Source organism: Haematobia irritans, chromosome 3 (assembly GCF_050003625.1).
Source record: "Haematobia irritans isolate KBUSLIRL chromosome 3, ASM5000362v1, whole genome shotgun sequence".
NCBI lineage: Eukaryota > Metazoa > Arthropoda > Insecta > Diptera > Muscidae > Haematobia > Haematobia irritans.
The window spans coordinates 25,301,332-25,373,420 of record NC_134399.1 but is presented as its reverse complement, the minus strand read 5'-3'; positions in this window follow the sequence as shown (position 1 = coordinate 25,373,420).

Below are 72,089 nucleotides of genomic sequence, written 5' to 3'. Positions count from 1 at the left end.
GTGTTCACAGACAGACGGACGGACGGACGGACAGACGGACATGGTTATATCGACTCAGGGACCCACCCTGAGCATTATTGCCAAAGACACCATGTGTCCATCTCGTCTCCTTCTGGGTGTTACAAACATATGCACTAACTTATAATACCTTGTTCCACAGTGTGGCGCAGGGTATAAATATGGGAAACATTTAAATCTGAAGCAATTTTAAGGAAACTTCGCAAAAGTTTATTTATGATTTATCGCTCGATATATATGTATTATAAGTTTAGGAAAATTAGAGTCATTTTTACAACTTTTCGACTAAGCAGTGGCGATTTAACAAGGAAAATGTTGGTATTTTGACCATTTTTGTCGAAATCAGAAAAACATATATATGGGAGCTATATCTAAATCTGAACCGATTTATATAAAATTTGGCACACATGACTATATTACTAAACGTACTCCTAGTGCAAAATTTCAACCAAATTCGGCCAAAAATCTGGCTTCTGGGGCCATATAAGTCCATATCGGGCGAAAGATATATATGGGAGCTATATCTAAATCTGAACCGATTTCAATCAAATTTTGCACACTTGACTATACGACTAAGTGTTATGTTTGTACAAAATTTCAAGCAAATCGGTATAAAACTCTGGCTGCTGGGTCCATATTAGTCCATATCGGGCGAAAGATATATATGGGAGCTATATCTAAATCTGAACCGATTTATTCCAAAATCAATAGGGTGCTATTCTGAGCCAAATTAGGAACATGTGCCAAATTTGAAGACGATTGGACTTAAATTGCGACCTACACTTTGATCACAAAAATGTGTTCACAGACAGACGGACGGACGGACGGACAGACGGACATGGTTATATCAACTCAGGGACCCACCCTGAGCATTATTGCCAAAGACACCATGTGTCTATCTCGTCTCCTTCTGGGTGTTACAAACATATGCACTAACTTATAATACCCTGTTCCACAGTGTGGCGCAGGGTATAAATATGGGAAACGTTTAAATCTGAAGCAATTTTAAGGAAACTTCGAAAAAGTTTATTTATGATTTATCGCTCGATATATATGTATTAGAAGTTTAGGAAAATTAGAGTCATTTTTACAACTTTTCGACTAAGCAGTGGCGATTTAACAAGGAAAATGTTGGTATTTTGACCATTTTTGTCGAAATCAGAAAAACATATATATGGGAGCTATATCTAAATCTGAACCGATTTATATAAAATTTGGCACACATGACTATATTACTAAACGTACTCCTAGTGCAAAATTTCAACCAAATTCGGCCAAAAATCTGGCTTCTGGGGCAATATAAGTCCATATCGGGCGAAAGATATATATGGGAGCTATATCTAAATCTGAACCGATTTCAATCAAATTTTGCACACTTGACTATACGACTAAGTGTTATGTTTGTACAAAATTTCAAGCAAATCGGTATAAAACTCTGGCTGCTGGGTGCATATTAGTCCATATCGGGCGAAAGATATATATGGGAGCTATATCTAAATCTGAACCGATTTCTTCCAAAATCAATAGGGTTCTATTCTGAGCCAAATTAGGAACATGTGCCAAATTTGAAGACGATTGGACTTAAATTGCGACCTAGACTTTGATCACAAAAATGTGTTCACAGACAGACGGACGGACGGACGGACGGACAGACGGACATGGTTATATCAACTCAGGGACCCACCCTGAGCATTATTGCCAAAGACACCATGTGTCTATCTCGTCTCCTTCTGGGTGTTACAAACATATGCACTAACTTATAATACCCTGTTCCACAGTGTGGCGCAGGGTATAAATATGGGAAACGTTTAAATCTGAAGCAATTTTAAGGAAACTTCGAAAAAGTTTATTTATGATTTATCGCTCGATATATATGTATTAGAAGTTTAGGAAAATTAGAGTCATTTTTACAACTTTTCGACTAAGCAGTGGCGATTTTACAAGGAAAATGTTGGTATTTTGACCATTTTTGTCGAAATCAGAAAAACATATATATGGGAGCTATATCTAAATCTGAACCGATTTTGCTGATATTTTGCAAGTTTTTCGAGACTCATAAAATATTCGGATATACGGAATTTGATGAAGATCGGTTGATATACACGCCAATTATGACCAGATCGGTGAAAAATATATATGGCAGCTATATCTAAATCTGAACCGATTTTTTCCAAAATCAAAAGGGATAGTCTCTGAGCCGAAACAGGACCCTATACCAAATTTTAGGACAATCGGACTAAAACTGCGAGCTGTACTTTGCACACAAAAATACATCAACAGACAGACAGACAGACAGACAGACGGACATCGCTAAATCGACTCAGAATTTAATTCGAAGCCGATCCGTATACTAAAAGGTTGGTCTATGATTACTCCTTCTTGGCGTTACATACAAATGTACAAACTTATTATACCCTGTACCACAGTAGTGGTGAAGGGTATAAATATGGGAAACATTTAAATCTGAAGCAATTTTAAGGAAACTTTGCAAAAGTTTATTTATGATTAATCGCTCGATATATATGTATTAGAAGTTTAGGAAAATTCGAGTCATTTTACAACTTTTCGACTAAGCAGTGGCGATTTTACAAGGAAAATGTTGGTATTTTGACAATTTTTGTCGAAATCAGAAAAACATATATATGGGAGCTATATCTGAATCTGAACCGATTTCAACAAAATTTGGCACGCATAGCAACAATGCTAATTCTACTCTCTGTGCAAAATTTTAACTAAATCGGAGTTAAAAATTGGCCTCTGTGGTCATATGAGTGTAAATCGGGCGAAAGCTATATATGGGAGATATATCCAAATCTGAACCGATTTCAACCAAATTTGGCACGCATAGCAACAATGCTAATTCTACTCTCTGTGCAAAATTTCAACTAAATCGGAGTTAAAAATTTGCCTCTGTGGTCATATGAGTGTAAATCGGGCGAAAGCTATATATGGGAGATATATCCAAATCTGAACTGATTTTAACCAAATTTGGCACGCATAGTTACAATGCTAATTCTACTCCCTGTGCAAAATTTCAACTAAATCGGAGTTAAAAATTGGCCTCTGTGGGCAAATGAGTGTAAATCGGGCGAAGGCTATATATGGGAGCTATATCTAAATCTGAACCGATTTGGCTGATATTTTGCAAGTTTTTCGAGACCAATAAAATATTCGGATATACGGAATTTGAAGAAGATCGGTTGATATACACGCCAATTATGACCAGATCGGTGAAAAATATATATGGCAGCTATATCTAAATCTGAACCGATTTTTTCCAGAATCAATAGGGATCGTCTATGAGCCGAAACAGGACCCTATACCAAATTTTCGGACAATCGGACTAAAACTGCGAGCTGTACTTTGCACACAAAAATACATCAACAGACAGACAGACGGACAGACAGACAGACAGACGGACATCGCTAAATCGACTCAGAATTTAATTCTAAGCCGATCCGTATACTAAAAGGTTGGTCTATGATTACTCCTTCTTGGCGTTACATACAAATGCACAAACTTATTATACCCTGTACCACAGTAGTGGTGAAGGGTATAAAAACAAGTATATACCGCCGTAAGTTCGGCCAGGCCGAAGCTTATGTACCCTCCACCATGGATTGCGTAGAAACTTCTACTGAAGACTGTCATCCACAATTGAATTACTTGGGTTGCGGTAACACTTGCCGATGGCAAGTTATCTTAAAACTTCTTTCCATACGTGGTATATATTAAACTAAAAAACGCCGATTAAATACGTATATAATTAAGTTTGACAAAATTTTCTATAGAAATAAAATTTTGACAACATTTTCTATAGAAATAAAACTTTGACAAAAGTTTCAATAGAAATAAAATTTTGACAAAATAAAATTTTGAGAACATTTTCTATAGATGTAAAATTCGGACAAAATTTTCTATAGACATAAGATTTTAACAAAATTTTCTAAAGAAATAACATTTTGACAAAATTTTCTATAGAAATAAAATTTTGACAAATTTTTCAAAAGATTTCAAATTTTGACAACATTCTCTATAGAATTAAAATTTTGACAACATTATCTATAGAAATAAAATTTTGTCAAAATTTTCTATAGGAATACAATTTTGACAAAATTTTCTATAGGAATAAAATTTTGACAAAATTTTCTATAGAAATAGGTTAGGTTAGGTTAGGTAGCAGCCCGATGTATCAGGCTTACTTAGACTATTCAGTCCATAGTGATACCACATTGGTGAACTTCTCTCTTATCACTGAGTGCTGCCCGATTCCATCTTAAGCTCAATGACCCCCTTTTTATAGCCGAGTCCGAGAGAAGCTTTGAAACCCTCAGAAATGTCACCAGCATTACTGAGGTTGGATAATCCACCGCTGAAAAACTTTTTGTGTGTTCGGTCGAAGCAGGAATCGAACCCACGACCTTGTGTATGCAAGGCGGGTATGCTAACCATTGTACCACGGTGTCTCCCAAGAAATAAAATTTTGACAAAATCTCCTATAGAAATAAAATTTTGACAAATTTTCTATAGAACTAAAATTTTGCTAGATTATATTTGGCTCGAGTGGCAACCATGATTATGAACCGATATGGACCAATTTTTGTGTGATTGGGAATCGGCTATATATAACTAGAGCCACCGTGGTGCAATGGTTAGCATGCCCGCCTTGCATATACAAGGTCGTGGGTTCGATTCCTGCTTCGACCGAACACCAAAAAGTTTTTCGGCGGTGGATTATCCCACCTCAGTAATGCTGGTGACATTTCTGAGGGTTTCAAAGCTTCTCTAAGTGGTTTCACTGCAATGTGGAACGCCGTTCGGACTCGGCTATAAAAAGGAGGTCCCTTGTCATTGAGCTTAACATGGAATCGGGCAGCACTCAGTGATAAGAGAGAAGTTCACCAATGTGGCATCACAATGTACTGAATAGTCTAAGTGAGCCTGATACATCGGGCTGCCACCTAACCTAACCTAACTATAGACCGATATGGACCAATTTTGGCTTGGTTATTAACGGGCATATACTAACACGACGTTGCAAATTTAAACCGAATCGGATGAATTTTGCTCGTCCAAGAGTCTCCGGAGTTTAAATCTAGGAATCGGTTTATAAGGGGCTATATATAATTATGGACCGATTTTGACCAATTTTTGCATGATTATTAGAGACCATATACTAATACCATGTACCAAATTTCTGCCGGATCGGATGAAATTTGAATCTCTTTGAGGCTCCGTAAGCTAAATCTGGGGATCGGTTTTTATGGGGGCTATATATAATTATGGACCGATATGGTCCATACCTCCTGAGTCGATCTAACGCTAGGTGTCCGTCCGTCCGTTTACTAATTCAGTAGGTGTTGTTTAGGGTATGATATAACAGGATGGCTGATAAGTCCCTGGTCTTACAAAGAAAAACACATTTTTTTGTCAAAATTCGTTTTTATTATTCAAAATAGTTCCTTTCAAGAGGGATACAACGATTATAACGACCTTCCAATTTTTTGATACCATTTTGGTAGTACTCCTTCGGTTTTGCCTCAAAATAGGCCTCAGTTTCGGCGATCACCTCTTCATTGCAGCCAAATTTTTTCCCTGCGAGCATCCTTTTGAGGTCTGAGAACAAGAAAAAGTCGCTGGGGCCAGATCTGGAGAATACGGTGGGTGGGGAACCAATTCGAAGCCCAATTCATGAATTTTTTGCCATCGTTCTCTATGAGTTGTGGCACGGTGCGTTGTCTTGGTGGAACAACACTTTTTTATACCCACCACCATAGGATGGGGGGTATATTAACTTTGTCATTCCGTTTGTAACACATCGAAATATTGCTCTAAGACCCCATAAAGTATATATATTCTGGGTCGTGGTGAAATTCTGAGTCGATCTAAGCATGTCAGTCCGTCTGTCTGTTGAAATCACGCTAACTTCCGAACGAAACAAGCTATCGACTTGAACCTTGGCACAAGTACTTGTTATCGATGTAGGTCGAATGGTATTGAAAATGGGCCATATCGGTCCAGTTTTACGTATAGCCCCCATATAAAGGGACCCTCAGATTTGGCTTGTGGAGCCTCTAACAGAAACATATTTCATCCGATCCGGCTGAAATTTGGTACATGGTGTTAGTATATGATCTTTAACAACCGTGCCGGAATTGGTCTATATCGGTCCATAATTATATATAGCCCCCATATAAAACCTTCTCAAGATTTGACCTCCGGAGCCTCTTGGAGGAGCAAAATTCATCCGATCCGGTTCAAATTAGGAACGTGGTGTTAGTATATGGTCGCTAAGAACCATACCAAAATTGGTCCAATCACACAAAAATTGGTCCATATCGGTTCATAATCATGGTTGCCACTAGAGCCAAAAACAATCTACCAAAATTTTATTTCTATAGAAAATTTTGTCAAAATTTTATTTCTAGAGAAAATTTTGTTAAAATTTTATTCCGTTCATAATCATGGTTGCCACTCGAGCCAAAAATAATCTACCAAGTTTTTATTTCTATAGAAAATTTTGTCAAAAGTTCATTTCTATAGAAAATTGTGTTAAAATTTTATTTCTGTAGAAAATTTTGTCAAAATGTTATGTCTACTTTGTCAAACTGAATTATATACGTATTGGATCGATCTTTTTTGATTTAATATATACCACGTATGGACTTACATACAATTTAGAAGATGGTGTTAGGAGGTTTTAAGATACCTTGCCATCGGCAAGCGTTACCGCAACTTAAGTAATTCGATTGTGGATGACAGTCTTTCGTAGAAGTTTCTACGCAATCCATGGTGGTGGGTACATAAGATTCGGCCTGGCCGAACTTGCGGCCGTATATACTTGTTCTTCTTCATATGGCCGCGTTTTGCCGCGATTTCGACCTTCAAGCGCTCCAATAACACCATATAATAATCACTGTTGATGGTTTTTCCCTTCTCAAGATAATCGATAAAAATTATTCCATGCGCATCCCAAAAAACAGAGGCCATTACTTTGCCAGCGGACTTTTGAGTCTTTCCACGCTTCGGAGACGGTTCACCGGTCGCTGTCCACTCAACCGACTGTCGATTGGACTCAGGAGTGTAGTGATGGAGCCATGTTTCATCCATTGTCACATATCGACGGAAAAACTCGGGTGTATTATTTATTTATTTATTTACACGGCTAATAGCAGCCGGGACATTACAAAATATAATAATTCAATTAAATATAATTCTATATTACAATTGGCCAGAAGGGACCCCGTTGAGCCAGTAAGGGCTCCGCGGAACTCAACATATATCAACAAATGGATCAGAAGGGACTCCATATACTCCGTTGAGCCAAAAAGGCTTAAAGTTCCAGAAGTCAGAGTATGGGCGCATCGTGTGTTTTAGAAATGGGCCAGAAAGGACCCTCCGAGCCTTTAGGCCAGTAAGTGCCACCGTATTATAGGGACTCCCGCCGTTAGATGAATAAAGCAGGCTCCAATGTATACCTGAAAATTAGAAGGCGACAACCCTTGGTATTACGAGTTAACAGCTGCAAACACCGCTCAGAATCATCAACACGTTGTTGTTTTTGGTCAAATGTGCGGTCGCGCGGCACCCACTTTGCACAGAGCTTCCGCATATCCAAATATTGAATGATATGACCAACACGTTCCTTTGATATCTTTAAGGCCTCTGCTATCTCGATCAACTTCATTTTACGATCACTCAAAATCTTTTTGTGGATTTTTTTTGATGTTTTCGTCGTTAACCACCTCTTTCGGGCGTCCACTGCGTTCACCGTCCTCCGTGCTCATTTCACCACGCTTGAATTTTGCATACCAATCAATTATTGTTGATTTCTCTGGGGCAGAGTCCGGAAACTCATTATCAAGCCAAGTTTTTGCTTCCACCGTATTTTTTCCCTTCAGAAATTCCTTTTTTCCATTTTTTTTTTACAATAAGAAAAGTTGCTTCACAAAAGACGCTCTATCTCACAAACTAATTGACTTACAGACGTCAATTTTTGACACGAATCATTTGAAGGTTGGTACTATATAAAAATATTATGCATTTAAACTAGCAACGCCGTCTATGTGTCAGACCGGGGACTTATCAGCCAACCTGTTAGTGTGCCCCGCTCGACTTCTAACTTTACTTACTTGTTTTGAGTGTATCATTCATCCTATGATACTTCTATGTTAAATTTACAGCTTTAGATTCTCTTTTTCTACATTTTATGACACTAGAAATATATTTTCACTCGATATTATGAGCAGTAAGCTCCCATAAGAAGTCGATAATCCTACTCGTTGGCACGAGGGACTAGATTTCTGGATTTACTCAGAAGTTAACGAAGATTTGTGACACAAACAAAATAAGCACTTTTGTTAAACCCTATGATGGAGAGTTGCTAAACTGATACTAAAGACTTCTAGAAAATTTTCATCTATACATTTTTAAAGTAATTTATGTTTCTATTCAATCTTATTTCTTTTATTATTTACTCTATTCTGTTTGTTATATGAATATTGTGTTGATATACATTTTTTTAACTCAAGCCCTATAAATTTCCTTAGTCTTGTATGAAGTTTTTTTTTTTTTTTGCAATTCATCTTTCACCTGAGATTAAAAGGATTTTAGGCAAGTCCGTTTTGTATCATACATTTGGGGCTCTTTTCCAACATACATCCCTTTCACATCCTTTATAAAACTTAAACCCTTTGATGCTATCATATATGTATGTGTCTGTGTTTGCCTTTGCATGTGTAAGTGTCTGTTTTGGGTTTTTGTTTTTCACATTTTTCATGGTTGTAACCGTATCTTTGCCATATGATCATTTCAAGCTTAGAGATATTTTTTTAAAGGTCATTTATCTTCAATGGTTACCTAGAAAATTCGTTACTTTAGAAAGAGTGAAATGATATAAGTTTCAACCAAATGGGTTTGGTTGAAAAACTTCCAATTGTAATAGAAAAATAGATGCAGTATTTCTGAGTGATAAAATAAAAATCCTCCAACTAATCCTGATAAAGGATACTAAGAGCTGAAAAGACATGTTTTATTAATCTCTAATATTTCCGCTAGTAATATGATAGTTATAGATAGACTGATAAACATATGTTTTAAATCAATTATGACGACTTTATTCAGAGGTAGAGTTAGTACACCCCCCAAGATAAACACGTGTGTAAAGTAGAAAATCGGGCGGCGCTGACTATATCCTAGCCTAAACCACCCCCTACTGAATTTGTAAATATGTTATAAGCATGTGTGGGCTATCATTGAAATAGATTTGGTCAATAAACCGTATTTCCATATTTAAGAAAATTAAGGGGTACATGCTTATAGGAGCGTTATCTTATCTGAGTAATAAATGAGGGCATTATGGTCAAAAATAAGGTTATTAGGGGCAAATATTTGGAAATCGAGCGATACATATATGTGGGAGCTATATCTAAATCTGTAGCGATTTGGATGATATTTTGCTGGTTGTGTTGATACCAGGAATACACAGAAGAGGTGTAGGAATTATTGTTCAAAATCACATTGCAGCATGTGTGATTGGATCTTATCCAATGTCAGAAAGGTCTATGATGATAAAAATTTCAGCAAAGCCCCTGAATATAAACATCATACAAATACATGCTCCTTCATGTGATCGAAACAGCGACGAGGTTGAGCATTTCTACGAAGAAATATCCCAATTACTAAAAATGACGAAATCACATGAAATAACAATAATTCAAAGCGACTTCAATGCCAAAGTGGGCAATGACGAAGTAGATGGCGTAACAGGAAGATATGGACTCGGCGAAAGAAATGAAAGAGGAGACCGACTGATTCAATTCTGCCAAGAATTTAAAATGACCCTAACCAACACACTTTTCCAATTACATCCCAGACGACTCTACACATGGAGATCACCTCTAGACAACAGAAGGAATATCGTTCGTAATCAGATTGATTACATACTCATCAACAATAGATTTAAAAACTGTGTAACGAAATGCTCTACATACCCGGGAGCTGATGTACCATCCGACCACAATTTATTGATGCTCAATATGCAAATCAAAATAGCACGAATCCAGAAAGGAAATAAGAAATCTCACAGGATAAATACTGAGGCACTCAATAACCCATCAACCAGAAACGAGGTGAAGGAGCAAATCAACAACAAACTCGAATGCATCGATATAAATGATGTAGAGCATATATGGAGCAACGTTAAAGATACTATGGCTAATGTAACAAGAAGTTATCTTAGAAGTCATAATAGAAGAACTCAAGAAGAATGGATGACAGAAGAAATTATGGAGCTTCGTGCGGAACGAAGCAGGTATAAAAACGTTGACTTTGAACGTTACTGGGAAATAAACAAAGAAATACGCATAGCAATACGAGCTGCAAAAAATGATCTCCTCAATCAAAAATGCCGAGAAATTGAATATTTGCAGTCCATACACGATGACTCCAATTTACACAAAAAACTTAAAGAAGCTTCCAGAGTGTATAGAAGGATATCACCTGCAGTGCTTATAGATGAGAACAATCAACCGATTTTCGAAACATCACAAATAAAGAACCAATGGAAGAAATATATTGAAAAACTGTTTACCGATGAGCATCGCTCCAGATGTGAACACAATTGGAGTGCCAACATAACAGGAACCCCAATCACAAAATCTGAAGTGGAATACGCTATTAAAATACTAAAAGATAAGAAAGCAACCGGTCCTGACGAAATCCCTTCTGAAATTTTAAAACTCATAGATGGAAACAACATCTCACTCATTGTTCGACTGTTTAATTATATATACGATACAGGTCAATATCCCAACGAGTGGCTAAATTCAACCTTTATTGCAATACCAAAGAAATCTAATGCCAAAAAGTGCTGCGAATACAGGCTTATTAGCCTTATGTGTCACACTTTAAAAATATTTTTAAGAATATACTCCAAATGTGAAAGTGCTATGGGAGAATCCCAATTCGGCTTCAAGGAAGGTATGGGTACCAGAGAAGCTTTACTGCCAATCCAAGTGCTGGTACAAAAATTCAAAGATGTTCAGAAAGATGTGTATATAGGTTTTATAGATTGTGAAAAAGCATTCGATACAGTCCAGCATGATAAATTAATTGAAATATTGAAAAATATTGGAATAGATGAAAAAGAAATTCGATGCATCCAAAATCTATACTGGAACCAAACTGCAAGAATTCAAATAAATGGTGAACTGACAGAGGAAATTTCAATATCTAAAGGAGTCAGGCAAGGATGCATATTATCACCGCTCCTCTTTAATATTTACTCCTAGAAAATATTTCAGGAATCATTAGAGGGAGAAAGAATTGGTATAAAGGTGCAAGGCAAAATTATAAATAACATACGTTATGCAGATGATACCACAATCATTGCTAGCAGTATATCTGGTCTACAAAAACTTCTAGACAAACTCACACACACAAGTGAATCATATGGCCTCAAAATAAATATCAGAAAGACAAAATACATGGTTGTAAGTCGAAAACAGCGTATAAACGAAACAACACTGAAAACCAAAGGTGAAATGGTCGAACGGGTCAAAAACTTTAAATACCTTGGAGTTCTATTAAACGACCAATGGAACACAAGTAACGAAATTAAGCGCCGCGTGGAGATGGCCAGAGACGCATTTTGTAAATACAAAAAGACACTCACAAACCACGAACTAAATCTCGCAACGAAAATACGATTCGTCAAATGCTATATATGGTCTGTACTACTGTATTCAGTGGAGACCTGGACCATCAAAAGTGCTGACGAGAAAAAAATTGAGGCATTTGAAATGTGGATTTATCGACGAATCTTGAAGATACCCTATACTTCCCACACTACAAACCAGGAAGTTCTGAGACGAATGCATACCGACAGACAACTACTAAACACGGTCAAAAGAAGGAAAGTCGCATATTTGGGTCATCTAATGAGAAATGACAAATACAAATTTGTACAATCTATATTAAAAAGTAATATTGAAGGACGCCGAAGCAGAGGCAGAAGAGAAATGTACTGGCTTAAAAACATTCAAGATTGGACAGGATACAGGGATGAAACAAATACAATACATGCTGCTAAGAATCGAGAGCTGACACAATTACTATAAGAAAATGAGAATTGAAAAAAAAACACAATGTAACATTGTATGATCGCTTTACATCCGAATATCGGATATGCAAAATAAAGAAGAAGAAGTTGATACCAGGGCTGTGGAGTCGGAGTCTGAAGATTTTGCTGGAGTCGGAGTCGGAGCCGGAATCGTAGAAATTTTGCTCGACTCCGACTCTGACGAAAATTTGAAAAACCCTTCATATTTTTCTAACTAAAGAAATATTTCGACAAATTAGATTCCATTAGGGTTTTCAATCGAACAACGAAAAACGAAGTACTGGATTTCAGGCCATTCAAAGTGTATTTATACGGGTGAAATTTCACGGTGATGTAAAAATTAGGTTTGACTAGAATATGGGCTGAATTGGTCAATTGCATTGTCCATTTTTAACATATTAAAAGATCGATTTCTTACCCTACACTGCAAAAAAAGCATACTCGGTTCCAAAGATTTTGTCTTTACTTTAAAAAATTTGATATTGATTCCGAGCCAAAGAAGCGGAGAATACAAGTAAGGATACTTTTAAGACACAATTTTCTTTTAAATTTAGGTTTTGTGTACTTGCTTCTAGGAAGCAAATTTTAATTTTTCGCTTTCTCAGATTTTTTTCTTCATATGCTATAAAAGTCCTTTAAAAACGAGTTAAAGGCAACTTTATTTTCCAAATTAGGACTCGACTTCCAGTAGAAATTATGCTATGTTTGAAGTAAAAAACTTCTTTAAAATAAAGTTTTGAAAAACATGTCCTATATTTGAACGATTTTTTGCTTTGTAGTCAAGATGCAAAAAGACCAAAAATGTAAAGACAATTTCATTAAATTTAAAGAATTTTTCTGAATTATTAAAGTCAAGTTGACCTTAGCCTATAATTTTTTTCTTTCATGTTAAGATACCCATTTTTAAGTCAAATCACTTAATTATAAGGACAATACGACTTCGTTGAAAAGTTTATCGACTTTTGGACAAGGAAAATAATTTTATTTTAGAGAAATGCGTCTTCTATGCTAAGTAAAATTTGTATTCGTATTTTAAAGACATGAAATCTTTGACATCACGACAATATTTTTTTCAGTGTATATATACTCTTGATAAAGGTACAATTTTAAGGCAATATAACAGTAGATTCTAACGTTCTGAATTTTTGACAAGCATGTCGAGTTCGAAGATAGGTCATACCGGAAAATTTTGTGATATACGATTAGCAATATATTTAAAGTCAACTTAAGATTTTTTAAGAAAAATTTTCCCACTCTAAAATTTTCATAAGATTTATCAAAAATTTTGAATTTAGAATTATTTGAGATTCATAAATAAATGCGGATTTTTCCCGTCGGCCCAGATTTTGAGATAGCCCTATATAATTACTTGAGAAATATACACCCAATGTCTTTGGAAGCTGTAATTTTAAATTAAACCACTGCCGATCTTTTGGGAGAAATTTTATAAATCGATGTTTCACAATTTTATTTCTATAGAAACAATATTCGCAACTGTCCAGCTATTCCTGTCATATGTTGTATGGTAGTTGTTATTTAAAATTCCGCCCTTCCTAATTTTTGGCAATTTATGTTTTTTTTTTTTATATATCCGACACATTACATTTTTTATACCCTCCACCATAGGATGGGGGGTATATTAACCTTGTCATTTCGTTTGTAACACATCTAAATATTGCACTAAGACCCAATAAAGTATATATATTCTGGATCGTGGTGAAATTCTGAGTCGATCTGAGCATGTCCGTCCGTCCGTTGAAATCACGCTACCTTCCGAACCAAACAAGCTATCGACTTGAAACTTGGCACAAGTAGTTGTTATTGATGTAAGTCGAATGGTATTGCAAATGGGCCATATCTGTCCACTTTTACGTATAGCCCCCATATAAACGGACCCCCAAATTTGGCTTGCGAGGCCTCTAAGAGAAGCAAATTTCATCCGATCCGGCTGAAATTTGGTACACGGTGTTAGTATATGGTCTCTAACAACCATGCAGAAATTGGTCCATATCGGTCCATAATTACATATAGCCCCCATATAAACTGATCCCCCAATTTGGCTTGCGGAGCCTCTAGGAGAACCAAATTTCATCCGATCCGGCTGAAATTTGGTACATGGTGTTAGTATATGGTCTCTAGCAATCATGCAAAAATTGGCCCACATCGGTCCATAATTATATATAGCCCCATATAAACCGATCCCCCTATTTGGCTTGCGGATGCTCTAAGAGAAGCAAATTTCATCCGATCCGGCTGAAATTTGGTACATGGTGTTAGTATATGTTCTCTAATGACCACGCAAAAATTGGTCCACATCGGCCCATAATGATATATAGCCCCCATATAAACCGATCCCCAGATTTGACCTCCGGAGCCTCTTAGAGGAGCAAAAGTCATCCGATCCGATTGAAATTTGGTACGTGGTGTTAGTATATTGTCTCTAACAACCATGCAAGAATTGGTCCATATCGGTCCATAATTATATATAGCCCCCATATAAACAGATCCCTCGATTTGGCTTGCGAGGCTTCTAAGAGAAGCAAATTTCATCCGATCCGGCTGAAATTTGGTACATGGTGTTAGTAAATGGTCTCTAACAACCATGCAATAATTGGTCCACATCGGTCCGTAATTACATATAGCCCCCATATAAGCCGATCCCCAGATTTGACCTCCGGAGCCTCTTAGAGGAGCAAAATTCATCTGATTCGGTTGAAATTTGGTACGTGGTGTTAGTACATGGTCTCTAACAACCATGCAAGAATTGGAGGAGCAAAATTCATCCGATCCGGTTGAAATTTGGAGCATGGTGTTAGAATGTAGTCTCTAAGAAACACGCAAGAATTGGTCAATATCGGTCCATAATTATATATAGTCCCCATATAATTCAATCCCCAGATTTGATCTCCGGAGCCTCTTGGAGGAGCAAAATTCATCCGATCCGGTTGAAATTTGCAACGTGGTGTTAGTATAAGACCGCTAATAACCATGCCAAAATTGGTCCATATCGGTCTATAGTTATATATAGCCGATCCCCAATCACACAAAAATTGGTCCATATCGGTTCATAATCATGGTTGCCACTCGAACCAAAATAATCTACCAAAACTTTATTTTTATAGAAAACATTGTCAAAATGTTATTTCTATTGAAAATTTTGTCAAAATTGTATTTCTATAGAAAATTTTGTCAAAATTTTATTTCTATAGAAAATTTTGTCAAAATTTTATTTCTATAGAAAATTTTGTCAAAATTTTATTTCTATAGAAAATTTTGTCAAAATTTTATTTCTATAGAAAATTTTGTCAAAATTTTATTTCTATAGAAAATTTTGTCAAAATTTTATTTCTATAGAAAATTTTGTCAAAATTTTATTTCTATAGAAATTTTTTTCCAAATTTTATTTCTATAGAAAATGTTTTCCAAATTTTATTTCTATAGAAATTTTTTCCAAATTTTATTTCTATAGAAATTTTTTTCCAAATTTTACTTCTATAGAAAATGTTGTCAAAATTTTATTTTGTAAAAATTTTATTTCTATAGAAACTTTAAACTTAATTCTATACGTAGTTAATCTGCCTTTTTAGTTTAATATATACCACGTATGGACATTAGCGTAACTAAAAAATTTTCCTAAGGGGGGCTATAGCCCCCCTAGCTAAAAATTTATAGACTGAACTTATAGATTCAATTATTGTTTTATTTCATAAAAAAGAATACAAAAATAGACATCAAAATAATATATAATAAAGCAATTAAGAGTAGTTTCACACTTTTCCCAGCAAAAAAATTGTAATTCAATTGTGCATGAAAGTCTTTAGCGGAACTTTGTGCGGTTGTATATACTTGTTTAATTTTTATAAAAATGTAAAATCGTAAATAGGTTTTCAAATTCTGGGGGGGGCTAAATTTTTTCTGGGGGGCTAAGCCCCCTCCCCAGCGGCCTTCCTACGCTTATGCGTAGGATGACAGTCTTCAGTAGAAGTTTCTACGCAATCCATGGTGGAGGGTACATAAGCTTCGGCCTGGCCGAACTTACGGCCGTATATACTTGTTTAATTTGAAGTATCCGTTATTATTTGGATTTTTAAACTGGCATTTGTTTGTACGTGAGTATCTTCATTAATAAACCGCGAAAAGAGAATGAACATTTTATAAATGAGATCTGTATCCTAATTTTAATTTTATTGGTCTTAGATTTAAAGCCAGATAGGTCGCTAAAAAATTCTTTATTTTAAAGAAGCCGCATCTTTGGCTCGGAATCAATACCAAAATCCTTAAAGAAAGGTCAAAATCTTTGAATCCAAGTAAACTCTTTTTGAGTGTGAAGCGATTTGAATGATATTTTGCAGGTTTGGTTGATACCATAGAAGGTTATCCTGTGCTAAATATGATGGGTTAATAAATAAGGCTATAACTAATTCTGAACCAATTTCGATGATTTATTGCACATAGAGTAAGTACTATAGAAAATTAGAGTAAGTCAAGTTTGAGTAAGATCGGTCGATAAATAAGGGTTTTATGGCCAAAATGAAAAAATTGGCGATACATATATATGGAAGCTATATCTAAATCTGAACCGATGAATTTTTGCACACCTGAAAGGTGATGAGTTAGATTACATCGTGCCAAAGTCGACGCCGATCAGTTAACCCTTGTGCCAAAAAACCCCGTGTACTAAATTTCTTCAAAATCGGTTAATAAATGCGACCGGAATCTTGCGAATACTGAATACATGAACAGCATAGGGACACCAAGGGCTAGATTTACTCAGGAGGTGATTCTGAGTCAATCGGTATATATTTTATAGGGTCTATTGTGCCAATATTTCTGGTAGGCACATTTTTTGGCAAATCAATGTTATTATGCCCTGACCACTAGTGCACTGAAAAAACAGTGAACCCACCAGGAAGTAAAACATTTAGTTATTTTTAGAAATTTTTTAATACTTTTAGAAAATTTTAACTAAACATTATTACAAACGCCGACATCGCGCCGATATCACAAAAATAAGCAAATATTTTTCGACAAATTCAAGAAAATTTATTAGATATAATTAATTTTTTTTACTTGTTAAAGAAAATTTTGTAGTTTGTAAGAAAATCTTGGAGTTCAAAATTGCAAGAATGTCTTTAGTGACATACGAAGTTAATGATGGACACATTTGTAATAAAATTTACAAATGGAAAACGTTTACTAGTCTCTGGAGAACCACAAAGCAAATTAACAATCTAACATACATGAATCTACAGAACGGACTTCCATTTTTGCTTAGCTATCCCTTCATCTATTCACTCTCTTGGAATGACACACCTCATGCTTTCTAATTCTAACCTTTCATGCAAATGTCACTCACATATACTTTCCCTTTGCAAATGATAATTAAAGCTATCCCTGTGCATAGTTATTTTTGTAATTTTCCATTGTTTTCTATGGCTATAAATGGCCAACGCTAAAAGCTTTTCTATCTGGGAATATAACCAAGTTAATGTGCTTCCTTTGTTGCAATATTCACAGTAGTTCACTTCAAGCTATTTGCCAGTCTCTTTTTTCTGTTTTTGTTTTTGCCGGAAGCCGCAGATGAATGCATCCTTTGCAATTACGCACAAATAGCCAAAGTCCTGTAAGCTTATGAAAGCATTGTTGGGGTTTTGGGGGACTGGGAGGTATTGTTCTACGCTTCGCTAAAATACTTTTATGATAGTTTCATTTTGCAAAGGTCGTTTTCACTTATGCTTGTTGCTCCATAGATTGGGGAAATATGAAACAAAGCTAATTTGATTATTAGCTATGAACAAAACATTTCTCAGAAAATAAAATGTCAAATATGCGTTGAACTTTATCCTAGCCACAGCTCATATACATATATCTATTCGGGGTACATATTAAACAAACAAAAGGCCGACTAAATACGTACATAATTCAGTTTGACAAAATTTTCTATAGAAATAAAATTTTGACAACATTTTCTATAGAAATAAAATTTTGACTAAATTTTCTATAAAAATAAAATTTTTAACAAAATTTTCTATAGAACTAAATTTTGACAAAATTTTCTATAGAAATTAAATTTTGACAAAATTTTCTATAGAAATAAAATTTTGACAAAATTTTCTTTAGAAATAAAATGTTAACAAAATTTTCTAAAGTATTAAAATTTTGACGAAATTTTCTCTAGTAATAAAATTTTGACAACATTTTCTATAGATATAAAATGTTGACAAAACTTTATTAAATTTTGACAAAACGTTCTATAAAAATTAAATGTTGACAAAATTTTGTATAGAAATAAAATTTTGACAAAATTTTCGATAGAAATAAATTTTGACAAAATGTTCTATAGTAATAAAATTTTGACAAAATTTTCTATAGTAATAAAATTTTGACAAAACTTTATTAAATTTTGACAAAACGTTCTATAAAAATTAAATGTTGACAAAATTTTCTAGAGATATAAAATTTTGACAAAATTTTCTATAAAAATTAAATGTTGACAAAATTTTGTATAGAAATAAAATTTTGACAAAATTTTCTATAGAAATAAATTTTGACAAAATGTTCTATACTAATAAAATTTTGACAAAATTTTCTATAGTAATAAAATTTTGACAAAATTTTCTATAGATATAAAATGTTGACAAAACTTTATTAAATTTTGACAAAACGTTCTATAAAAATTAAATGTTGACAAAATTTTCTAGAGATATAAAATTTTGACAAAATTTCCTATAGAAATAAATTTTGACAAAATGTTCTATAGTAATAAAATTTTGACAAAATTTTCTATAGTAATAAAATTTTGACAAAATTTTCTATAGATATAAAATGTTGACAAAACTTTATTAAATTTTGACAAAACGTTCTATAAAAATTAAATGTTGACAAAATTTTCTAGAGATATAAAATTTTGACAAAATTTCCTATAGTAATAAAATTTTGAGAAACTTTTATATTGAAATAAAATTTTGGCAAAATTTTCTAAATAAATTAAATTTTGACAAAATTTTATATTGAAATAAAATGTTAGCAAAATTTTCTATAGAAATTAAATTTTGACAAAATTTTCTTTAGAAATAAAATTTTAACAAAATTTTCTAAAGTAATAAAATTTTGACAAAATTTTCTCTAGTAATAAAATTTTGACAAAATTTTCTATAGATATAAAATGTTGACAACATTTTCTATAGAAATTAAATTTTGACAAAATGTTCTATAGTAATAAAATTTTGACAAAATTTTCTATAGTAATAAAACTTTGACAAAATTTTCTATAGTAATAAAATTTTGACAAAATTTTCTATAGATATAAAATGTTGACAAAATTTTATTAAATTTTGACAAAATGTTCTAAGAAAAAAAATGTTGACAAAATTTTGTATAGAAATAAAATTTTCTATAAAAATAAAATGTTGACAAAATTTTGTATAGGAATAAGATTTTTGCAAAATTTTCTATGGTAATAAAATTTTGACAAATATTTCTATAGTAATACAATTTTGACAAAATTTTCTATAGAAATAAAATTTTGACAACATGTTCTATAGTATAAAATTTTGACAAAATTTTCTATGGAAATAAAACTTTTGACAAAATTTTCTATACTTATAAAATTTTGACAAAATTTTCTATAGAAATAAAATTTTGATAAAATTTTCTATAGAAATAAAATGTCTGGCAAAATTTTCTATAGAAATAAAATGTTTGGCAAAATTTTCTATAGAAATTAAATTTTGACAAAATTTTCTCTAGAAATAAAATTTTGACAAAATTTTCTATAGTAATAAAATTTTTATTGTTGTTTTTGATCTCATATTAAAGCCATGCATTGACTAAACTACAAGTGTAGCTTAACCAACAGAGGAAAAGTATGGTTGTCAAATTTATTTGGGCAAAGCCCTATAGACTGCAAGATGGTTGGATGTACAGCTGTTTCGGAATTACCACATTCCTCATCAGCATCCTCTACTTGCAGCAAAACTATCAACCAATTATCAGAATAAATTCGGGTAATTCACTCAACCCAAAGTGAAATACACTTGAACCTTATGACTAAATACAAATCGATGATTTGAGTTTGGTAAAGGAAAAACAAAAATTGACAAAATTTTCTATAGAAATAAAATTTTGACAAAATTTTTTATAGAAATAACATTTTGACAAAATTTTCTGTAGAAATATCACGTACCAAATTTCAACCAGATCGGATGAATTTTGCTTCTCCAAAAGGCACCGGAGGTCAAATCTGGGGATCGGTTTATATGGGAGCTATATATTATTATGGACTGATAGGAACCAATTCCTGCATGGTTGTTGGATACCCTATACTAACATCACGTACCAAATTTCAACCGAATGGGGATCAAATCTGGGGATCGGTTTATATGGGGCCTATATATAATTATAGACCGATATCGACCAATTTTTGCATGGGTGTTTGAGGCCATATATTAACATCACGTACCAAATTTCAACTGCATCAGATAAATTTTGGTCTTCCAACAGACTCCGAAGGTCAAATCTGGTGATCGGTTTATATGGAGGCGGTTTATGCATGGTTGTTAGAGACCATATACTAACACAATGTACTAAATTTCAGCCGGATCGGATGAGACCATATACGGTTGTTAGAGACCATATACTAACACCATGTACCAAATTTCAGCCGGATCGGATGAAACTTGCTTCTCTTAGAGGCTCTGCAAGCCAAATCGAGGGATCGGTTTATATGGGGGCTATATATAATTATGGACCGATGTGGACCAATTTTTGCATGGTTGTTAGAGACCATATACTAACACCATGTACCAAATTTCAGCCGGATCGGATGAAAATTGTTTCTCATAGAGGCTCTGTAAGCCAAATCGGGGGATCGGTTTATATGGGGGCTATATATAATTACGGACCGATGTGGACCAATTTTTGCATGGTTGTTAGAGACCATATACTTACACCATGTACCAAATTTCAGCCGGATCGGATGAAATTGGCTTCTCTTAGAGGCCTCGCAAGCCAAATTTGGGGGTCCGTTTATATGGGGGCTATACGTAAAAGTTTGCAATACCATGCGACCTACATCAATAACAACTACTTGTGCCGAGTTTCAAGTCGATAGCTTGTTTCGTTCGGAAGTTACCGTGATTTCAACAGACGGATGGACGGACGGACGGAAGGATATGCTCAGATCGACTCAGAATTTCACCACGACCCAGAATATATATACTTTATGGGGTCTTAGAGCAATATTTCGATGTGTTACAAACGGAATGACAAAGTTAATATACCCCCCATCCTATGGTGGAGGGTATAAAAATGTTGACAAAATTATCTATAGAAATAAAATTTTCTATAGATATTAAATTTTGACAAATTTTCTATATAAATAAAATGTTAACAAAATTGTCTATAGTACTAAAATTTAATCAAATTTTTTCATAGAAATAAAATTTTGGTAGATTATTTTTGGCTCGAGTGGCAACCATGATTATGAGCCGATATGGAACAAGTTTTGTATGATTGGGGATCGGCTATATATATTTTGGCATGGTTGTTAGAGACCATATAGTAACACCAAGTACCAAATTTCAACCTGATAGGGTGAATTTTGCTCCTCCAATATGCTCCGGAGGTCAAATCTGGGGATCGGTTTATATGGGAGCTATATAGAATTATGGTCCGATATGGACCAATTTTGGCATGATTATTAGAGACCATATACTAACACCACGTACCAAATTTCAACCGGGTCGGATGAAATATGCTTCTCTAAGAGGCTCCGCAAGCCAAATCTGGGGCTCGGTTTATATGGGGGCTACACGTAAAAGTGGTCCAATATGGCCTATTTTCAATACCATCCGACCTACATCATACCACAACTACATGTGCCAAATTTCAAGTCGATAACTTGTTGTAATAGTTGCCGATTGCAAATCCGGAACTCGTTTAAAATGGGGCTATATATAATTATGGACCGATATCGACCAATTTTTGCATGACTGTTGGAGGTTCTATGCCAACATCACGTAACAAATTTCAAACGAATTGGATGAAATTTTCTCTTTCAAGATGCTTCCAAAGTTAAATCTGGGGAGTCAGCTTATATGGGGGTTATATATAATTATGGATCGATATCAACCAACTTTTCCATGGTCATCATAGTATCACAAACCAAATTTCCACCACATCAGATGAATCTTACACATTTAGGAGTCTCAGGAGGAGGAATTGGAAACGGATGAAGAGGCTCGGTATGCAAGTCGCTCAGAAAATCGTATATGGGGATAGGCTTATATGAATGCAATATTGCATTATGGACTGATGTGCTTCAATGTTTGCATGCCTATCAAAAAGATCACTCCACTAAATTTCAACCGGATCTGATGAAATTGACACCTCCTGAAAGTTTCGGAAATTAAATTTGGGAATTGGTGTTTATGGGGGCCTATATTTAATTATCATTGGTGCCATATACCAAATTTCCACCGAATCGGATGAAATTTGCTGCCCCAAGAGGCTCCGCAAACCAATTCTGTGTATATATATAAAAGTGGTCCGATATGGCCTATTTGCAATAACATCTGATCTAGGTTAGGTTAGGTTATGGAGGATGACACGAATCTGAACTAGCGGATTTGTGTCCACTTGGACCATAGTTGGTCCATTGCGATTCCTCAAACTTCTTTCCATCTTCCTCCTCGTGTCCGTCTACTTCCGGCCGGAATGAGTCTTTTGTATGATAATGTATCCTTCGGACGCGCCTAGCTCCTCCACCCCGAAGCCTTGATGAAGACGAGAATATTTCTCAGGCTGCATTCTCGCAAATCGGTCATAGTCTGAAAGAAATAAGAGCCCAGTATCTTGTTTCTTCTGAAAGATAGTGCTGGACACTGGCACAGGAAGTGAAAAGAATCTTCCGTAGCCTCGGGGTCCAGACACCACCTACAAATATCATCATTCGCTAGACCTATCCTTACCATATGTTTTCCCAAGGTGTTGTGTCCCGTTATGATGCCTATCATAGACCTCACATCCTCTCTCTGCAATGACATCAAGACTTCAGTGTTCCTAATATTATTGTCGTTCCATATCAGTTTGGTTTGTTCACAGCCAATAGAAGAAGCCCATCGTCTCTTCCATAAATCTTCATATTTGCTATTGATCCTGTAAATAAACAAAACGTCCGAAATGACGTTTTCCGTACCACCTGCGCCTTCCTTAGCCAGTATATCTGCTTCTTCATTCCCAGCTATGCCATAATGTCCAGGTGCCCAGCACAGTGTTACATTATGCTGTTCAGTGAGAACCGTAAGCTCTCACCACCTTCGTCCTTATGTTCGTATTGCTCAGGACCTTTATAGCTGCCTGACTATCGATGAAAATGCTGATATCGCATCTAAATAACGGCCTCATCGATAGAAGTTCTGCAGCTTTTGCAATAGCAAATATCTCGGCCTGAAAAATGCTGCATTGTTCGTCCAACTTAAAGGACTCCTTAAGTTCCAACTCCTTGCAGTATATTCCGCTGCCTGCACCCTGGGCCATTTTTGAGCCGTCACTATAGATGTTGAGTTTCCCAAAGTGTATCCTATTTTCATCCCAGTCTTCTACGCTCAGGATAATTGATTCCAGGTCGCTCTCAAACATATGCCGTGAGGCCATATAGTCCGTTCTCATATGTCGTCCGGCATACACTATCAGTTCAGTGTGTCTGCAGCCCGTGCTCTCCGAAGAGTCCAGGCCCTTCAGTCTGATCAGTATAACCTCCGCGTTTCTCCTAATGTGCAGGTCCAGTGGACATATCCCCATCAATACCTACAGTGCGGCGGTGGCCGTTGTCCTCATCGCCCCCGTCATGTAGATAAGGGCCGTTCTATTTATCCTGCCCAATCTCAGTATATGATTGTGGTGGTTAGTGATGGGCCACCAGACATGACATCCATACACATCTACAGGCCTTACTACAGGTGTGTACAGCCAGTTGAAAAGGGACGGTTTCATTCCCCACCGCTCGCCAACAAGCTTCTGACACGCGTATAATGCCGCATAGGTCTTCTTCATACGATCCGCTACATTCTCGAGCCAATTTAGCTTCGAGTCCAGGACAATCCCCAGGTAACGTGCCGATTTCGAGAGTGTCAACCTCGTACCCTGAAATTCTGGATCTTTGTATCCATCCAGTCTTCTTTTCCTTGTAAAGAGCACCAAATCCGTTTTTCTTGGATTTACTCCTAATCCACCATCACTAGCCCATTCCGCTAGAGATTTCAGTGACTCGCTCATCACATCCGAGATCGTGTCCAAGAATTTGCCTGAAACCATTATGACAATGTCATCCGCGTACGCCACCACTTTTATGCCCCTATTACTCAGGGCACTAAGAATCTCTTCCACTATAATTAACCAGAGCACAGGTGATATCACTCCTCCCTGAGGAAGTCCTCTCGTCGTAGTCGCTTGTCGTTTGGAATCTGCCAATTCCGCATCGATGTTCCTATGGCGTAGCATTGCCTCAATCCAGTTCGTTACGATCGCACTCACACCATTCCTCTCCAGAGCAAGTACTACTTTTTCGATGTTTGTGTTATTGAAGGCACCTTCAATATCCAGAAAAGCCGCCAATGTGTATTCTCCGCACCCTATGGATTTCTAAATATAATGCACTACAGAATGTAGCGCAGATTCCACCGATTTACCCTTTAAATATGCATGTTGGCAGTTTGACAGCTTCTTATCCAATTTATTCCTTAGATGGTTATCCAAGACTCCCTCTAGAGTCTTCAATAAGAATGATGTCAGGCTGATAGGTCTGAAGTCCTTGGCTGTTCCGTGTACTATTCTGCCTGCTTTGGGAATAAAAATTACTTTAACCCTTCGCCAAGCCTTCGGTATATACCCATGCTCTAATGACGCCCTGAAAAGTCCCACATAAGTGTCCCCCACGATATCGAAAGACTCCTGCAGCATACACGGATATATTCGGTCCAGTCCCGGAGACTTATAAGGACCAAAACTATTTGTGCCCAATTGATCTACATCAATAATCTCTGATCTACATCAATAATAAGTACTTGTGCCAAATTTTGTCTATGGTTTGTTTCGTTTGGAAGTCATCGGACGGACATCGCTATAGCGACTGAGAATTTTACCATGACCCAGAATATATATACTTTATGGGGTCTGAGACCAATATTTCGTTGTGTTACAAACGGAATAATAAAGTTTTTGTACTCCCCATTCTACAGTGGGAGCCACCGTGGTGCAATGGTTAGCATGCCCGCCTTGCATACACAGGGTCGTGGGTTCAAACCCAGTTTCGACCAAACACCAAAAAGTTTTTCAGCGGTGGATATCCCACCTCAGTAATGCTGGTGACATTTCTGAGGGCTTCAAAGCTTCTCTAAGTGGTTTCACTGCAATGTGGAACGCCGTTCGGACTCGACTATAAAAAGGAGGTCCCTTGTCATTGAGCATAACATAGAATCGGGCAGCATTCAGTGATAAGAGAGAAGTTCACCACTGTGGTATCACAATGGACTGAATAGTCTAAGTGAGCCTGAAATATCGGGCTGCCACTATACCTAACCAAACCCAACCTACTGTGGAGGGTATAAAAAGATGGGATATATTCAAATACTAGCGTAACCCGGCCCGCTTCGCTGCGCCTTCCGATGTGTTTTTGTAGGAACATTTTGCATTAACTTAGTCAACCATATCCTTCGTGCTGAAAACAAATTCGAAACGATTTGAATTCTTTCAAACAAATCGGACTACTTGCTTTTTCGTTTATAGGTACAAATACAGCATATGTAAAACGGTTCGTCTTAAAAAATGTCGTGGAGAGGGTGTACCCTTTCCACAAAATTTTTTAAATAATGTTCTGTATTCAAGTAGTTGGACAATCTTCTATATTTCTTGTGAATTTTAAGTGTGGAAATGTATCCTTCTCCTCAACATATCTGAAAATTAAGCACTATATTATAATAACATAACATACAAAGAATTACTGTTTCCAATTCAATAAATCGGAAAAAGCAAAAGTAGTAAAAAATTTTACCACATTAACATTTCCTAAAATGTTGGAAAATGATGCACCCTCTACGTTGGCTGCCAATTTCATGTAAATTTAAGTTCTTTACTAAAAAGAAGTCTGGCAGAAGCTTGTTCAAAAATCATAAAATTATGTACCGAGTTCCCATTTACGGACAACCCTCTACTTTCAATTTAAGAAAAAAAACGACAAAAGGGAACCCTCTCCCCACCTTCGCTCCACTCCGACCTGATATCGGACTATGGCGTACCCCTATATTAATTTCACAACTACTCTATGGTCCCTATAAATTCTATCTAAGCAAATCGACAAAGTTTATTCAAATTTTCCCCTTCCCCAACCAGATATCGAAAAATCATATACTAATTTAAAAATCATGTATAAATTTAATTACCTCCTCCCACGTTCCCTGTAAATTTCAAGTAGATCGGAGATGTTTAAATTTTGCTCTATTGTTTTAAAGGGACGTCACTTTCCCCGATACAATATCGACAAACACCGTAGTGAATAGCACCCCTAACCTTCCCTGAAAATTCTTGAAACTTTCCTTCAAGTGTGGGGCAAGGAAGGTTGCCCCTTCGTTCATAACCTTCCCCCACCGCCTTTGTAAATTTCAGGAAAACTTAAGAATTTCACCCTCGACCAAATGACGAAAAGTGATGTAGCGTACCTTTTGTAAACGTCTCAGAAAATGTCAAGCAAATTATAAGCCTAAAGGGGCGGCCTCTCTTTCGTCCAAATATCACAAAATCAGGTATCAACTATTAATATCGTAACTTCTCCCCAGTCCTCTGTAAATTTCGATGAACTCGGTAAAGTTTAATTGTTTCTCTGCATGTACTTATGAGAAGCGGATGTCTCCCTATGCCCTTTTATTGTTATTAAAAAATCAGGAACCTTATATAAATTTCATAACCTCACCCATTTTTTCCGTAAAATTTCAGTCGGGGGAGTTTAGTTTTGTTTTCACTGTACTTAAAAAAAAAAGTCGGGCAAAGGGGTGGTCCCCCTCCCCGACCAAATATCGAAAAAAAAAAATGTAGCGGATTTTTGTCTAGATGGCAACATTCAATGAAAATTTCAAGCAAATCGCATAATTTTGTTCCAAGTTTCAAAAAGTAGGGCAAGGGGGAGGTCCCCTCCCCGTCCACATATGAAATCATCAGGTACCCCATATTAATTCCATAACCTCACCGCATGTTCTCTGTAAATCTCAAATAATTTAGAGAATTTTAGTTTTCTCACTGTACACTGAAAAAACAGTGAACCCACCAGGAAAGATAACTTTCGATTAATTTTAGAAAATTTGGAACTTTTTTAGAAAATTTTAACTAAACGGTATTACAATCGCTGGCATCACTCCGATATGGCAAAAATAAGTAAATATTTTTCGACAAATTCAAGAAAATTTATTAGACATAACTAAATTTTTTCAGTAGTTAAAGAAAATTTTGTAGTTTTAAGAGAAATCTTGGAGTTCAAAATTGCAAGAATGTCTTTAGTGACATACGAAGTTCATGATGTACACATTTTTGGTAAAATTTACAAATTTAAAGAAATAATGAACTATTTTGTAAGAAATACGAAATTAGGAAATCTTTATGCTTTATTTGTGTATAACTTTTCCCCGTTTTTTAGTTCATTTAACTAACATACGCAAAAAATTATTTGACTAAAATAAACTTTTTCCAAACATAATGATTCTATGAACTAATATAAAGTTAATATGGCTTTAGTGAAATAGAGAGTTCACTTTTTTTTGAGTGTACATTAAAAAAATGTCGAACAAAGGGGAGATCCCCCTCCGCCACCAAATATCGAAATATAAAGTAGCGGATCTTTATCTAGATGCCAACCCCAGCCTTCAATGAAAATTTCAAGCAAATCGGTCAACTTTGGTCCAATTTTCAAAAAGTCGGACAAAGGGGAGGTCCCCCTCCGCGACCAGTTGTCCAAAAATGAGGTACCCCTACGATCTCTGAAAGTTTCAAGTAAATCGGTTCAGCCGTTTCGGAGCCAACTCGGTACATACAAACAAACAAACATAGATTGAATTTTATATATATATTTAGATGACGTTATTTGTATGCAACTTCGCAAAAGTGCATTTATGATTTATTGGAGGACCTGTTTTTAGTAGTAAGAATTTTAGAAGAATGAACTAGATTTCGCCAATGTAGTGGCGAATTGGTTTTGGGGCAATATATAGAGAAATTGGGAAATGCTATTTTTCCAAATCGGTCTCTATCTAAATCTTCCTACACGCTCACAAAAAATCGCTTCTGTAACATATACTCCCAAACATATTTTGCTTCAAGCATATACATTTTTGGGTATTGCCCAAACATTTATATGTTTGATCTCTTCCAATATATAATATGTGTGAAAGCATATTAGTCTAAACAATATATGTTTGGGTAGTCTAAGTTCCAAACATTTTGTATTTTTGCATCCAAATTCAATAATGTTGTCTTCCAAAAAACAATATGTTATTATGTGAACATATAATATGTTTGGAAGCATTTTGCACCCAAAAATATTATATGCTTAAAAAAATTCTCCCAAACAATATTGTGCTCAAAATTTTATTTATTTATTTATATATTTACAATCATAATGAATTATGAAAATAAACAGGTAATATAGGTGCTGACAACATAGGTTTTCGACCTGAATGCTCAAAATTTTGTTTCTGCCTAATTGTATATTCCCTCACATCTTTCTCACTTCCACGAGATTTTTTAGTCCTTAGCACCTTTTTCTGTAATACAAACATTGTAGAAGAAATTATTCAATTGTATGATTTTTTTATTTTAATTTTACCTTTTGCCGGACGGGGATTCGAACAGCGGACCACACAGTTTGTAAGGATCAAAGAAGTAGCTGATCAATTGCCCAAGGGAAAATAAAATGTTAATTTTGTAATAACAAGCAACAACCACCAACTTAATTCAATATCGCTCCCTGTTAAATAGCGCTCCAAGCTACTAAACACATATATGTTTATAGGCTATTTCTAAATTAATATATGTTTGCATCCAAGCATATTATATTTACAAACATTTTATGTCCCAAACATAATATGTTCTAACATATTAACATATATGTCCCAAACATGTTATGCTAGTTTATGAACATTATATGCTTGCACTCAAAAATATTGTGTTTAAAAATTTGTGTTCCAAACATATAATGTTTATAGCCAAACATATGAAAAACAGTCTTTTTCATCCGTGTATGTACTTGAATATCAAATTTCGCAATCACCTACAAAAGTTTCAGAATTATTAAACGTTATTGGATGGAAATTCTCTATTAAACTAAAGCACTTTAGTTACCATTTCTACCGAAACTATAAATATTGCATTAGAATATTATATTCCTTAACAAAATGTAATTATGAAGATACAAAAACTATTATCTTCTTTATGAATAATATAAAATATTAATATATTCTTTTGTAGTTTGATGCGTGTTTGCTAACATTTAACTTTACTATGCTCTCTATGTTGCAATTTATCTGAAAGAACTTTTGAATTTTTTGATTAATTTTTTTATTGGCAACCGCTTCAGCAGCACGTCCTATTAAAACAATTTAATCCTGCTCAAAAATAGAACTTCATCTTTAAAGTTTATGAAACGAATTGAAACAGTGAAGACTTAAAGTTTCAACAAAGTTGCATACAAAAAGACTTTACATACTTAGGGTTTCAACAAATCGCCTTTGAAGCCATTGTGAATATTGCAAAGAAAGCAGAAATCCCACATTCGAAAGCTTTAAGTTCAATGTTGACTTACAGTCTTATGTGGTTGTGCTCATGTATTTTCTAGGAACAGCACAATTTCCAAGGGTAATACCACAATAAAGCCAGTGATGGTAGAGTGAAAAATTCATATGTAAAGATTAATGGGGAAGGATTTTTTTTCGAAAACGAAATTTTTTAATCATTTTAGGATGGGGGTATATTAACATTGTCATTCCGTTTGTAACACATCGAAATATTGCTCTAAAATCCCATAAAGTATATATATTCTGGGTCGTGGTGAAATTCTGAGTCGATCTGAGCATGTCCGTCCGTCCGTCTGTTGAAATCACGCTAACTTCCGAACGAAACAAGCTATCGACTTGAAACTTGGCACAAGGAGTTGTTTTTGATGTAGGTCGGATGGTATTGAAAATGGGCCATATCGGTCCACTTTTACGTATAGCCCCCATATAAACGGATCCCCAAATTTGGCTTGCGAGGCCTCTAAGAGAAGCAAATTTCATCCGATCCGGCTGAAATTTGGTACATGGTGTTCGTATATGGTCACTAACAACCGTGCAAAAATTGGTCCACATCGGTCCATAATTATATATAGCCCCCATATAAACCGATCCCCCGATTTGGCTTGCGAGGCCTCTAAGAGAAGCAAATTTCATCCGATCCGGCTGAAATTTGGTACATGGTGTTAGTATATGGTCACTAACAACCGTGCAAAAATTGGTCCACATCGGTCCATAATTATATATAGCCCCCATATAAACCGATCACCAGATTTGACCTCCGGAACCTGTTGGAAGACCAAAATTCATCTGATTCAGTTGAAATTTGGTACGTGGTGTTAATATATGGCCTCAAACTCCCATGCAAAAATTGGTCGAAATCGGTCCATAAATATATTTAGCCCCCATATAAACCGATCCCCAGATTTGACCTCCGGAGCCCCTTGGAAGAGCAAAATTCATCCGGTTGAAATTTGGTACGTGATGTTAGTATATGGTATCCAACAACCATGCATGAATTGGTTCATATCAGTCCATAATTATATATAGCACCCATATAAACCGATCCCCAGATTTGACCTCCGGTGCCTTTTGGAGAAACAAAATTCATCCGATCTGGTTGAAATTTTGTACGTGGTAGTAGTATATGATATTTAACAACCATGCCAAAAGTGGTCCATATCAGTCCATAATCATATATAGCCCCCATATAAACCGATCCCGAGATTTGGTTTTGGAGCCTCTTGGAGGAGCAAATTTCATCGGAGTCAGTTGAAATTTGGTGCATTGTGTTAGTATATGGCCGTTAACAACCATGCCTAACTAGGTCCATATCGGTCTATAGTTATATATAGCCCTCAGATATGGAGAAAAATTGGTCCATATCAAGTTCATAATTGTATATAGCCCACATATAAGCGACCCCCATATTTCAATTCTGGCTGCCTACGTACCGTGCAAAAGTCCATATCGATTCGTAATTATTTGTAGACTTACCTACACATACTTTTTTTGTCTAATGTATACCACGTATGGACTAACTCACAATTTAGAAAACGATTTTAAATACCACAACCCAAGAAATTCGATTGTGGATGGCAGTCTTTCGTAGAAGTTTCTACGCAATCCATGGTGGAGGGTACATAAGATTCGGCCTGGCCGAACTTACGGCCGTTTATACTTGTTTTTTTTTCGAAAATGATTTTTTTTAAAAATTTACCAAATTTAAGAATTATCATTTAGATTTTTTTAATCAAATTTTGGAGGTTGATGTGGGAAAAGGCTTTTCTTTCAAAGACATATTCTCAATGGTCTCAGAAAAAAGACATCGAAATTTGTATACCCTCCACCATAGGATGGGGGTATATTAACATTGTCATTCCGTTTGTAACACATCGAAATATTGCTCTAAGACCCCATAAAGTATATATTCTGGGTCGTGGCGAAATTCTGAGTCGATCTAAGCATGTCCGTCTGTTAAAATCACGCTAACTTCCGAACAAATCGGAAGGACTTAAATCGCGAGATGGGTCATATGGGGGCTATATTAAAATATGGACCGATGCTCACCGTTTTCGGCACATCTCTTTATGGTTAAATACTTCTAGATTTTAAAATTCAAGCAAATTGAGTAAAAACTACGATTTCTAGAATCCCAAACAATAAAATCATTTCTTGCACACCTATTTATAGTCCTAAAAAACCTCCAGACTTGCAATTTCAGGCAAATTGGACAACAACTACGATTTCTACAAGCCCAAAAAGTAAAATCGGGAGATCGGTCTATATGGGGGCTATACTACAACATTGACCTATACTAACCATTTTGGCACACCTCTTTATGGTCCTACAATACCTCTAGATTTCCAATTCCAGGAAAATTGGATAACAACTACGGTTTCTATAAGCCCAAGAACCCAAATCGAGGGATCGGTTTATATGGGAGCTATATCAAAACCTGGGCCGATATAGCCTATCTTCGAACTTGGCATGCGTGCAGACAAAAGACGATTCTGTGCCAAATTTCAGGACGATAACTCCTTTATTGAAGACTGTAGCGCGATTATAACAGACAGACAGATGGACAGACGGACATGCTTATATCGTTTTAGAATTTCTCCTTGATCAAGAATATATATACTTTATATAGTCGGATTTCGATATTTCGATGTGTTACAAACGGAATGACAAACTTATTATACCCCCATCTATGGTGGTGGGTATAAAAAGTTAAATCTTTAAAAGGGAATTGAAATTTGCAACAAAAACAAGTATATATAGCCTTAAGTTCGGCCAGGCCGAAACTTATGTACCCTCCACCATGGATTGCGTTGAAACTTCCTCTAAACACTGTCATCCACAATCGAATTACTTGAGTTGCGGTAGCGCTTGCCGATGGCAATGTATTTTAAAACCTCCTAAACTGTAAAAAAGTCCATACGTAGTATATATTAAACCAAAAACAAGTAAGGAAAGTCTAAAGTCGGGCGGGGCCGACTATATTATACCCTGCACCACTCTGTAGATCTAAATTTTCGATAAAATATCACATCCGTCAAATGTGTTGGGGGGCTATATATAAAGGTTTGTCCCAAATACATACATTTAAATATCACGCGATCTAGACAGAATTTGATACACTTCTAAAAAATCTATAGACTCAAAATTTAAGTCGGCTAATGCACTAGGGTGGAACACAATGTTAGTAAAAAAAATGGGAAACATTTAAATCTGAAGCAATTTTAAGGAAACTTCGCAAAAGTTTATTTATGATTTATCGCTCGGTATATATGCATTAGAAGTTTAGGAAAATTAGAGTCATTTTTACAACTTTTCGACTAAGCAGTGGCGATATTACAAGGAAAATGTTGATATTTTGACCATTTTTGTCGACATCAGAAAAACATATATATGGGAGATATATCTAAATCTGAACCGATCTCAACCAAATTTGGCACGCATAGCAACAATGCTAATTCTACTATCTGTGCAAAATTTCAACTAAATCGGAGTTAAAAATTGGCCTCTGTGGTCATATGAGTGGAAATAGGGCGAAAGCTATATATGGGAGATATATCTAAATCTGAACCGATCTCAACCAAATTTGGCACGCATAGCAACAATGCTAATTCTACTCCCTGTGCAAAATGTCAACTAAATCGGAGCAAAAAATTGGCCTCTGTGGTCATATGAGTGTAAATCGGCCGAAAGCTATATATTGGAGCTATATCTAAATCTGAACCGATCTCAACCAAATTTGGCACGCATAGCAACAATGCTAATTCTACTCCCTGTGCAAAATGTCAACTAAATCGGTGCAAAAAATTGGCCTCTGTGGTCATATGAGTGTAAATCGGCCGAAAGCTATATATTGGAGCTATATCTAAATATGAACCGATTTGGCTGATATTTTGCAAGTTTTTCGAGACTCATAAAATATTCGGATGTACGGAATTTGAGGAAGATCGGTTGATATACACGCCAATTATGACCAAATCGGTGAAAAATATATATGGCAGCTATATCTAAATCTGAACCGATTTTTTCCAAAATCAATAAGGATCGTCTTTGAGCCAAAACAGGACCCTATACCAAATTTTAGGACAATCGGACTAAAACTGCGAGCTGTACTTTGCACACAAAAATACATCAACAGACAGACAGACAGACAGACGGACATCGCTAAATCGACTCAGAATTTAATTCTAAGACGATCGGTATACTAAACGATGGGTCTCAGACTTTTCCTTCTTGGCGTTACATACAAATGCACAGACTTATTATACCCTGTACCACAGTAGTGGTGAAGGGTATAAAAAGACCGATTAAATACGTATATAATTCAGATTGACAAAATTTTCTATAGAAATAAAATTTTAACAAAATTTTCTATAGAAACAAAATTTTCACAAAATTTTCTATAGAATTAAAATTTTGACAAAATTTTCTATAGAAATATAGTTTTGACAAAATTTTCTATAGAAATGAAATTTTAACAACATTTTCTATAGAAATAAAATTTTAACAAAATTTTCTATAGAAATATAATTTTGACAAAATTTTCTATAGAAATAAAATTTTGGTAGATTATTTTTGGCTCGAGTGGCAACCATGATTATGAACCGATATGGACCAATTTTTGTGTGATTGGGGATCGGCTATATATAACTATATACCGATATGGACCAATTTTGGTATGGTTGTTAGCGGCCATATACTAACACCACGTTCCAAATTTGAACCGGACCGGATGAATTTTGCTCCTCCAAGAGGCTCCGGAGGACAAATCTGGGGATCGGTTTATATGGGGGCTATATATAATTATGGACCAATTTTTGCATGGTTGTTAGATACCATACCATGTACCAAATTTCAGCCGGATCGGATGAAATTTGCTTCTCTTTGAGGATCCGCAAACCAAATCTGGGGATCAATTTATATGGGGGCTATATGTAATTATGGACAGATATGGACCAATTTTTGCATGGTTATTAGAGATCATATACTAACACCACGTACGAAATTTCAACCGGATCGGATGAATTTAGCTCCTCTAACAGGCTTCGGAGGTCAAATCGGGGGATCGGTTTATATGGGGGCTATATATAATTATGGACCGATGTCGACCAATTCTGGCACGGTTGTTAGAGACCACATACTAAAACCAGGTACCAAATTTCAGCCATGCATACTTTTCTTTGAGGCTCCGCAAACCAAATCCGGGGATCGGTTTATATGGGGGCTATATATAATAATAGACCGATGTGGACCAATTTTTACATGGTTGTTAGAGACCATATACCAACCCCATGTACCAAATTTCAGGCGGATCGGATGAAATATGCTTCTCTTAGAGGCTCCGCAAGCCAAATCTGAGGGTCCGTTTATATGGGGGCTATACGTAAAAGTGGACCGATGTAGACTAATTTTTGCATGGTTGTCAGAGACCATATACCAACTGCATGTACCAAATTTCAGCCGGATCGGATGAAATATGATTTTCTTAGAGGCTCCGCAAACCAAATCTGGGGGTCTGTTGATATGGGAGCTATACGTAAAATTGGCCCGATAGTGCACATTTGCAATACCATCCGGCCAACATCAATAACAACTACTTATGCCAAGTTACAAGTCGATAGCTTGTTTCGTTCGGCAGTTAGCGTAACTTCAACAGTCGGACGCACGGACATGCTTAGATCGACTCAGAATTTCACCATGACCCATAATATATATAATTTATGGGGTCATAGAGCAATATTTCGATGTGTTACAAACAGAATGACGAAGTTAATATAACCCCCATCCTATGGTGAAGGGTATAAAAAAAAAAAAAAAAAAAAAAAAACAACTGGAAATCCCTCAAATTGCTGGAACATATTTTATTTGAGTATCAGACTAATAGTATACCTTTAAATTTAACATTTTAAATATTTTTTTTTGTTTGCTATTGTTGGTTTACTCTTCAATCATTATTGTTGTTGTTGATTTCAGCTAAAAACCATGAATTGGCTAAACTACAAGTGTAGCTTAATCAACAGAAGAAAAGTATGCATGACAAATTTATTTGGGCAAAGCCCTATAGACTGCAAGATGGTCGAATGAACAGCTGTTTCGGAATTACAACATTCCTTATCAGCATCCTCTACTTGCAGCAAAACTATCAACCAATTATCAGAATAAATTCGGGTAATTCACTTAACCCAAAGTGAACTACACTTGAACCTCCAGAAAAAAGTTGATCCCCATAAAATATATACCGATCAGAATCACCACCTGAGTCGATCTAGCCCTTGGGGTCCGTTCGACCGTGTATTTGGTGTTCGCATGATTCCGGTTGTAGTTTTAACCGATTTTGATCAATTTTGGTGCACGGTATTTTTTTTATTTTTTTTTTTTTTGAACCACTAGAACAAACTTTGAAAAAAATCGGATCAAATTTAGATATAACTACCATATATATGTATCGCCCGATTTCGACAAATGGGGTCACATGACACTTTTTTTATCAACCGATCATCGTCGAATTTGGCACAAGTAGTAACTTAATGTGCCACCCTTTAAGTGTGTAAAATTTCGAAATCGGTTCAGATTTAGATATAGCTCCCTTATATATGTATCGACCGATTTTTCCAAATTTGACCATAAAACCATTATTTATTAACCGATCGTAATCTAAGTTGGCTTACTCTAATCTTCTATAATACTGACTATATGTGCATAAAATCTTCGATATGTGCATCAGATTTAGATATAGTTCCCATATATATATGTATCGACCGATTTTCCCAAATTTGGGAAAATCAACTATATATAATATCAAACATTTCTGCTCAGATTGTGACCAAACTCCCATAAAAATGTACCCCTTAATGTTCTTAAATATGGAAATGTGGTTTATCTCCCAAACCTATAACAATGATACCCCACAAATGCTTATCTTTTCTAATTCAGTAGGGGTGGTTTAGAGTATGATATAGTCGGCCCCGCCCGATTTTCTACCTTACTCATTTGTTTTATTTTAATTTTCCTATAGCTCTTACAAAATCATCTTTTACTTGTGGAGCCTTTTGGAGGAGCAAATTTCATCCGATGCATTTGAAATTTGGCACTTAATGTTAATGTAATATTTCCTAACTACTATGTAACAATTTGTTCATATCGGTCCACAATTCTATATAACGCCAGATTTGACATTCCGAGTCCCATGTCCGTCCGTCTGACACACATTTGTTCGGAAATAGTTTTGTTACTATATTTTAAAACAAGTATATACAGCAGTAAGTTCGGCCGGGCCGAATCTTAAATACCCACCACCATGAACCAAATATTAGGGTAATCTTTGAAATTTCAGGAGGGCTTGAGGACTTGAGGACACTTCCCGAAGATATATTTAAAGATTTCACCTATGAGGACAATATCAGATTCTGGATTTATAAGAAAATACCTCTGGATTTCCAATTTAAGGAAATTGGATAAAAACTTCCGATTCTAGAAGCCCAAGAAGTAAAATCGGGATATCGGTCTATATAGGGGCTATACCAAAACATGGACCGATGCTCACCATTTTTGGCACACCTCTTAACGGTTCTAAAGTACCTCTCGATTTCCAATTTCAGGTAAATTGGATAAAAACTGCGGTTTCTACAAGCCCAAGAAGTAAAATCGGGAGATCGGTTTATATGGGGGCTATACCAAAACATGGACCGATACTCACAATTTTTGACACACGTATTTGTTGTCCTACAATACCTCTAGATTTCCAATTTCAGGCAAATTTGATAAAAACTACGGTTTCTATAAGCCCAAGACCCCAAATCGGGAGGTCGGTTTATACGGGGACCATACCAAAACATGGACCGATACTCACCATTTGTGGCACACCTCTTTACGGTCCTACAGTACCTCTAGATTTCCAATTTCAGGTAAATTGAATAAAAACTGCGGTTTCTATAAGCCCAAGAAATAAAATCGGGAGGTCGGTCTATATGGGGGCTATACCAAAATATGGACCGATATTCACCATTTTTGGCACACCTCTTTATGGTCATAAAATACCTCTAGATTTCAAATTTCACGCAAATTGAATAAAAACTGCGGTTTCTATAAGCCCAAGAAGTAAAATCGTGAGATCGGTCTATATGGGGGCTATACCAAAATATGGACCTATACCCTATACCCACAAAATATGGACCTATACCCACAATTTTTTTGGCACACGTATTTGTGGTCATACAATACCTCTAGATTTCCAATTTCAGGTCAATTGAAAAAAAAATGCGGTTTCTATAAGCCCAAGAAGTAAAATCGGGAGATCGGTCTATTTTGGGGGTATACCAAAATATGGACCGATACTCACCATTTTTGGCGCACATTATTATGGTCATAAAATACCTCTAGATTTCAAATTTCAGGCAAATTGGATAAAAACTACGATTTCTATAAGCCCAAGACCCCAAATCGGGAGGTCGGTTTATATGGGGACTATACCAAAACCTTGACCATCTTCGAACTTGATCTGCCTGCAGACAAAAGGCGAGTTTGTGCAAAATTTCAGTACGATTGCTTCATTATTGAAGACTGTAGCGTGATTACAACAGACAGCCAGACAGCCAGACAGACAGACAGACGGACAGACGGACATCGTTATATCGTCTTAGAATTTCTCCCTAATCAAGAATATATATACTTTATATAGTCGGAAATCGATATTTCGATGTGTTACAAACGAAATGACAAACTTATTATACCCCCGTCACCATTCTATGGTGGTGGGTATAAATATACTGAATAATTCGGTAAAAAAGATCTGAATACAAATTTTAATTTTATAAAACCTAGATTTAAGGCCATTACTGTTACGAAACCCATACAGCGGCACTAAGGCGGTATCCGGTAGCTCAGGCCACGATCCCAGATGGTTCCAACCCTTCACCTTAGCCCACAGGCCCGAACACCAAGAGAAAGTGAACTTTGACAAAACAAATCTCACAAAAAAAACGATCATCATACACAAAACACACTGTCTGACGGTGGGAGCTCGGTCTTCTGCTCCCTCACTTCCAAAAAAATAAGTCTATTTTATAAAAGCAAATTTTCGGATCCAAGAAATATTTTTTTTGAGTGTATAATTAACCTAAATTAACTAAATATATGAATAATGTAAGCATTAAAAATCTTTTGTAAAATTTGTCACAGTCATACAATATTACAATATTTACAATACCCCCAAAAATACAAACATTTTTTTCAATGAATATTTCTCAATCATTCTGTTCTCTATACTCAAAGACAATTGCCAATCTCTGGTATTCACAAAAAGTCTGCTATAAAAAAATCCAAACTATTTCAAATAGTTTATGGGAAAAACCACATTTTCAAATTTCCTTTCTATCATTCCATTGAAATGCCATTCGAAAGAGGCACAAGTTCACAAAAATGACTTTCCACATTACCATGAATACAAACCACAAAAATTAAGTTCACAAAAATGACTTTCATAAAAACTTCCTCAGATTTCTTTCCAAGAGAAAGCATGGAGAAAGAACAATAACAACAAGTGGCAATTTCGGCAAGGAAACCCATAAAGACAGTAGTGGAATTGTAACCTAGGGATGTTAATAAGGAACTTTTGGCCAATTATAGTTCGAACATCATATTGGAGCCAAAAAGCCACAGGAAGTAATTAAATTTTCCAAATTAGAAATATGGCAAAACCAACTAAAAATTATTTGAGTCAATAAATTGAACGAATATTACAATAACCAAAAGAAATCAAAATCCGAGAAAAGGTTTATAGGAATATTTCGAGGTTTGTAGGAATATTTCAATAACGAATTCTCAGGAACTAGAGGAGATTTTATAGATACATTGGAGCACAAAATATTTTTGGGAAATCAAATAGTCAAACCATGTACTTATAATAGCATTGAGTTTCAATAGGCAACTACTGTTATAGAACACAGAAAAAAATTTCACGAAAAATTTTCCAATTAAAATTTTAATTGAGTTTTAAAAAATATTCAATTAAATTTTTAATTGAATCAACAAATTTTTAAATTGAAACAAAAATCAATCACGAAAATTAATAGTATCAATTAATTTTTTAATTGGATCAATTAATTTTTTAATTGGATCAATTAATTTTTTAATTGACCTTCAATTAATTTGTTAATTGATACTATCATTTCTGTGATTGAAGACATTTCAATTAAAAAATTAATTGGATCAATTAATTTCGTGATTGAATCAGAAATTTTTTTTTGTGTGAAGGGCTACAGGAATTTAAATTCAAGTGGGTCTGAAATAGTAGTAAAACACGCAGTAAAAGTAAATCTTTTTTATAGAAAGAATGAACTTCCTGGTGCGAAAATTGAACTAAATTATAATACACATTTTGAGATTTAACAAAGCGTTGTTAAAACCACACACAAAAAAATTTTTTTCTGATTCAATCACGAAATTAATTGATCCAATTAATTTTTTAATTGAAATGTCTTCAATCACAGAATTGATAGTATCAATTAAAAAATTAATTGACAGTCAATTAATAAATTAATTGATCCAATTAAATATTTAATTGATACTATTAAATTGTGTGATTGATTTTTATTTCAATTAAAAAATTTGTTGAATCAATTAAATTTTTAATTGAATATTTTTTAAAACTCAATTAAGATTTTAATTGGAAAAATTTTCGTGAAATTTTTTTCTGTGCAGGAAAATTTAATTATTCTTAACAAAGCCTAATTATACCCTAATCTACATAGTGGTCAGGTTATAATAACTTTGATTTGCCAAAAAATGTGCCCACCAGAAATATTAATTTAAACCCCATAAAATATATAGCGATCGACTCAGAAACACCTTCTGATATAAATCATGAATAAATTCATCATTTTATCTTTTTTAATGGGATCTAATATGGCAAAAGAGATTCTTCATAGTTATGTACTGATTGATATAATTTAAAACAAATTAAAAAAGTTAATTCTATCTCAAAATTTTATTTCTGTAGAAAATTTTATTTCTATAGAAAATTTTCTGAAAATTTAATTTCTATAGAAAATTTTGTCAAAATTTTATTTCTATAAAAAATATTTTGTCACAATTTTATCTCTATAGAAAATTTTGTCAAAATTTTATTTCTATAAAAAATATTTTGTCACAATTTTATTTCTATAGAAAATTTTGTCAAAAATTTATTTCTATAGAAAATTTTGTCACAATTTTATTTCTATAGAAAATTTTGTCAAAATTTTATTTCAATAGAAAATGTTGTCAAATTTTTATTTCTATAGAAAACTTTGTCAAAATTTTATTACTATTGAAAATTTTGTCAAAATTTTATTTCTATAGAAAACTTTGTCAAAATTTTATTTCTATAGAAAATTTTGCCAAAATTTTATTTCTATATAAAACTTTGTCACAATTTATTTCTATAGAAAATTTTGTAAAAATTTTATTTCTATAGAAAATTTTGTCAAAACTTTATTTCTCTAGAAAATTTTGTCAAAATTGTATTTCTATAGAAAATTTTGTCAAAATTTTATTTCTATCGAAAATTTGGACAAAATTTTATTTCTATAGAACATTTTCTTAAAATTTAATTTCTTTGCTAAATTTTCTCAAAATTTTATTGCAATAGAACATTTTATCAAAATTTTATTTCTATAAATTTTTTTTCAAAATTTTATTTCTATAGAAAATGTTGACAAAATTTTAATTCTATAGAAAATTTTGTAAAAATTTTATTTCTATAGAAAATTTTGTCAAAACTTTATTTCTCTAGAAAAGCTTTGAAACCCTGGTGACATTTCTGAGGGTTTCAAAGGTTCTCTAAGTGGTTTCACTGGAATGTGGAACGCCGTTCGGACTCGGCTATAAAAAGGAGGTCCCTTGTCATTGAGCTTAACATGGAATCGGGCAGCACTCAGTGATAAGAGAGAAGTTCACCACTGTGGTATCACAATGGACTGAATAGTCTAAGTGAGCCTGATACATCGGGGTGCCACATAACCTAACCTAACCTAACCTTCTATAGAAAATTTTGTCAAAATTGTGTTTCTATAGAAAATTTTGCCAAAATTTTAATTCTATAGAAAATTTTGTCAAAACTTTATTTCTCTAGAAAATTTTTTCAAAATTGTATTTCTGTAGAAAATTTTTCCAAAATTTTTTTCTATAGAAAATTTTGTAAAAATTTTATTTTTAAAGAAAATTTTGTCAAAATTTTATTTATATAGAAAATTTTACCAATATTTTATTTCTATCGAAAATTTTGTCAAAATTTTATTTCTATAAATAAATGTTGTCAAAATTGTATTTCTATAGAAAATTTTGACAAAATTTTATTTCTGTAGGTAATTTTTCCAAAATTTTTTTCTATAGAAAATTTTGTAAAAATTTTATTTTTAAAGAAAATTTTGTTAAAATTTTATTTATATAGAAAATTTTACCAACATTTTATTTCTATAGAAAATTTTGTCAAAATTTTATTTCTATAAAAAAATTTTGTCAAAATTGTATTTCTATAGAAAATTTTTTCAAAATTGTATTTCTATGGAAAATTTTTCCAAATTTTTTTTCTATAGAAAATTTTGTAAAAGTTTTATTTTTAAAGAAAGTTTTATTTATATAGAAAATTTTACCAACATTTTATTTCTATAGAAAATTTTGTCAAAATTTTATTTCTATAAAAAAATGTTGTCACAATTGTATTTCTATAGAAAATTTTGACGAAATTTTATTTCTGTAGAAAATTTTGTCAAAATTTTAATTCTCTAGAAAATTTTGTGAAAAATTTATTTCTATAGAAAATTTTGTAAAAAATTTATTTCTAAAGATAATTTTCTCAAAATTAAATATATAAAGAAAGTTTTGTCAAAATTTTATTTCTATAGACAATTTTGCCAAAAATTTATTTCTATAGACAATTTTATCGGAATTTTATTTCTGTTGAAAATTTTTCAAAAATTTACTTCTATAGAAAATTTTGTCAAAATTTTATTTCTATAGACAATTTTGTCAAAAATTTATTTCTATAGACAATTTTATCGGAATTTTATTTCTATTGAAAATTTTTCAAAAATTTATTTCTATAGAAAATTTTGTAATAATTTTATTTCGATAAAAAATGTTGTCAAATTTTTATTGCTATAGAAAATTTTTTCAAAATTTTATTTCTATAGAAAATTTTGTCAACATTTTATTTCTATAAAAAATTTTTTCAAAATTTTATTTCTGTAGAAAATTTTGTCAAAATTTTTTTCTATAGAAAATTTCGTCAAAATTTTATTTCTATAGAAAAATTTGTCAAAATTTTATTTCTATAGAAAATTTTGTAAGAATTTTATTTCTATAGAAAATTTAATCAAAACTTTATTTCTATAGACAAGCTTGAAGAAACATTAATTTATAATTCTAACAAAAGGTCGACCAAAAATCAAATAAAAACTAATAAAATTTTATTTCTATCGAAAATTAGACAAAATTTTATTTCTATAGAACATTTTCTTAAAATTTGATTTCTTCACTAAATTTTCTCAAAATTTTATTTCTATAGAAAATTTTATCAAAATTTATAAAAATTCTTTTCAAAATTTTATTTCTATAAAAAATTATATCAAAATTTTATTTCTATAGACAATTTTGTCAAAATTTTATTTCTATAGAAAATTTTGTTATAATTTTATTTCTGTTTTGTTATTGTTGGTATTTTTCTTTAATCATTGTTGTTTTTTTTTTTTTTTATCTCAGCTTAAAACCATGCATTGACTAAACTACAAGTGTAGCTTAACCAACAGATGAAAAGAATGTTTGTCAAATTTATTTGGGCAAAGCCCTATCGACTGCAAGATGGTTGGATGGATGCACGTGTCGGAATTACCACATTCCTCATCAGCATCCTCTACTTGCAGCAAAACTTTCAACCAATTATCAGAATAAATTCAGGCAGTTCACTAAACCCAAAAGTAAACCACACTTGAGCCTTCCGAAAAGTTTTTAAATGATAGACGGCTTATGGCAAAATAAATTCGTACAAACATATCTCTTTTTCCTTTGCCACCGTCAAATCATCGATTTGAGTGCAGTTGGCTGGGTTTATTTTGAGCGTGCTTCCTCTTTTTTCATTCGTTTTGTTTTGTTATTGTTGGTTTTGTTCTTTAATCATTGTTGTTGTTTTTTTTTTTTTGATTTCAGCTTAAAACCATGCATTGACTAAACTACAAGTGTAGCTTAACCAACAGAGGAAAGATACACTTGTAGTTTAGTCAATGCATGGTTTTAAGCTGAAATATAAAAAAAAAACAACAACAATAATTTCATTTCTATAAAAAATGTTGTCCAAATTTTATTTCTGTAGAAAATTTTGTCAAAATTTAATTTCTGTAGAAAATTTTGTCAAAATTTTATTTCTACAAAAAATTTTGTCCAAATATTATTTCTCTAGAAAATTTTGTAAAAATTTAATTTCTATAAAAAATTTTGTCAATATTTTATTTCTATAGAAATTTTTTATTAAATCTTTATTTCTAAAGAAAATTTTGTCAAAATTTTATTTCTATAGAAAATTTTGCCAAAATTTTATTTCTATAGGAAATTTTGACAAAATTTGATTTCTATAGCAAATTTTGTAAGAATTTTATATTTATAGAAAATTTTGTCAAAATTTTTCATCAAAATTATATTTCTATAGAAAATTTTCTCAAAATTTTATTTCTATATTAAATTGCCTCAAAATTTTATATCTATGGAAAATTTTACCAAAATTTTACATTTATTTTCCCAAAATGTTATTTCTATATATATTATATAAATCGATTCCAATTTACAGCCGTAGTACAAATATGGGAAATATTTATAGCTGAAGCCATTTTTGCAATTTCTCAACTGCAAGCGATACATATAATTTTGAGGCATTTTTACAATTTTTGCTATGTATTAGTGGCGATTTTACAAGGATCTGGCCTACATCACGCTATATAGTTTCTATTGATCACCACATATATGTTTTAAGAGAAAAATGTTGTTTTGGAGATATTTTTGGGTATATGAGTTTCGTCCTGCAAAAGATTATGCGCCCCTTTCCATTGTCTTACCTTTGATTATGTGTCTATCTCCACTACCCATTTTTTAATCATACCCATGGTAGGGCGATTTAATAATACCTGAAATAAAAAGCAAACAAAAAACCATTGTAATGTAATAATAGTTGCATAAATTTAATATACCCTAAAGTATGCTTATGTCTCCTCATGGAGATAAGTTCCCCAAAGTATGCTTTAAATTTTACACCCACAATAAATGGCAAGAGCTTTAGTTTTCAACCAAACCTCAACTCAAGTAGTATCTCGGGTGCTATATTTCGCACACATTTGAACAATTTGTGTATTTTTTTCCTTTTTTTGTAGACAGTTAACATAAATTCCACACTTGGCTGCTTAAAAACAAACGAAACAGTTAAATTGTTCTGAAAGAGGATTTAATCTTATAATCGCCTTTTAAAATCATTGTACATGAATAAGTTTTACATTCCGGCGATATGGATTTATTCTATGGACATATGTGGACGTTGTTATATCCCATTGTTGTTGGGTATAAACAACATACATACACAGAAAAAACACTATTTTTTTTTTTAATTTAATTGAGTTTTAAAAAATATTCAATTTATATAGATTTGGCCAACTTTGTTCGGTTGATAAAGGGTTTTTGGCCAAATTTAAGAAAAACGGGAGCTACATATATATGGGAGCTATACCTAAATCTGGACCGATTTGAATGATATTTTGCAAGTTTGGTTGACACCACATAGGTTACTTTGTGCTAAATTTTAATAAGATCGGTTTATAAATAAGGCTATTAGGACAAAATTTTTCAACAATTTATTTCTATAGAAAATTTTGTCAAAATTTTATTTCTTTAGCAAATTTTGTCAAATTTTTATTTCTATAGAAAATTTTGTCAAAATTTTATTTCTATAGAAAATTTTGTCAAAATTTTAGTTCAATAGAAAATTTTGTCAAAATTTTATTTCTATAGCAAATTTTGTCAAAATTTTATTTCTATAGAAAATTTTATCAAAATTTTGTCAAAACTTTATTTCTATAGAAAATTTTGTCAACATTTTATTTCTATAGAAAATTTTATAAAAATTTTATTTCTATAGAAAATTTTGCCACAATTTTATTTCTATAGAAAAACTTGTCAAATTTTCTTTCTATAGAAAATTTTGTTAAAATTTTATTTCTATAGAAAATTTTGTCAAAATTTTATTTCTATAGAAAATTTTGTCAAAATTTTATTTCTATAGAAAATTTTGTCAAAATCTTAATTCTATAGAAAATTTTATTAAAATTTGATTTCTATATAAAATTTTGTCAAAATTTTAGTTCTATAGAAAATTTTATCAAAATTTTATTTCTACAGAAAATTATATCAAAATTTTAATTTTATAGAAAATGTTGTCAAAATTTTATTTCTATAGAAAATTTTGTCATAATTTTATTTCTAAAAAAAGTTTTGTCAAAATTTTATTTCTAAAGAAAATTTTGTCAAAATTTAATTTCTATAGAAAATTTTTTCAACATTTTATTTCTATAGCATATTTTGTCAAAAATTTATTTCTATAGAAAACTAGCGTAACCTGGCCCGCTTCGCTGCGCCTTCCGAAGCGTATTTGGAGGAACATTTTGCATTAACTTAGTCAACCATATCCTTCGTGCTGAAAACAACTTCGAAAAGATTTCAATTCTTTTAAACAAATCGGACTACTTGATTTTTCGTTTATAGGTACAAATACGGCGGGAGAGGGTGTACCCTTTCCTCCAAATTTTTTTAATAATGTTCAGTATTCAAGTAGTTGGACAATCTTCTATATTTCTTGTGAATTTTAAGTGGGGTTTGTCAAGGAAAGGTATCCTTCTCCTCAACATATCTGAAAATTAGGCACTATATTATAATAACATACAAAGAATTACTTTTTCCCATCCAATAAATCGGGAAAAGCAAAAGTAGTAAAAATTTTTACCACATTAACATTTGCTAAAATGTTGGAAAATGATGCACCCTCTACGTTGGCTGCCAATTTCATGTAAATTTAAGTTCTTTACTAAAAAGAAGTCTGGCAGAAGCCTGTACAAAAATCATAAAATTATGTACCGAGTTCCCATTTACGGACAACCCTCTACTTTCAACTTAAGAAAAAAAAAAACGGACAAAAGGGAACCCTCTCTTTACTAAAAAGAAGACTAAAAAGAAGTTTGGCAGAAGCCTGTGCAAAAATCATAAAATTATGTACCGAGTTCCCATTTACTGACAACCCTCTACTTTCAATTTAAGAAAAAAAAAACGGACAAAAGGGAACCCTCTCCCCACCTTCGCTCCACTCCGACCTGATATCGGACTATCACGTACCCTATATTAATTTCGCAACTACTCAATGGTCCCTATAAATTCTATCGAAGTAAATCGACAGAGTTTATTTCAATTTTCCCCTTCCCCAACCAGATATCGAAAAATCATATAGTAATTTAAAAATTATGTATAAATTTAATCACCTCCTGCCACGTCCCTGTAAATTTCAAGTAGATCGGAGATGTTTAAATTTTGCTCTATTGTTTTAAAGGGACGTCACTTTCCCCGATACAATATCGACACCCCTAACTTTCCCTGAAAATTCTTGAAACTTTCCTTCAAGTGTGGGGCAAGGAAGGTTGCCTCTTCCCCCACTGCCTATGTAAATTTCAAGAAAACTTAAGAATTGTTGTTTTTTTTTGCAGTTTTAGAGGAGGACCTCCTCCCCGACTAAATATCGAAAAGTGATGTAGCGTATCTTATGTAAACGTCCCACAAAATGTCAAGCAAATTATAAGCCTAAAGGGGCGGCCTCTCTTCCGTCCAAATATCACAAAATCAGGTATCAACTATTACGGTTGACGGAGGTTATGATCTCTCCCCAGTCCTCTGTAAATTTCAAGTAACTGGGTAAAGTTAAATTGTTTCTCTGTATGTACTTAAGAGAAGCGGATGTCTCCCTAAAAATCAGGAACCTGATATAAATTTCATAACCCATTTTTTCAGTAAAATTTCAGTCGGCGGAGTTTAGTTTTGTTTGAACTTTCAAAAAAAAAAAAATTGGGCAAAGGGGTGGTCCCCCTCCCCGACCAAATATCGAAAAATAATGTAGCGGATTTTTGTCTAGAGAATTTTAGTTTTAGAGAATTTTTAGTTTTTTCACTGTACTTTAAAAAAAGTCGAACAAAGGAGAGGCCCCCCTCCGCCACCAAATATCAAAATAAAAAGTAGCGGATCTTTGTCTAGATGCCAACCCCAATCTTCAACGAAAATTTCAACCAAATCGGTCAACTTTGGTCCAATTTTCAAAAAGTCCGACAAAGGGGAGGTCCCCCTCCGCGACCAGGTGTCAAAAAATGAGGTACCCTATTTTCACCACATGAACGCCCCCTACGATCTCTGAAAGTTTCAAGTAAATCGGTTCAGCCGTTTTGGAGCCAACTCGGTACATACAAACAAACAAACAAACAAATAAACAAACATAGATTGAATTTTATATATATAGAGCTTTAGATTTCAACCAAACCTCAACTCAAGTAGTATCTCGGGTGCTATATTTCGCACACATTTGAACAATTTGTGTATTTTTTTCCTTTTTTTGTAGACAGTTAACATAAATTCCACACTTGGCTGCTTAAAAACAAACGAAACAGTTAAATTGTTCTGAAAGAGGATTTAATCTTATAATCGCCTTTTAAAATCATTGTACATGAATAAGTTTTACATTCCGGCGATATGGATTTATTCTATGGACATATGTGGACGTTGTTATATCCCATTGTTGTTGGGTATAAACAACATACATACACAGAAAAAACACTATTTTTTTTTTTAATTTAATTGAGTTTTAAAAAATATTCAATTTATATAGATTTGGCCAACTTTGTTCGGTTGATAAAGGGTTTTTGGCCAAATTTAAGAAAAACGGGAGCTACATATATATGGGAGCTATACCTAAATCTGGACCGATTTGAATGATATTTTGCAAGTTTGGTTGACACCACATAGGTTACTTTGTGCTAAATTTTAATAAGATCGGTTTATAAATAAGGCTATTAGGACAAAATTTTTCAACAATTTATTTCTATAGAAAATTTTGTCAAAATTTTATTTCTTTAGCAAATTTTGTCAAATTTTTATTTCTATAGAAAATTTTGTCAAAATTTTATTTCTATAGAAAATTTTGTCAAAATTTTAGTTCAATAGAAAATTTTGTCAAAATTTTATTTCTATAGCAAATTTTGTCAAAATTTTATTTCTATAGAAAATTTTATCAAAATTTTGTCAAAACTTTATTTCTATAGAAAATTTTGTCAACATTTTATTTCTATAGAAAATTTTATAAAAATTTTATTTCTATAGAAAATTTTGCCACAATTTTATTTCTATAGAAAAACTTGTCAAATTTTCTTTCTATAGAAAATTTTGTTAAAATTTTATTTCTATAGAAAATTTTGTCAAAATTTTATTTCTATAGAAAATTTTGTCAAAATTTTATTTCTATAGAAAATTTTGTCAAAATCTTAATTCTATAGAAAATTTTATTAAAATTTGATTTCTATATAAAATTTTGTCAAAATTTTAGTTCTATAGAAAATTTTATCAAAATTTTATTTCTACAGAAAATTATATCAAAATTTTAATTTTATAGAAAATGTTGTCAAAATTTTATTTCTATAGAAAATTTTGTCATAATTTTATTTCTAAAAAAAGTTTTGTCAAAATTTTATTTCTAAAGAAAATTTTGTCAAAATTTAATTTCTATAGAAAATTTTTTCAACATTTTATTTCTATAGCATATTTTGTCAAAAATTTATTTCTATAGAAAACTAGCGTAACCTGGCCCGCTTCGCTGCGCCTTCCGAAGCGTATTTGGAGGAACATTTTGCATTAACTTAGTCAACCATATCCTTCGTGCTGAAAACAACTTCGAAAAGATTTCAATTCTTTTAAACAAATCGGACTACTTGATTTTTCGTTTATAGGTACAAATACGGCGGGAGAGGGTGTACCCTTTCCTCCAAATTTTTTTAATAATGTTCAGTATTCAAGTAGTTGGACAATCTTCTATATTTCTTGTGAATTTTAAGTGGGGTTTGTCAAGGAAAGGTATCCTTCTCCTCAACATATCTGAAAATTAGGCACTATATTATAATAACATACAAAGAATTACTTTTTCCCATCCAATAAATCGGGAAAAGCAAAAGTAGTAAAAATTTTTACCACATTAACATTTGCTAAAATGTTGGAAAATGATGCACCCTCTACGTTGGCTGCCAATTTCATGTAAATTTAAGTTCTTTACTAAAAAGAAGTCTGGCAGAAGCCTGTACAAAAATCATAAAATTATGTACCGAGTTCCCATTTACGGACAACCCTCTACTTTCAACTTAAGAAAAAAAAAAACGGACAAAAGGGAACCCTCTCTTTACTAAAAAGAAGACTAAAAAGAAGTTTGGCAGAAGCCTGTGCAAAAATCATAAAATTATGTACCGAGTTCCCATTTACTGACAACCCTCTACTTTCAATTTAAGAAAAAAAAAACGGACAAAAGGGAACCCTCTCCCCACCTTCGCTCCACTCCGACCTGATATCGGACTATCACGTACCCTATATTAATTTCGCAACTACTCAATGGTCCCTATAAATTCTATCGAAGTAAATCGACAGAGTTTATTTCAATTTTCCCCTTCCCCAACCAGATATCGAAAAATCATATAGTAATTTAAAAATTATGTATAAATTTAATCACCTCCTGCCACGTCCCTGTAAATTTCAAGTAGATCGGAGATGTTTAAATTTTGCTCTATTGTTTTAAAGGGACGTCACTTTCCCCGATACAATATCGACACCCCTAACTTTCCCTGAAAATTCTTGAAACTTTCCTTCAAGTGTGGGGCAAGGAAGGTTGCCTCTTCCCCCACTGCCTATGTAAATTTCAAGAAAACTTAAGAATTGTTGTTTTTTTTTGCAGTTTTAGAGGAGGACCTCCTCCCCGACTAAATATCGAAAAGTGATGTAGCGTATCTTATGTAAACGTCCCACAAAATGTCAAGCAAATTATAAGCCTAAAGGGGCGGCCTCTCTTCCGTCCAAATATCACAAAATCAGGTATCAACTATTACGGTTGACGGAGGTTATGATCTCTCCCCAGTCCTCTGTAAATTTCAAGTAACTGGGTAAAGTTAAATTGTTTCTCTGTATGTACTTAAGAGAAGCGGATGTCTCCCTAAAAATCAGGAACCTGATATAAATTTCATAACCCATTTTTTCAGTAAAATTTCAGTCGGCGGAGTTTAGTTTTGTTTGAACTTTCAAAAAAAAAAAAATTGGGCAAAGGGGTGGTCCCCCTCCCCGACCAAATATCGAAAAATAATGTAGCGGATTTTTGTCTAGAGAATTTTAGTTTTAGAGAATTTTTAGTTTTTTCACTGTACTTTAAAAAAAGTCGAACAAAGGAGAGGCCCCCCTCCGCCACCAAATATCAAAATAAAAAGTAGCGGATCTTTGTCTAGATGCCAACCCCAATCTTCAACGAAAATTTCAACCAAATCGGTCAACTTTGGTCCAATTTTCAAAAAGTCCGACAAAGGGGAGGTCCCCCTCCGCGACCAGGTGTCAAAAAATGAGGTACCCTATTTTCACCACATGAACGCCCCCTACGATCTCTGAAAGTTTCAAGTAAATCGGTTCAGCCGTTTTGGAGCCAACTCGGTACATACAAACAAACAAACAAACAAATAAACAAACATAGATTGAATTTTATATATATAGATTTTGTCAAAATTTTATTTCTATAGAAAATTTTGTCAAAATTTTATTTCTAAAGAAAATATTGTCAAAACTTTATTTCTATTGAAAATTTTATCAAAATTTTATTTCTATAGCAAATTTTATCAACATTTTATTTCTGTAGAAAATTTTGTCAAAATTTTATTTCTATAAAAAATTTGTCAAAATTTTATTTCTATATAAATTGTGAAATGCGTCTTTGTTGGAGAGGAATATTTTGCAAAATCTACCAAACCATCAAGAATTCTACCAAGCAGTAAAATTCTACCATTTTTGGTAGAATTATAACAACTGTGGCAGACGTGCAAGTGAGACGAAAATCAATGCGAACGAAAATGGAAAATAATATTTAAAATGTATGGGCCTTTTTCAAGTAATTGAAATAATTGAGATCTGGTGACATTAGCATTTGACAGTAACGTAAGCCATGCGAACGAACGAAAGGAAGTTAGAGAAACCCAAATCTAGACGAAAGTGAATGACTTCCGTTCGTTCGGCTATCAGAAATAGACTGTGAGTCGTCGTAAAATAACTCTAATGCGAACTTAGTAAGCCAATAATTGCACTTGACCCATGGCCTTTAAATGATTCGAAGGTGGTTAAAGTCCTCTTGAGACTTGTCATATTCCAATGGTGAATAAAATTGGAGGAATGAGTATAAGATTTGCCCCTAATGTTCTCTGTTATTATTAGCCAGGGAGTAAAAGCAAAATAATTTTCAACTTTCAAACATTACCTTTAAGGAACAGAGAATTCAGTTATACATATTCTTATTGCCAACATTCTTATTTATGTAGCAAAATGGATTGGTTAAGACGGAAATGAAATGAATTTCCAAAATAAATTAGGGAAATTCTAAAGCATTTCCCTTCAAGCTTTTCCCATGAAAAAAAAAATAACACGACTCTTTTTTTTTATAAAAATATATTTCTTCATCGTGGACACAATAAACTCACTCACTCACATCCATTTTTCTAAATCTTTCCATATTGGTATTCCACACAAACAAGCACCCACACACACGCAAACACAGATATCTTGCTATAGCTTGGTGTGTGAAGAGTAAAATATGTAGCATACTTTAAGGATTACGTGTTTGTCCCATAAAAGCATTGATTTGAAAAGGAATTCCCTAAGTAGCATGTTTTTTTTTTTTTTTTTTTTTTTTTGGAATGCTTACCAGTATCTTTGTATGTAAATCACGAACATAAATGAATCCAATAAATATTTGCAATATTCGTAAAGTAAGATATGTAATGTTTTTTTATTTATTTTGTTTTCAATTCGATTGTTAGTTTAGGAGTGAGTTAAAGAAATATTTTCTGGGCTTCGCGTCCAGTTTAATTTTTTTAGGCCAATTTAATACTTGTCTTTGCCAATATATATTAAGCTAATTTGTTATTATCAAAATCAATGTTGAATACAATAAGGCTCGGTTGGCCGAATATTAATATTTTTCCGAATGAACTTTTTTTACTGAAGTCCTAGATTTTTCTTCTAGAATTTTTAGAAAATTGTAAATTTATCCTTATCATGGTAAATGGTAAAAATGATCAATTTGGGAAAAACTGAATGCCTGTGGTCATAAAGGGTGATACGGTCAAAATTTGGTCAATATAAACTTGACGTATTTCTTTCAATTTTGCATTTAAAAAACCTGAACACTCCTCATTTTGAAGGTGTGTGTGTAGAATGTTGCTCCTATTTTGATTTTGGAATTCACTCTTCAGTTGTCAAAATGCCGTCCAAGCAAGAAGAGCCGCGTATTAAAATTTTGCTCGCGCATCGCGAAAATCCGAGCTACTCGCACGCAAACTGGCAAAATCGCTAAAAGTTGCCAAATCAACCGTTACAAATGTAATTAAAGTGTTTGGGGAACGTTTGTCGACAGCCAGGAAGTCTGGATCGGGGGGAAATCGAAAACCGGAAGCCGCTGAGACGACAAAGAGAGTTGCCGGTAGTTTCAAGCGAAACCCTAACCTCTCTCTCCGAGATGCCGCAAATAAGCTGGGTGTATCGTCTACAACCGTGCATCGAGCCAAAAAACGAGCCGGACTATCGACTTACAAGAAGGTAGTGACTCCAAATCCCGATGATAAACAAAATACGACGGCCAAAGCGCGATCCCGGAGGCTGTACACGACGATGCTGACGAAGTTTGACTGCGTGGTAATGGACGACGAAACCTACGTCAAAGCCGACTACAAGCAGCTTCCGGGACAGGAGTTTTATACGGCAAAAGGAAGGGGAAAGGTAGCAGATATTTTCAAGCACATAAAACTGTCAAAGTTCGCAAAGAAATATCTGGTTTGGCAAGCCATCTGTACCTGTAGCTTGAAAAGCAGCATTTTCATAGTTTCCGGGACTGTCAACCAAGAAATTTACGTGAAAGAGTGTTTGAATAAACGTCTGCTGCCTTTCTTGAAGAAACACGGTTGTTCCGTACTGTTTTGGCCGGATTTGGCATCTTGCCATTACGGTAAAAAGGCCATGGAGTGGTACGCCGCCAACAACGTGCAGGTGGTTCCCAAGGACAAGAACCCTTCCAACACGCCAGAGCTCCGCCCAATTGAGAAATACTGGGCTATTGTCAAGCGGAACCTAAAGAAGACCAAAAAAAACTGCTAGGGACGAGCAGCAGTTCAAGGCAAACTGGCTTTCTGCGGCGAATAAGGTGGACAAGGTGGCTGTACAAAATCTGATGGCAGGTGTCAAGCGTGAGGCCCGGCAATTCGGATTTGGAAAAGCGAAAGCCTAACTGAATATTTTTCCTGAATTTTATACTAATTGAACTTGAAAAAGAAATTTAATTTGATTTTTTAAATAAACGATTTCACCGATTTACACGCGTTTTCCCTTGACCAAATTTTGACCGAATCACCCTTTACTTCTGTATGTAAATCACAAACATAAATGAATCCAATAAATATTTGAAATATTCGTAAAGTAAGACATGGAATGTTTTATTTTTTTATACCCTCCATCATAGGATGGGGGTATATTAACTTTGTCATTCCGTTTGTAACACATCGAACTATTGCTCTAAGACCCCATAAAGTATATATATTCTGGGTCGTGGTGAGATTCTGAGTCGATCTAAGCATGTCCGTCCGTCCGTCCGTCTGTTGAAATCACGCTAACTTCCGAACGAAACAAGCTATCGACTCGAAACTTGGCACAAGTAGTTGTTATCGATGTAGGTCGGATGGTATTGAAAATGGGCCATATCGGTCCACTTTTACGTATAGCCCCCATATAAAGGAACCCTCAGATTTGGCTTGCGGAGCCTAAAAGAGAAGCACATTTCATCCGATCCGGCTGAAATTTGGTACATGGTGTTAGTATATGGTCTCTAACAACCATGCAAAAATTGGTCCACATCGGTCCATAATTATATATAGTCCCCATATAAACCGATCCCCAGATGTGGCTTGCGGACCCTATAAAGGAAGCAAATTTCATTCGATCCGGTGAAATTTGGTACATGGTGTTAGTATATGGCCTCAAATACCCATGCAAAAATTGGACGAAATTGGTCCATAATTATATATAGCCCCCATATAAACCGATCCCCCGATTTGGCTTGCGGAGCCTCAAAGAGAAGCAAATTTCATCAAAGGAATAGGCTATATGTTACCTAAAAGTGCTCCGATAGGGCCCATACCATCCGACCTACGTCAATAACGAATACTTGTGCCAAGTTTCAAGTCGATAGCTTGTTTCGTTCGAAAGTTAGCGTGATTTCAACTGACGGACGGACGTACGGACGGACATGCTCAGATCGACTCAGAATTCCACCACGACCCAGAATATATATACTTTATGGGGTCTTAGAGCAATATTTCGATGTGTTACAAACAGAATAACAAAGTTAATATACCCCCCATCCTATGGAGGAGGGTATAAAAATCGGAAAATATATTTACGTAAGAGCTACATGTAAGTCTAAATACGATCAGCTAAAATATCAAAATTTGAAATTTGAGTAACATAAGAGTATGAGTGTTATGGGAGCTATCTCTAAATCTGAACCGATATGGATGATATTTGGTAGGTTTGGTTGAGATTACAAGAGATTACATTGTGCTAAATGTGAGTAAGATCGGGTAAATAATGAGGCCGCTATGGCCAAAAATACGATTTTTTGGGGTAAATTTTTAAAAGTCGGGCGCTACCAATATGGGAGCTATATATAAATCTGAACCAATATTGATGATATTTGGTAGATTTGGTTGATATTACAGAAGATTACCTTGTGCTAAACGTTAGTAAGATCGGGTAAATAATAAGGCCACTATGGTCAAAAATATGATTTTTTTGGGGTAAATGTTTAAAAGTCGGGCGCTACCAATACACACAAAAAAAATTTTTTCTGATTCAATCACGAAATTAATTGATCCAATTAATTTTTTAATTGAAATGTCTTCAATCACAGAAATGATAGTATCAATTAAAAAAATAATTGACAGTCAATTAAAAAATTAATTGATCCAATTAAATATTTAATTGATACTATTAATTTGTGTGATTGATTTTTATTTCAATTAAAAAATTTGTTGAATCAATTAAATTTTTAATTGAATATTTTTTAAAACTCAATTAAGATTTTAATTGGAAAAATTTTCGTGAAATTTTTTTCTGTGTATGTGAGCTACAGTAATCCCTCGATTTACGTCGTCTCGGTTTACGTTGTTTCGATTTACGTCGTCAAATTTTTTGTTCCATTAAACTTCGATTTACTTCGCAATTCGATTTACGTCGTCGATTTGTTTGCCAACTTTATCAGAAACGCCTTCCATACGTAAAATATGTATCAACGATGATGACATCGAAACATTTTTTTCTGAATTTCTTTCCGAAATTACTGAATTACTTTTATTTTTGAAGTTTTTTATTATGTACACGCACATACATACATAAGTGGACTTAGGAGTAAGTAAGAGCAATTGTTAATTCGGTTTACGTCGTTTCGACTAACGTCGTCAAATTCCGGAACCAATCACGACGTAAATCGAGGGATTACTGTATATATAAATCTGAACCGATTTTGATGATATTTTGCACTTTTGTTTGAGTAAGATCGGTTAATAAATATGTTAAGGACAGACGGACGGACACCAAGGGCTAGATGACTCAGGAGGTGATTCTGAGCCGATCGGTATATATTTTATGGGGTCTAAAATCAGTATTTCTGGTAGGCACATTTTTTTGCAGATCACCAAAATTCCAAAATATTAAAATTTTTTTCTTAAAAAACTTCTTTTGCTCATATGGGTCCTAACGAAAAAAATAAGCTTAATTCGTGATCACCCCTAGAAAATCCAAAATACCATCCAAATTCTGAAAAAGTCTAAAATTTTATATGAAAAACTTCTTCTGCTCTTAAACTATGGGTCCAAAATCAAAAATGAGCTTATTTTGTGATCACCCTTAGAAAATTCCAAATTTCACCCATATTCTAAAATATTCGAAATTTTTATATGAAAAACTTCTTATGCGCATATCCCCTAAACTATGGGTGCTAAAGCGAAAATGAACTTAATTCGTGATCCCCCTAGAACATCCAAAAATCCACCCTAATTCTGAAAAAAATTAAACAAATTATATGAAAAACATATTTTGTCCATATCTCATAAACTATGCGTCATTGAGCGAAAAGGAGCTTTATTCGTGATCACAACTAGAAATTCCAAAATTCCATTAAAATCGTGAACAAAATCACAAATTTTATATGAAAAATTTATTTTGCCCATATCTTCCAAACTATGCGTCCTAGAGCGAAGAATAAAATCCACAATTCCACCTAAATCCTAAGATATTCGAAATTTTGTATTTAAGACTTATTTTGCTCATATCCTGGGTCTTAAAGCGAAAATGAGCTTAATTCGTGATCACCCCTAGAAAATCGAAAATTGAATCCAAATCCTGAAAAAAATTTTATATGAAAAACTTCTTTTGCTCATATCCCCTAAACTATGGGTCTTAAAGCGAAAATGAGGTTAATTTGTGATCACTCCTAGAACATCCAAAACTCCTCCCCAATCCTGAAAACTTAAACAAATTATATTAAAACTAGTATATACGGCCGTAAGTTCGGCCAGGCCGAATCTTATGTACCCTTCACCATGGATTGCGTAGAAACTTCTAAGAAAGACTGTCATCCACAATGGAATTACTTGGGTTGCGGTATCTTAAAACTTCTTAACATCGTTTTCTAAATTGTGAGTTAGTCAATACGTAGTATAAATTAGACAAAAAAGGTATGTATGGACTTTTGCACGGTACGTAGAGAGCCAGAATTGAAATATGGGGGTCGCTTATATGGGGGCTATATAAATTATGAACTTGATACAGACCAATTTTTGTGTGATTGCGGATCGATTTATCTGAGGGCTATATATAACTATAGACCGATATGGACCTAGTTAGGCATGGTTGTTAACGGCTATATACTAGCACAATGTACCAAATTTCAACTGACACGGATGAAATTTGCTCTTCCAAGTGTCTTCAAAACCAAATCTCGGGATCGGTTTATATGGGGGCTATATATAATTATGGACCGATGTGTACCAATTTTTGCATCGATGTTAGAGACCGTATACTAACACCATGTACCAAATTTCAGCCGGATCGGATGAAATTTGCTTCTCTTAGAGGCTCCGCAAACCAAATCTGGGGATCGGTTTATATTGGGGCTATATATAATTATTGACCGATGTGGGTCAAATTTTGCATGATTGTTAGAGGCCATATACTTACACCATGTACCAAATTTCAGCCGGATCGGATTAAGTTTGCTTCTCTAGAGACTCCGCAAGCTAAATCGGGGGATCGATTTATATTGGGGCTATATATAATTATTGACCGATATGGACCAATTTTTGCATGGTTGTTAGAGACCATATACCAATATCATGTACCAAATTTCAGGCGGATCGGATAAAATTTGCTTCTCTTTTAGGCTCCGCAACCCAAATCTGGGGATCGGTTTATATGGGCGCTATATATAATTATGAACCGATGTGGACCAATTTTTGCACGGTTGTTAGAGACCATATACCAATACCATGTACCAAATTTTCAGCCGGATCGGATGAAATTTGCTTCTCTTTGAGGCTCCGCAAGCCAAAATCTGGGGATCGGTTTATATGGGGGCTATATATAATTATGGACCGATGTGGACCAATTTTTGCATGGTTGTTAGAGACCATATACCAACATCATGTACCAAATTTCAGCCGGATCGATGAAATTTGCTTCTCTTTGAGGCTCCGCAAGCCAAAATCTGGGGATCGGTTTATATGGGGGCTATATATAATTAAGGACCGATATGGACCAATTTTTGCATGGTTGTTAGAGACCATATACCAACATCATGTACCAAATTTCAGCCGGATCGGATGAAATATGCTTCTGTTACAGGCTCCACAAGGCAAATCTGGGGATCGGTTTATATGGGGGCTATATATAATTATGGACCGATGTGGACCAATTTTGCATGGTTGTTAGAGACCATATACCAACACCATGTACCAAACTTCAGCCGGATCGGATGAAATATGCTTCTTTTAGAGGCTCCACAAGCCAAATCTGAGGGTCCCTTTATATGGGGGCTATACGTAAAAGTGGACCGATATGGCCCATTTTCAATACCATCCGACCTACATCGATAACAACTACTTGTGCCAAGTTTCAAGTCGATAGCTTGTTTCGTTCGGAAGTTAGCGTGATTTCAACAGACGGACGGACATGCTTAGATCGACTCAGAATTTCACCACGACCCAGAATATATATACTTTATGGGGTCTTAGAGCAATATTTCGATGTGTTACAAACGGAATGACAAAGTTAATATACCCCCATCCTATGATGGAGGGTTATAAAAAGATCGATCCAATACGTATATAATTCAGTTTGACAAAGTAGACATAAAATTTTGACAAAATTTTCTACAGAAAAAAAATATTAAAAAATTTTCTATGGAAATAAAATTTTCACAAAATTTTCTATAGAAATAAAAAATTTGACAAAATTTTCTATAGAAAGAAAATTTTGACAAAAATTTCTATAGAAATAAAATTTTAACAAAATTTTCTATTGGAATAAAGTTTTGACAAAATTTTCTATAGAAATAAAATCTTGGTCGATTATTTTTGGCTCGAGTGGCAACTATGATTATGAACCGAATAAAATTTGAACAACATTTTCTATAGAAATAAAATTTTGACAAAATTTTCTATAGAAATAACATTTTGACAATGATGACAATTTTATTATGAACCGAATAAAATTTTAACAAAATTTTTTCTAGAAATAAAATAGAAATAAAATTTTGGTAGATTCTTTTTGGCTCTAGTGGCAACCATGATTATGAACTGATATGGACCAATTTTTGTGTGATTGGACCAATTTTGGTATGGTTGTTAGCGACCATATACTAACACCACGTTCCTACTTTGAACCGGATCGGATGAATTTTGCTCCTCCAAGAGGCTCCGGAGGTCAAATCTGGAGAACGTTTTATATGGGGGCTATATATAATTATGGACCGATATGGACCATATTCCAAATTACAACCGGATCGGATAAAATTTGCTTCTCTTTTAGGCTCCGCAACCCAAATCTGGGGATCGGTTTATATGGGCGCTATATATAATTATGAACCGATGTGGACCAATTTTTGCATGGTTGTTAGAGACCATATACCAACACCATGTACCAAATTTCAGCCGGATCGGATAAAATTTGCTTCTCTTTTAGGCTCCGCAAGCCAAATCTGGGGATCGGTTTATATAGGGGCTATATATAATTATGGACCAATGTGAACCAATTTTTGCATGGTTGTTAGAGACCATATACCAACATCATATACCATATTTCAGCCGGATCGGATGAAATATGCTTCTGTTACAGGCTCCACAAGGCAAATCTGGGGATCGGTTTATATGGGGGCTATATATAATTATGGACCGATGTGGACCAATTTTTGCATGGTTGTTAGAGACCATATACCAACACCATGTACCAAACTTCAGCCGGATCGGATGAAATATGCTTCTTTTAGAGGCTCCACAAGCCAAATCTGAGGGTCCCTTTATATGGGGGCTATACGTAAAAGTGGACCGATATGGCCCATTTTCAATACCATCCGACCTACATCGATAACAACTACTTGTGCCAAGTTTCAAGTCGATAGCTTGTTTCGTTCGGAAGTTAGCGTGATTTCAACAGACGGACGGACGGACGGACATGCTTAGATCGACTCAGAATTTCACCACGACCCAGAATATATATGCTTTATGGGGTCTTAGAGCAATATTTCGATGTGTTACAAACGGAATGACAAAGTTAATATACCCCCATCCTATGATGGAGGGTATAACAAACGGAATGACAAAGTTAATATACCCCCATCCTATGATGGAGGGTATAATAAACAAGTATATACGGACCTAAGTTCGACCAGGCCGAATCTTATGTACCCTCCACCATGGATTGCGTAGAAACTTCTACGACAGACTGTCATCCACAATGGAATTACTTGGGTTGTTGTATCTTAAAACTTCTTAACATCGTTTTCTAAATTGTGAGTTAGTCCATACGTAGTATATATTAGACAAAAGAGGTATGTAGGGACTTTTGCACGGTACGTAGAGAGCCAGAATTGAAATATGGGGGTCGCTTATATGGGGGCTACATAAAAATATGAACTTGATACATATGGACCAATTTTTGTGTGATTGCGGATCGATTTATCTGAGGGCTATATATAACTATAGACCGATATGGACCTAGTTAGGCATGGTTGTTAACGGCTATATACTAGCACAATGTACCAAATTTCAACTGACACGGATGAAATTTGTTCCTCCAAGTGGCTTCAAAACCAAATCTCGGGATCGGTTTATATGGGGGCTATATATGATGGTTGTTTTTGGCATGGTTGTTAAATATCATATACTACCACCACGTACTAAATTTAAACCAGGTCGGATGAATTTTGCTTCTTCCAAAGGCACCGGATGTCAAATCTGGGCATCGGTTTATATGGAGGCTAACATACATATAATTATGGACTGATATGAACCAATTCCTGCATGGTTGTTGGATACCAAATTTCAACCGAATCGGTTGAATTTTGTTCTTCCAAGGGGCTCCGGACGCCAAATCTGGGGACCGGTTTATATGGGGGCTATATATAATTATGGACCGATATGGACCAATTTTTGCATGGGAGTTTGAGGCCATATATTAACACCACGTACCAAATTTCAACTGAATCAGATGAATTTTGGTCTTCCAAGAGGCTTCGGAGGTCAAATCTGGTGATCGGTTTATATGGGGGCTATATATAATTATGGACCGATGTGTACCAATTTTTGCATCGATGTTAGAGACCGTATACTAACACCATGTACCAAATTTCAGCCGGATCGGATGAAATTTGCTTCTCTTAGAGGCTCCGCAAACCAAATCTGGGGATCGGTTTATATTGGGGCTATATATAATTATTGACCAATGTGGGTCAAATTTTGCATGATTGTTAGAGGCCATATACTTACACCATGTACCAAATTTCAGCCGGATCGGATTAAGTTTGCTTCTCTAGAGACTCCGCAAGCTAAATCGGGGGATCGATTTATATTGGGGCTATATATAATTATTGACTTACACCATGTACCAAATTTCAGCCGGATCGGATGAAATTTGCTTCTCTTAGAGGCTCCGCAAGCGAAATCTAGGGATCGGTTTAAATGGGGGCTACATATAATTATGGACCGATATGGACCAATTTTTGCATGGTTGTTAGAGACCATATACTAACACCGCGTACCAAATTTCAACCAGATCGGATGAAATTTGCTTCTCTTAGAGGCTCCGCAAGCCAAATCGGGGGATCGGTTTCTATGGGGGCTATATATAATTATGGACCGATGTGGACCACTTTTGGCATAGTTGTTAGAGATCATATGCTGACACCATGTACCAAATTTCAGCCGGATCGGATGAAAGTTGCTTCTCTTAGAGGCTCCGCAAGCCAAATCGGGGGATCGGTTTATATGGGGGCTATATATAATTATGGACCGATGTGGACCACTTTTGGCATAGTTGTTAGAGATCATATGCTGACACCATGTACCAAATTTCAGCCGGATCGGATGAAATTTGCTTCTCTTAGAGGCTTCGCAAGCGAAATCTGGGGATCGGTTTATATGGGGGCTATACGTAAAAGTGAACCGATATGGCCCAATACCATCCGACCTACATAAGTAACAACTACTTGTGCCAAGTTTCAAGTCGATAGCTTGTTTCGTTCGTAAGTTAGCGTGATTTCAACAGACGGACGGACGGACGGACATGCTCAGATCGACTCAGAATTTCACCACGACCCAGAATATATATACTTTGTGGGGTCTTAGAGCAATATTTCGATGTGTTACAAACGGAATGACAAAGTTAATATACCCCCATCCTATGGTAGAGGGTATAAAAAAAGGCCGATTAAATACGTATATAATTGACAAAATTTTCTATAGAAATAAAATTTTGAAAAAAAAGTTCTATAGCAATAAAATTTTGACAAAATGTTCTATAGAAATAAAATTTTGACAAAATTTTCTATAGAAACAAAATTTTGACAAAATTTTCTATAGAAATAAAATTTTGACAAAATTTTCTATAGTAATAAAATTTTGACAAAATTTTCTATAGAAATAAAATTTGGACAAAATTTTCTATAGAAATAAAATTTTGACAAAATTTTCTAAAGTAATAAAATTTTGACAAAATTTTCTATAGTAATAAAATTTTGACAAAATTTTCTATAGAAACAAAATTTTGACAACATTTTCTATAGAAATAAAATTTTGACAAAATTTTCTATAGTAATAAAATTTTGACAAAATTTTCTATAGAAATAAAATTTGGACAACATTTTCTATAGAAATAAAATTTTGACAAAATTTTCTATAGTAATAAAATTTTGACAAAATTTTCTATAGAAATAAAATTTGAACGAAATTTTTTGTATAAATAAAATTTTGACAAAATTTTCTATAGAAATAAAATTTTGACAAAATTTTCTATAGAAATAAAATTTTGACAAAATTTTCTATAGTAATGAAATTTTGACAAAAGTTTCTATAGAAATGAAATTTTGACAAAATAAAATTTTAACGAAATTTTCTTTAGAAATAAAATTTTGACAAAATTTTCTATGGAAATAAAATTATGTGCGTGAAGATAAATTGTAAATTTAACTAGTCGAGACACAAACCAGGTAGTTTTTGCCTGCGCCCCTAATGGGTTAATTACAATTTGAGGAGATAAAATATTTAATGAAATTCAGCACTTTCCAACATATTTGCGCAAAATATTTTGATATTAAACGAAAGATCTTGACAAGTACTATAAATGCAAGTGGTTGTCATGTTCGAAAGCGTCCCATAAATGTTAGTTTTGCAGCTATATTTTAAAAGTCAGTTTGTCCAACTTGAAATAAAGTTAAACTACGCCCACTGTGCAATACCTGCTCTAGATTTTTTGGTATCAAATGAAAGCTCTTGACGAGTACTATAAACGCAAGTGGTTGTCATGTTCGAAAGCATCATAAAAATATCGATTTTTATCAAAAAGAAAATTACTTTTTTAGAATTTCAAAAAAAGTGCACATTGGCCCACTGTGCAACACCTGCTCTACAGTGTTTGGTATCAAATGAAAACTCTTGATGAGTACTATAAATGCAAGTGGTTTTTATTTTCGAAAGTTTCCCAAAAAAATTGTTTTAAGCAAAAGTAAAATTAATTTGCGAAATTTTAGAAAATATCGCATATAATATGATAAAAATCGATATTTTTATGATGCTTTCGAACATGACAACCACTTGCGTTTATAGTACTCGTCAAGAGCTTTCATTTGATACCAAAAAATCTAGAGCAGGTATTGCACAGTGGGCGTAGTTTAACTTTATTTCAAGTTGGACAAACTGACTTTTAAAATATAGCTGCAAAACTAACATTTATGGGACGCTTTCGAACATGACAACCACTTGCATTTATAGTACTTGTCAAGATCTTTCGTTTAATATCAAAATATTTTGCGCAAATATGTTGGAAAGTGCTGAATTTCATTAAATATTTTATCTCCTCAAATTGTAATTAACCCATTAGGGGCGCAGGCAAAAACTACCTGGTTTGTGTCTCGACTAGTTAAATTTACAATTTATCTTCACGCACATAATAAAATTTTGACAAAATTTTCTATAGTAATAAAATTTTGACAAAATTTTCTATAGAAATAAAATTTTGGGAGATTACTTTTTGGGGATCGGCTATATATAACTATAGACCGATATGGACCAATTTTGGCATGGTTGTTAGCGGCCATATACTAGCGCAATGTACCAAATTTCACCACGTACCAAATTTCAACCGGATCGGAAGAATTTTGCTCCTTCAAGAGCTCCGTAGGTCACATCTGGAGATCGCTTTCAATGGGGGCTACATATAATTAGGGACCGATATGGACCAATTTTTGCATGGTTGTTAGAAACCATATACTAACACCACGTACCAAATTTCAACCAGATCGGATGAATTTTGCTCTCCCAAGGGTCAAATCACCCCATGGAACTTCCAAAAATCCAACTCAAACCTGAAAAACAAAAAATTTTCTATGAAAAATGTCTTTTGCTCATTTGCTCTCTAGAAACATGTTCATCATCATCATCATCATCATCTCTCTTCCCTGGGTGAAAACAGTGGCAAAATTGCCACTAAAGTGGCACAAAGGTCACACTGGTGATGGCTATAAAAATCATTTCTATCACCATTCCCAATGTTTCAATAAAAACTTTGACAAGCTTCCTCCAAGAATAAATTCAATCAACAATCGCTTTTCAAAAAATTTCTAAGAAAAAATGTTAATGAACTGCCATCGACACTTGCCTCTTCGTTAATTTGGCGAACTACAATCTTTGATAATTAGCGACTCAATTATTCTGATTAAAAATGTACCAAAACTTTTCTTGGAGGCTGCAAAAAGCGAGAGCAAAAAAAAAACTCGCTATAATAAAAATGCTAATTAAGAAACAATGGAGAACTGTGTTGTTTTGTCAAGCGTAACCAACTAAACCACCTAATTGAGTATTTCATTAAATTTCATTCCAATATACTTTCGACTTCCGTTCTCTTTAATATGTGTTCTTGTATCAGGACTTCCGTTTATTGTCTTAGTATTTACCTTTCACCACGTACTTAATAGGCTGTAGAAACATTTTAAGACATAAATTAATTTCAACGAAAATCTTTCTGCACATCATATCCTACTTCGGTATTTGTGTATCCTTGTGCTCGATAATGTAGCTATAATGGCAACTAGATATGGATATCCTTGGAGAATTAATGTTGTAATCTTTAATGGAGCAACCATATGCTATATGTCTGTGGTGTGTGTTGTCAAAATAGCATTTAATGGAATTGGCATAACCTAATTTTAATCAAGGAACATATGCTGCATGGTAATGGCAAGAGTAATTTTTGTTTTATAACATCTTCATAGGTAGATAAAAAGTTACGAGCAAACAAAACAACATAAAATTTATATGGAGAATTCAGAGACTATAGGAAGTCCATTTATAGGCTTAGTCCGTTGTTGCTTTTGCTCTCCACGCAATTAGCCATTCGGCTTAAAATTTGGAACAGGATTTTAATTTAACCCAATTTGAAACGTGTTCGAAGACGGTCTGCAAAATTAGACACCTCTTAATTAAAACAACCCTCATTGTTTTAATTAAGAGCACTGCTGCAGTTCTTGTGTATTCCTCAAATTTAGGAATAAATACTGTCTGTGTGTTGCCGAGATCCAAGAGAGTACAGCAAATTTAACACTCATGCTGCACCAAATTGATTGTTAATTAAAAGACTGTATACGAGGGTTGCCTTTTATATTTCGGGATTATAGTTTTATTGTTTTTCAAAATAGTCCGCCATTAAGCTATATACAGTTTCGCAAGCATTTGAACCAATTGTCGTAGCACTTTTGCCTCTCTGATTGAGGTATCTCTAAAACATGCATTCTGATCGTATCAATCGCTTCTTCAGGTGTCGAAAAAAGTTGACCTTTAATTTTTTTACGTGCGGCAATGAAGCTTGGAAAAGCCCGATGTATCAGGCTCACTTAGACTATTCGGTCCATTGTGATACCACATTGGTGAACTTCTCTTTTATCACTGAGTGATGGCCGATTCCATGTTAAGCTCAATGACAAGGGACCTCCTTTCTATAGCCGAGTCCGAACGGCGTTCCACATTGCAGTGAAACCTCTTAGAGAAGCTTTGAAACCTTCAGAAATGTCACCAGCATTACTGAGGTGGGACAATCCACCGCTGAAAAACTTTTTTGGTGTTCGGTCGAAGCAGGAATCGAACCCACGATCTTGTGTATGCAAGGCGGGCATGCTAACCATGGCACCACGGTGGCTCCCTACCCTCCACCATAGGATGGGGGGTATATTAACTTTGTCATTGCGTTTGTAACACATCGAAATATTGCTCTAAGACCCCATAAAGTATATATATTCTGGGCCGTGGTGAAATTCTGAGTCGATCTGAGCATGTCCGTCCGCCTGTTGAAATCACGCTAACTTCCGAACGAAACAAGCTATCCACTTGAAACTTGGCACAAGTAGTTGCTATTGATGTAGGTCGGATGGTATTGCAAATGGGCCAAATCGGTCCACTTTTATATATAGCCCCCATAAAAACGGAACCCCAAATTCGGCTTGCGAATCCTCTAAGAGAAGAAAATTTCATCCGATCCGGCTGAAATTTGGTACAAGGTGTTAATATATGGTATCTAATGACCATGCAAAAAATGGTCCACATCAGTTCATAATCATATATAGCCCCCATATAAACCGATCCCCCGATTTGGCTTGCGGAGCCTCTAAGAGAAGCAAATTTCATCCGATCCGGCTGAAATTTGGTACAAGGTGTTAATATATGGTATCTAATGACCATGCAAAAAATGGTCCACATCGGTCCATAATTATATATAGCCCACATATAAGACTCTTGGAAGACCAAAATTCATTTGATTCAGTTGAAATTTGGTACGTGGTGTTATTATATGGCCTCAAACACCCATGCAAAAATTGGTCGAAATCGGTCAATAATTATATATAGGCCTCATATAAACCGATCCCCAGATTTGACCTCCGGAGCCCCTTGGAAGAGCAAAATTCATCCGATTCGGTTGAAATGTGGTACCTGAAGATTGTATATGGTATCCAACAACAATGCAGGAATTGGTTCACATCAGTCCATAATTATATAAAGCCCCCACATGAACCGATCCCCAGATTTTACCTTCGGTGCCTTTTGGAGAAGAAAAATTCATCCGATCTGGTTGAAATTTGGTACGTGGTGGTAGTATGTGATATTTAACAACTATGCCAAAAGTGGTCCATATCAGTCCATAATCATATATAGCCCCCATATAAACCGATTCCGAGATTTGGTTTTGGAGCCTCTTGGAGGAGCAAATTTCATACGAGTCACTTGAAATTTGGTAGATTGTGCTAGTATATGGCCGTTAACAACCATGCCTAACTAGGTATAAAGTGTGGTTAAATTGTAAGGGCCGATGTTGAATGTGAACCACACCTAAACGCCAAGTATTTTTCCGAATTTTATTTGACATTTCTCTATTTCAGACTTACTCAATTTGAACCATGGAGAGACACACAATCCAACAACGTGTTAAATGGTTCCAAGAAATGGCAACAGTGGATGATCAATTTTCGAAGAAAATCATCTTCAGTGATGAGGCACATTTTCACCTCAGTGGATTCGTCAATAAACAGAATTGCCGCATTTGGGCGAATGAGAATCCAAGAGTGATTGTCGAAAAACCAATGCACCCACAAAGAGTGACTGTTTGGTGCGGTTTATGGGCTGGCGGCATTATCGGGACGTATTTTTTCCAAAATGAGGCCGGTTACTGTGAATGGTGTTCGCTATCGTGAGATGACTTTTTATGGCCCAAATTGGAAGATATGGATGTGGACGATATGTGGTTTCAGCAGGACGGTGCCACTTGCCACACAGCTAACGAAACAATGGCTCTTTTCCGCAACAAGTTCAATGGCCGTGTTATCTCACGTAATGGCGATGTCAATTGGCCGCCAAGATCATGTGATTTGACACGGTTGGACTTTTTTCTTTGGGGTTATTTGAAAGAAAAGGTACACGTCGATAAGCCAGCAACAATTCAAGAACTCAAGGATGAGATAATTCGGAACATTAATGGCATAGAACATCCATTATGCCTCAGCGTCATCGAAAATTTGGACCATCGGATGAAGGTGTGCCACCGAGGTCGCGGCGCCCATTTGGCCGATATTTTGTTCCATACATAATTAAGTAATACCAATATATCATAATAAAATAAAATTACAAAAATTTCCTAAATAGTTTGTGTTTTATTCAAAATCAACATCGGCCCTTAAAATTTTAACCACCCTTTATATCGGTCTATAATTATATATAGCCATCAGATAAATCAATCTCCAATCACACAAAAATTGGTCCATATCAAGTTCATAATTGTATATAGCCACCATATAAGCTACCCCCATATTTCAATTCTTGCTCTCTACGTATTGTATAATATATACCACGTATGGACTAACTTACAATTTAGAAAACGATGTTAAGAAGTTTTAAGATACAACAACCCAAGTAATTCGATTGTCGATGACAGTCTTTCGTAGAAGTTTCTACGCAATCCATGGTAGAGGGTACATAAGATTTGGCCTGGCCGAACTTACAGCCGTATAAACTTGTTATATTTAGTATATAACAACATTATAATAACATTATATAATAACATTAAAAAACATGTTTTTTAATCGAAACAAAAAGTTTATATTGAATTTAAAGAAAATTTTGTCAAAATTTTATTTCTGTAGAAAATTTTTCTGAAAATTTAATTCTATAGAAAGATTTGTCAAAATTTTATTTCTATAGAAAATTTTGTCAAAATTTTATATATAATATAATTTTGTCAAAATTTTATTTTAATAGAAAATTTTGTCAAAATTTTATTTCTATTTGTTTTCTTCATTCTATTTTATTTTTTTTTTTAAGTTCTTATCAAAATTTTTATTTCTGTAGAACACTTTGTCAAAATGTTATTTCTAAATTTTGTCAAAATTTTATTTCTATAGAAAATTTTGTAGATATTTTATTTCTACAGAAAATTTTGTCAAAATTTTATATTTCTATAGAAAATTTTGTCAAAATTTTACTTCTATTGAAAATTATGTCAAAAAATTATATATAATATAAATTTGCCAACATTTTATTTTAATAGAAAATTTTGTCAAAATTTTATTTCTATAGAAAATTTTGTTAAAATTTTATTTTTATTGGAAGTTCTTAACAACATTTTTATTTCTGTAGAACATTTGGTCAAAATGTTATTTCTATAAAAAGTTTTGTTAAACTTTCATTTCTATAGAAATAAAATTTTATCAAAATTTTATTTCTATAGAAAATTTTGTCAAAATTTAATATTTCTATAAAAAATTTGGTCCAAACTTTATTTCTATTGAAAATTATGTCAAAAAAATTATATATAATATAATTTTGCAAAATTTTGTCAAAATTTTATTTCTATAGAATATTTTGTGAAAATTTTATGTTTTTTGGAAGTTCTTATCAACATTTTTATTTCTGTAGAACATTTGGTCAAATTGTTATTTTTATAAAAAGTTTTGTCAAAATGTTATTTCTAGAGAAAATTTTGGTAAAAATTTTATTTCTATACAAAATTTTGGTAAAAATTTTATTTCTATAGAACATTTTGTCAAAATTTTATTTTTAATAAAATTTTATTTCTATAAAAAAATTTGTCAAAATTTTATTTCTGTAGAACATTTTGTTTTCTTTATTTTTTTATAGAGCATTTTGTCAAAATTGTATTTCTAACAAAATTTTGTCAAAATTTCAAGTCTATAGAAAATTTTGGTTAACATTTTATTTCTATAGAAAATTTTGTAAATATTTTATTTCTATAGAAAATTTTGTGAAAATTTTATTTTTATTTGAAGTTCTTATCAAAATTTTTATTTCTGCAGAACATTTGGTCAAAATGTTATTTCTATAAAAAATTTTGTCAAAATTTTATTTCTATAGAAAATTTTGTAGATATTTTATTTCTACAGAAAATTTTGTCAAAATTTTATATTTCTATAGAAAATTTTGTAAAAATTTTACTTCTATGGAAAATTATGTCAAAAAATTATATATAATATAAATTTGCCAACATTTTATTTTAACAGAAAATTTTGTCAAAATTTTATTTCTATAGAAAATTTTGTTAAAATTTTATTTTTATTGGAAGTTCTTACCAAAATTTTTATTTCTGTAGAACATGTGGTCAAAATGTTATTTCTATAAAAAGTTTTGTTAAAATTTCGTTTCTATAGAAAATTTTGTAAATATTTTATTTCTATAGAAAATTTTGTCAAAATTTTATATTTCTATAGAAAATTTCGTCAAAATTTTATATTTCTATAAAAAATTTGGTCCAAATTTTATTTCTATTGAAAATTATGTAAAAAAAATTATATATAATATAATTTTGCCAAATTTTACTTTAACAGAAAATTTTGTCAAAATTTTATTTCTATAGAAAATTTTGTCAAAATTTTATTTTTATTGGAAGTTCTTATCAAAATTTTTATTTCTGTAGAACATTTGGTCAAATTTTTATTTCTATAAAAAGTTTTGTCAAAATGTTATTTCTACAGAAAATTTTGGTAAACATTTTATTTCTATAGAAAATTTTGTAAACATTTTATTTCTATAGAAAATTTTGGTAAAAATTTTATTTATATAGAAAATTTTGGTAAAAATTTTATTTCTATAGAAAATTTTGTCAAAATTTTATTTCTATAAAAAATTTTGTAAAAATTTTATTTCTAAATAATTTTGTCAAAAGTTCATTTCTATAGAAAATTTTGGTAAAAATTTTATTTCTATAGAACATGTTGTCAAAATTTTATTTCTATAGAACATGTTGTCAAAATTTTATTTCTATAGAACATTTTGGTTAACATTTTATTTCTATATAATTTATTGGTCAAAATTTTATTTTTAACAAAATTTAACATTTTATTTCTATAGAAAATTTTGTCAAAAATTTAAATATAATATAATTTTGCCAAAATTTTGATTTTAATAGAAAATTTTGTCAAAATTTTA